General features: G+C 50.1%; 1 protein-coding gene and 1 long non-coding RNA gene across 4 annotated transcripts; one reads left to right on the forward strand and one right to left on the reverse strand.

The window, feature by feature from the left end:
- The first annotated feature begins 2,367 nt into the window (after positions 1-2,367).
- On the forward strand, positions 2,368-41,776 carry CCDC102A (coiled-coil domain containing 102A). 3 transcript variants are annotated; one of them, XM_007520097.3, is made up of 9 exons: positions 2,370-2,531; positions 10,238-10,947; positions 14,491-14,720; positions 25,295-25,403; positions 29,120-29,236; positions 29,457-29,666; positions 32,669-32,839; positions 34,900-35,003; positions 41,251-41,776. In XM_007520097.3, exons 2-9 carry the CDS (start codon positions 10,366-10,368, stop codon positions 41,378-41,380), a joined length of 1,653 nt encoding a protein of 550 aa, XP_007520159.1. In that variant the 5' UTR covers positions 2,370-2,531; positions 10,238-10,365; the 3' UTR covers positions 41,381-41,776. The 3 variants fall into 3 exon arrangements, with proteins under 3 accessions (XP_060041473.1, XP_007520159.1, XP_060041472.1); XM_060185489.1 differs by having other exon boundaries at positions 14,494-14,720; XM_060185490.1 differs by lacking the exon at positions 34,900-35,003 and having other exon boundaries at positions 2,368-2,531.
- On the reverse strand, positions 16,939-47,656 carry LOC132536768 (uncharacterized). The gene is made up of 3 exons (XR_009548290.1): positions 47,372-47,656; positions 22,747-22,858; positions 16,939-17,741 (listed from the first exon to the last, which is right to left on the reverse strand). It is a non-coding gene; the product is annotated as an uncharacterized LOC132536768 (long non-coding RNA).
- Between the last annotated feature and the right edge of the window lie 8,012 nt (positions 47,657-55,668).

Raw genomic sequence — 55,668 nt, forward strand, 5'->3', positions numbered from 1 at the left:
ACAGAAATGGAAAGGGAAGGTGATGGAGAGATGGGGAGAAAAAGAGAGAGACCTGTAGCCCTGCTCCATGTCTGTGAAGCGACCTCCCCCCCATAGATGGGGACTGGAGGGCTTGAACTTGGGTCCTTGCACATGATAACATGTGCACTCAATAGGCTGTGCCACTGCCCAACCCCTCCAGGCTTTGCTCTTTTTCTAATCTTTTATCGTTACTATTATTATTATTTATTCTCCTTTTGTTGCCCTTGTTGTTTTATTATTGTTGTAGTTATTATTGTTGTTGTTAATGTCATCATTGTTGGATAGGACTGAGAGAAAGGAAGAGAGGAGGGGAAGACTGGGGGAGAGAAAGATAAGACACCTGCAGACCTGCTTCACAGCCTGTGAAGTGACTCCCCTGCAGGTGGGGGGGAGGGCTCAAACCAGGATCCTTACTCAGGTCCTTGGGGGCTCAAACCGGGATCCTTACACAGGTCCTTGCGCTTGGTGCCACATGTACTTAACCCACTGCGCTACCACCCGACACACTTTCTAATCTTTTTTTGTCTTTATTTATAGGATAGAGACAGTCAGAAACCAAAAGAAAAGGGGGTTGTTTAGCTTTTCTTTATTAAAAAAAAAAAAAAGAGCACTGCTCAAACATAAAAGTATTTTTGCCGGGTTAAGCACATGTGGCACAAAGCACAATGACCACCGGCATAAGGATCCTGGTTCGAGCCCCCGACTCCCCACCTGCTGGGGAGTCGCTTCACAGGTGGTGAAGCAGGTCTGCAGGTGTCTATCTTTCTCTCCCCCTCTCTGTCTTCCCCTCCTTTCTCGATTTCTATCAAACGACGACGACGACAATGATAGTAACAACACCGGTGGACAACAAGGGCAACAGAAAGGAAAGAATGGCCTCCAGGAGCAGTAGATTCGTAGTGCATGCACAGAGCCCCAGCAATAACCCTGGAGGCAAAAAAAAAGTATTTTTGCATAACCTATATGCTCTCTCCCCAGTTCTTATTACCTACTGGGTAAATCTGAACCAAAGGATTCCATGAGCATTTCCCACAGCTTTAAGAACAAGGATGTGAACAGCCTGGGAGATGGCATCGCAGCTAAAGCGCTGAACTCGGAAGCATGAAGTCATGAGTTTGATCCCTGGCATTACATGTGCAGAGTGCTACTCTGGTTCACTCTCTCTCACTGCTAAGTAACTTTTGTTTTTTTTCAAATGGGAGTGTAGTCTTCTGAATAGCTGCTATTTGAACCACAGATCTCTGAAGCACAGTAAGCAGAGACCAGTCTTGTTGAGCCAAATTTTCATTTCTAACCTGTACCTGATTTGGAGTGCATGAGTTGGGGGTGTTGATGTGTGTGTGGGGGGGGGTGAATCCTCTTGCATCTGCAATTCCACAGTTGACTTATCTTTTTTTTTAATTCGGAAGAGGTGGAGAAAGAGAGACTTGGCATAACAGACACCACAACACTCCTCGACCATCTGTGGAGCTTCCCCGGGTGCAGACACACAGGTGGTGTTTGGTGTTTGAACTTGGTGTTTGAACCAAGTTCCTCCCATAAGTTCTACAGGGCGAGGTAACTCCTGGCCTAACATGTGCATGACTGCAATCAAAATCTCAATTGTGTTGCCCGTGGACTCTGATTAACTTATCTTCATTTTCGGTTCCTTTTCTGAGATCGAGTCCAATGCTGCTGGTTTCTGTGAATGCTTTCTCTTCTTTTGAGATGACTTCACCTCAGGCAGCCCTCCTAGCTTACAGGATGTGGTCAGCGGAGGCCATGCCAGCACCGGTTTTGCCCCCTCCCCAAACCGCAGACAGCCCCCAACTCCCAAGAGAGAAGGTCCGGAAGCAGCTGAGTGCAGGCTCTTACCATAATTGCCCCCCTCGAGGGGAGGGAAGCTGGTCTCCCATAATTGCCCGAGGGACTCCCGAGACCCCAGGACTCGGTCCCTGTCCTCTGGCAAGGGGCACCATCTCAGAGCAGGTCACTAACTGCCCCACCACTCCTGCTCCAAACGAGTGGGGTGCCTTTGGCCCCGCCTTTTGTGGTACAAAGGGGAAACTGAGTCCCGGGAACATATAGACCTGGTGCCTCTCCCCGCTCGGTGGCAGGCTTGGCATCGGGGAGCAAAAAGGGGGTTCCCAGAAGTGGTCATGTGCTGTGCCCGCGCCAAGCGCTGCCACTTGTACACGCAGGGCGCACGGGAGACTCGAGGCGGGAAAGCCGAGCCCCGAGGGGCCCCCCGGTCTCCGGTCTCCCCACCCGAAGCCCCCCACGCGGGGGTGGAGCCTCTATCCGACCCGGCCCGCTCTCCAGCAGCTCCCGCCGCCCGGCCCGGCCCGGCCACGCGGAGCGCCCGAGTCCCCCGGGCCGCCGCCCCCGCCCGTCTGCTCGCCCGCCCCTCGCCCCGGAGGGTGGAGACTCCGCCGCCCTCGGCCCAGCCGGCGGCCGCCGCAGCCAGCCCCGTGCCCGCTCCGTCCAGGCGCGGCGGGTAGGACATCTGGAGTCTGCGGGTCCCGGCCGAGGTGAGCGGGGACTGCAGCTCAGGGGGCGAGGTGGGGGGCGAAAAGGCACTGCGCCCCGGGGACCCTCCTCGGAGCCGCTAACTTTGCTCGAAAGGAAAGGGGGTTAACTTGGGGGCGTGCTCGCAAAAAGGGGACCCCCAAACTTCACAGAACTTTTGAGTTCCCTCTCTGACCTCCCCCAGCCTCCATCTCCCAGGACTGCAGTTTTCGGGTGTTGAAGGGCAGCCTGGGCTGTGGGGGAGGGCAGGGCCGCTTCCGGAATGCAGCCCGCCCGACAGGAGGGGGGCGACGGGCGGGGGAGGAATTTGGAACTCTCCCGGGAGACCCTAGGTGGTCACCATGGTGAGCGCGGGATGGACGGGCTGCGCCAGCCAATCTGACCGCGGCACCACCGCCTTAGACCCGCGGCGTCCGCCAATAGGGGTCCGCGTAGTGGGTGGGCAGGGCAGAGAGGAGAGATTCCCGCGCCCACCGCTAGGGAGAGCCTGGCGGCCTGCAGAACCTGAGTGTCTGGGGAGGGGGCAAAGACGTAAGGACTCCAGTGACTCGGTCCGGGAGGACCGACAGCTGAGTCCCGCAAGATGGGGCAGGTGGAGAATGGCTCAGTGCGAGGAAAGAAGAAAGCTCAGTTGTCCGTCCTGATACAGCTATCCAGTATCCCCATCCGCACCCCGGACTACAGTTTATCTGTCTTTACTGGGGGTTGTATGGGGCTTTGGGTTGGTTCAGATCCGCTCAAGTTCTGCCTGCTCGCTTAGCAGTTTTCGGAATAGGCCCTCCCCACTCATGACCAGAGAGAGCAGGAAAGCGCAGGTTTCACAGCAGTGGCAGATCTGGGACCAGTGGGATGTCTGCTTGCAGGAGCCAGTGAGATTCTAGGCTGAGATCAGACCCCTGAAGGGCTCCCTCCCTTTCCCGTCCTTGACCACTGGGCAGATGCCTGAGGACCCCGTCGTGTAGATAGGTACCCCTCGAGTAATCATAACCCAGAGTCATCAAATCAAACCCCAGCACTCCAGCCCTCGCCTTTGGCCCACCTGCACCCCCTACTTTGCCGTCCAATCTCTGTGCATGTAGATGTTGCCTTGGGCCTCTCTTGGCTCACTGATAAAGTTCTAGCATTCCTCCCTACTCACTCACATGTGGTTCAATGAGTAGAGTACTGAATTTGCATGTGTGAAGACCTGGGTTAGGTCTCCAGAGCTAGGAAAGGAGTTCTAATCGATAATTGGGGAGGTCTTTGTGGCTTCTTTACTCAGCTATGAGTGAACAGGCCAAGGGTGTCCCCCCAGGTTCAGGTCCAGCCTGGAGGCCCAGGTCTGAACCCCCTCCCAGTCCTGAAAGTCCAGTGGCTGCAGCTCAGGCAGCAGGTCAGAGGGACAAGTGCCCGAAGTTTGCGGACTGGCCAGCCTGAAGCCTGTACTTATTCAATCAGGCTGGCCTCTGCGGTTTCCTGCCGGCTCTACTCTCTGCCCACAGCCAGTCCTGTGGCTGAAGGCCACCCCTAGAGCCCCACCTGGAAGGTCCTGGTTGAATATAGGGGGTTGGGGAGCTGGGGGGAAGAATAGAGTCACCAGACACCCCCCAAGCTCCCTAGCTGTTCCCTATCCAAGCCTTGGCACTGCTTACTGCTCTCAGCGGGCATTGAAAAGCTTGTGTAAACATGCTAAGGGCAGAACCCAGCACCGTCCCCTGTGGCCTCCTAGCCCTCTCAGGAAAGGAGCCTGCTGCTAAACCTGGGTGAGAGATAACCTCTGACTGACACTGGCCACAGACAGGCTCTTGTGCCTTCTTGGCTCAGAGTGGGCCATGAGCTGATTCCTGACCCCTAGGATGGCTCAGCTCCCCCTGGTCACAGGAAGGCCTCAGACAGTGCCATCTGCCTGTCTTCCATCCACCAGTCATCTTGACATTTAAGCTGCATCAATGTCCTGGGCCATGTTCTGAGAGCCTGCGAACTCAAGATGTTCTTGTGGCCTCCATGGTAGGCCCACTGCTGAGGAACAGGGAGGTGCCAGTGCTTGGGGACTCACTGGCACACTTCATGCAAAGAGATCAGCTAAGGTTTCCCAGAGGAGGAGAAATTCAGAGTGGTCCTGAGAGATGTGTAGGAGGAATGATGAGTGCTTAGCCTGGGGCCAATAGAAGGTCACAGCATTCTTGTTTCAGGCATCAAGAGGGCCAGCTGCAGTCCCAGAGCAGGGAAATAGCTATGGAATCAGAACTTAATGCTCTGGAGTCTGGCTCAGCTCTGCTGCGAAGCTAAGGGGATGCTGGGTTCATCATGCTGCTCCTGTTCCACCAGCCCACTTGGAGCAAATCTTGTGTCCAAGTCTGCCCTTGAGGCTCAGGAGGTGTAGGATTGGGGTGGGGGACATGTCACCAAGGTAAGGGGACTTCCGGCTGCAGTGAGAAAGCAGCTGGCCAGATGGGGCTGTTGGAAGGATACAGGACTGAGTTCTCCAGGCAGGAGGGCTGGGAGGTGGGGTTGGGAAGATCAAAGCATTTCCTGGATGTCATGGAGCAGAGCTGGAAGGGTGGGTGGGGGTTTCAGAGTCAGAAGAGGGCCCTCCAAATGTGGAAACCTGAGGAAACCTAGCAGAAACCTGAGGAATAGAGAAGCAGGAATAGACCTGCCTGCCTGACTGGTGGGAAGCAGAAGGGGGGGGTGCCTTTGGAGGCTGTGATGACTAGTCCCACCAGGACCTGCTTCTTGGGGGTTGATGACACCCTGAGAGAAGTCAGTAGGCCAACGTACACATACACACACACATGCCTACGTGCACAGCACCCTGGGAAAAAAGCACTGAGCTGGGCAGCTGGAGCCTGTCTTTCTAGAACTGCAGACTTAGCCCCTTGATGCCTCTGACTCTGGTGAGTGTGTCTGTGACCAGGGCCAGGGCGCGCGCGCGTGTGTGTGTGTGTGTGTGTGTGTGTGTGTGTGTGTGTGTGGTGTAATGGTAATGTCAGGGGCCTGGAGGTAAGGGGATATTGCTAGGCAGGCTCTGGCAGCCCTCAAGAGACTTTGTGGATGTGCAGGATTCCTGGGACTGGACACAGAACTTCTCCAGAAAATCAGCCTGAGGACACCCTCCCCCCAGGGGCCTTGGGCCTGCAGGGGGAGGGCAGGACAGCTAATCAGAGCCCCCAGAAGGGTCTGGGCCAGTCTGAAGGCAAACAGGATCTGTCTCTGGAACCCCCCACCCCTGCCTTAGCGTGGGCGGCTGGAAGCCATTAGGAGCCTGGCTGGTGCCCATAGTCCCCAGCACCACACACTTGAGATTCCTGGAAGGAGCAGCCTCCTCTCTCAGCTGAGCCCTGCACCAGGCCTGGCAGATCCCAGAAGATGTGGCTGTGGCCCCCTCCTTAAGAACCTCTCAGCTCAAGGGCTACTGGAGGGCTTCAAGGGACAGGGCTTCAAGGGACAGGATTCTGGGACACACCCCAGAATCCCCTCACCACCAACATCCACCAAATAGCTTGGGCTGCTAGGCTCCGACTTCCTGCCTCCCTTCCCCCACAGCCTCCTCCTGCATTGTTTTTCTTTTCCAAGAGCTTCTTGGCGTGGAGCTGAGCCAGGAAAATGGGGAGAGAAGGAGTGCGTGCATGTGAGCAGACTGTGTGTGTGTGTGTGTGTGTGTGTGTGTGTGTGTGTGTATGAGTGTGTGTCTACCCATTTTAGGGGTGAGGATGGTTCTCTCTGTGCCTCCGTGTGTATCTGTCTGTGTTGGGTTGTGTCTGCAGATGTGTCTGTGACTCTGTCTGCAGGTAACCATGCAGGTGTGTGTACAGTCGGTCTCTGCCTGTGCTCGCATACACTATGTCTGTTTGTGAAGGGGGGGGTTGCCTGTGTGCCTGCGTGAACACAGATGTCTGAGCACACAGCTCCCTCCTTGCACAGAGGTGTCAGAAAGGGGGTGCTTGGCCCACCAGGGGAGCCCTCGGGGAGCAAGATGTAAAATGGCTGTGTTGAGGCATGCAACTTTGTGCAAATTTTGTCAGGGCTGGGACATATATGTCTGTATGCACGGAACTCTGGGTGGCAGATTCTGAGATGTCCCGAACAGGGACTGTTAAAGTGTATGTTCCCCACTTCACCTACCAAACACACACACCCCAGAGGACTGGGGCCCAGGAACGGTGTTGCAAGTGAGGGACCAGGTGACTCTGAAGGACCCTCTGATTAAGACTCACTGGCCTCTCTCTGAGCACCCCACTCTGGTAGTGGAGAAATACCCCAAGAAGGGACAGCAGCTATACGAGGCGGTGGCAAGACTGGGCCTAGGGCTGGTGCCTGGTTGGCTGGTAGACAGAAATCAGCTCATAGACAGGAGGAATGAGAAATGCAGAAAAGCAGTGGGGAGGCTGGGAGCACTGGGCAGCAGGCACCGGCGATGGTGAATTTGACCACACCCTGGCCCACACAGTAGTGCACAGTGCCCTGAGCAGGCCAGCAAAGCAGGGGCAGGCAGAGCTGCCAGGAGTCTCCCCCCCCTTACCATGTGTGAGACCCAGTTCCACCCCCAGCCCCACATGGAGCACCATGGATGGGAGGGGTGCACTGTGGTGTCTCTCCTCTCCCTTCTGTCTCTCATATGCCCATTGTCTAGTAAAGGGGAGAAGAAGAAATTAAAAATGAAAAAAGAATTATCTCTGGGTTCATTCCCCAGTAACACACACATGGGAGTCAGATAGTGCAGCGGGTTAAGTGCAGGTGGCTCAAAGTGCAAGGACCGGCAGAGGGATCCCGGTTCAAGTCCCCGGCTCCCCACCTGCAGGGGGGTCGCTTCACAAGCAGTGAAGCAGGTCTGCAGGTCTTTCTCTCCCCCTCTCTGTCTTCCCCTCCTCTCTCCATTTCTCTCTCATATCTAACAATGACAACAATAATAACTACAACAATAAAACAACAAGAGCAACAAAAGGGAATAAATAAATAAATAATTTTTAAAATAACACACACACACAAAGGTTTTCATTTTTATTTTTGTCTTTTATTTATTTACTTTGGATAGAGACAAAACTTGAGAGGGGTGGTCCAGGAGGTGGCGCAGTGGATAAAGCACTGGATTCTCAAGCATGAGGTCCTGAGTTCAATCCCTGGCAGCACATGTGCCAGAGTGATGTCTGGTTCTTTCTCTCTCTACCTATCTTTCTCATAAATAAATATATTCTTAAAAAAAAAAAACAAAAAACCTTGGGAGTATGGACCGACCAGTCAACGCCCATGTTCAGCGGGGAAGCAATTACAGAAGTGAAGCTCTCCCTTTGTAGGTGGAGACCGGGGGCTTGAACCTGGATCTTTGCACATAGTAATGTGTACACTCTACCAGGTGTCCCACTGCCCAGCCCCATGATTTCTATTTTAAGAGAGCCAGCTCACCTAGTAATGTGCATGCCTTACCACACAGAAGGTCCCAGGTGTGAGCCCCAGCAGCATATGAGAGTGCTAGGGGAAGCTCCATGGAGAGTAAAGTAATGCTGTGGTATCTCTACGTTTCCTTCACGTCTCTATCACTTTCTCTCAGAATGAATGACCCAGAAGGTGGTGTACTGGCTGGAGTGTTGGATTGAGAAAATGAGGTCCTGGGTTTGATCCCCAGCATTGCATGTGCCAGAGTGATGCTCTGGTTCTCTCCACACCTTCCCCCCCCCCCGCATGTTAATAAAGAACTAAATCTGCCACCTGCAGGGGGGAAGCTTTATGAGTGGTGAAGCAGTGCTGCCAGTGTCTCTCTATTTTCCCCTCCCCTCAATTTCTCTGTTCTGTTGAAATTAATTATGTAATTGAAATAAATCTCTGAAAATAAAATTAAGAATATGAGATTCATCCCTGGAGCCATGGACTCTTGCATACACCAGGCCCCAGCACCACAGAATAATAGGGTAGACAGAGAGGTGGAGGTGACTGGGGCTGGTACTGCCTGGAGAGAAAATAATTCCTCAAGCTGACTGAGAGAAATAAATGAGAGAGTGCTCATAAGGCCCTAGGTACCTGCCTTGAAGCTAATAAATGTCACAGTCTCTGTGTCAACATATGCTGGAACTAAAGCAGTTGCCAGAGCCAGCCTTGCCTTCCACCCACAAACTCAAGCTGGGGTGAGAATAGAGAGCACATAGAAATTCAGATACATAGGGAGCCGGGCAGTAGTGCATCGGGTTAAATGCAGATAGCGCAAAGCACAAGGACCCACGTAAGGATCCCGGTTCGAGCCCCCAGCTCCCCACCTGCAGGGGAGTCACTTCACAAGTGGTGAAGCAGGTCTGCAGGTGTCTTTTTTCCTCCTCTCTGTTTCCCCTTCTCTCTCCATTTCTCTCTGTCCTATCCAACAACAGTGACATCAATAACAACAATAATAACTACAACAATAAAACAACAAGGGCAACAAAAGGGAGTAAATATTTTAAAAACTTTTTATAAGAAAAAAAGAAACTCAGATACATAAAAGTCTTCTTTTTTTTTTTTTTTTTTTGGTTTGGTTTTCTTGATGCTGGGAATTGAACCTGTTTGCTCTACCCCTGAGCTACATCCCCATACAATCCAGACAAATGGTACAGCAAGGTCAGCTAGTGTAATGATGGGAAGGAACATGGGTAGAAGGCTGACCACCTGACCTAACGTAGTCTTGGAAGTCTTCTAAGGGGAGGTAATATCTCAGATCAATGTTAAGGATGAGAATAGGCCAGTGCAGTAAGAGGCGGGACCAACTCCAGGGATGCTTCTTTAGGCTTTAGAATGAATGGGAGAGAAGCAGAGACTCCCAATGTGTGAGATGGAACCGTTAGGTCAAGGGCAGTAGATCAAGGTTGCATCAGCCACCACTCCTGCAAGGTTCTGACCAGTGAGGAAGCACTAGCAAGCCCTTAGCTCACCCTTCCAGCCTCAGCCTCGCTGTACCTCAACTCCAGTATTACTCAGTCCCTTCCCATGACTCATCTTTTTTTCTCCTCTCTCTTTTTATTGGGGAATTAGTGGCTTACAGTCGACAGTAAAAACAGTAGTTTGTACATGTGTGACATCAAGGGTTCTTTTAAGTTTTTTTTTTTTTTTGCCTCCAGGGTTATTGCTGGGGCTCGGTACCTGCACTACGAATCCACTGCTCCTGGAGGCCATTTTTTCCCTTTTGTTGCCCTTGTTGTCTATTGTTGTTGTTAATATTATTGTCGTTGTTGTTGGATAGGTCCGAGAGAAACTGAAAGAGGAGGGGAAGACAGAGAGGTGGAGAGAAAAATACCTGCAGACCTGCTTCACTGCCTGTGAAGCGACTCCCCTGCAGGTGGGGAGCCGGGGGCTGGAACTGGGATCCTTACGCCAGTCCCTGCGCTTTGCAGCCACGTGAGCTTAACCCGCTGTGCTACCCGCCCGGACCCCCTTTAAGATTTTGTATTTGTTTATTAGAAACATAAGAGGAGAGAGAGAAAGAACCAGACATCACTCTGGTACATGTGCTACCAGGGCTTGAACCCAGGACCTCATGCTTGAGAGTCCAATGCTTTACCCACTGCACCACCTCCCGGACCACTAACATTTCTGTTTTCCACATAACAATCTAACCCCCACTAGGTCCTCCTCTGCCATCATGTTCCAGGACCTGAACCCTCCCCCTCACCCCAGACTCTTTTACCTTGGTGCAATACATCACCATGACCCATCTTATGGATACAAGTAGACAATGACCATAGCCTGATGACGCTTGGTTCTCCCACAGGTCTGAGGCACAACCTCCACCCGGTGCCCAGGAGAACCGTGCACAGCGGTGGCCATCATGCACCGCAGGATCCGGCGGACCACGAGTCCCTGAGTTCCACCCTCCGCGAGTTCGAGCCAGGCCGCACCATGAGCCACGGAGCGAGCCCCCGGCTGGCCGAGTCCCCACAGCTGTCCAAGGGCAGCCTCCTGACCATCCTGGGCAGCCCATCTCCCGAGCGCATGGGCCCCGCAGACTCGCTGCCGCCCACACCGCCTAGCGGCGCGCCTTCCCCGGGGCCGCCGCCCGCCTTGCCGCTGCCTCTGCCGCTGCCGCTGCCGCCCGCGCCCGCGCTGCTGGCCGACGGGGACTGGGAGAGCCGCGAGGAGCTGCGGCTGCGGGAGCTGGAGGAGGCGCGGGCGCGGGCGGCGCAGATGGAGAAGACCATGCGCTGGTGGTCGGACTGCACGGCCAACTGGCGGGAGAAATGGAGCAAGGTGCGCGCCGAGCGCAACCGCGCGCGCGAGGAGGTGCGGCAGCTGCGCCAGCGCCTGGACGCGCTCACCAAGGAGCTGGCGGGCGCGCGGCGGGAGCGCCAGGAGGCGCAGGGCGAGTGCGAGGCGCGGGGCCGCGAGCTGGCGCGCCTGCGGGGCTCCCAGGACGCCGCCGACACCCCGCCCGAGCCCGAGCAGGAGCCGGTGCGCGACGTGGGGTCCGGGTCCGAGAGCCAGGTGCGGAGGTGGGCGGGGCAGGGGGAGGCGGGACTGACTACCTTGCAGGGTCTGGAAGTGTGAGGGGCGACTGACCTGTGCAGAAGCGGCGCTTGGGCCTAGGGCTATAGGTTATAAGACATTTATGCACAGTGGGGGGGGCAGGTGGTTGAGCGCACATGTTGCATTGCGCAAGGACCTGGGTTCAAGCTCCCGGTCCCCACTTGCAGGGGGAAAGCTTTGCGAGTGGTAAAGCAGTGCTGCTGGTGTCTGCCTTTCTCTCTCACCCTCTCTATGGATTCCCCCTTTCCTCTCGATTTCTGTCTGTCTCTATCAAATAAATAAGATAAGTTTAAAAAATTATACACAATAGAATACTTTCTCTGACCCATCCATCTTAGATGGAGCTAGAAGGAATTGTGTTAAGTGAGATAAGTGAGAAAGAGAAAGTTGATTATGGGATGATCCCACTCATAAACAGAAGTTGAGAAAAAAGAACAGAAAGGGAAATGCAAAGCAGAATTTGACTGAGTTTGGAGTATTGCACCAAAGTAAAAAAAAAAAAAATGCTGGGGGACAGAAGGCCCACAGGTTATATAAACTATTGGTTATAGGCTTATAGGGTGCTTGGTTATTTAGGGGATGGTGAGAATCTGACCCACTGGGAATGTTTAGTCTGCCTGGGCCCTGTCTCCCAGATCCCTGGGTCACTGACTTTCTTGATTTCTCCAAGGAGAAGAGCCCCAACTGCTGGTGGTCCAACCATTCCTACATATGAGTATCCAACAGAACCAAGGAAGCACCCTTTTGAGCAGAAGTAGGACCTAGGAAATTATTCATAGCAATGTAGATCAGTCTCTCCTTCCAGTTAAATTGGATTAGAGGACTCCAGGGCCTTTTTTTTTTTTAAACAGAGCATTTTGGCTTAAGGGGTTGCCAGGGATTGAACCTGGGACCTTGGAACGTCAAGCATGAGAGTCTTATGCAAAACCATTGTGCTATCTCACCAGCACCACACACAGAGAGAGGGAGAGGGAGAGAGAAAGAGGAAGGTATTCTAGGGATAGAGGCTTTACATTGCCCAGAGGCCTGCACACCAAGGACACTGGGAGACCACAGTAATAACAGCTCCACCACTAGGTGGGAGTCTGCACAGTGTGCTGAACTCTGCAGGCATCTTATCTAGAACATTCTCGCTACCACCCCGGGAGGTGTGTGTTGTATAGATGAGGACACGGGGCTGCATCCAGGTAAAGGACCCAGGCCTCCCAGCTGATGACTGAAGTTATGGGTAGTTGAACCCTAGAGAACTTCAGAAGCCATGGTGGAGCTCAATGTGGCTGCAGCACTAATGGTGGATACAGAAGATAGCCCCCCAAACCAGCAGGCTGGCCCTGGAAGGTCAGCTATGGACAAAGTCCAGACTTGAGTTGCTCTCAGTTCCATCCCCAGTAGGGCTTACTCTACCAGATAAGATTCTATTTATTTGGTAGGACAAAGAGAAATTGAAAGGAGCAGACAGAAGGAGAAAGAGAGACCACCTACAACACTGCTTCTCCACTCATGAAGTTTCCCTCCCACAAGTGGGGACAGGAGGCATAAACCTGGGTCCTTCCTTGTACATGCTAATGTGTGCACTCAACTTGATACACCACTGCCCAGCCTTACCAGTTAATATTCTTTTTTTTTGGTTTTTTTTTCCTCCAGGGTTATTGATGGGGCTCGGTGCACCACGAATCCACTGCTCCTGGAGGCCATTTTTTCCCTTTTGTTACCCTGGTTGTTTTTATCGCTGTTGTGGTTATTATTATTATTATTATTTAAATATTTATTTATTTTCCTTTTGTTGCCATTATTGTTTTTTATTGTTGTTGTAGTTATTGTTGTCGTTATTCATGTCTTCCTTGTTGCTAGATAGCACAGACAAAAATGGAGAGAGGAGGGGAAGACAGAGAAGGGGAGAGAAAGACAGACACCTGCAAACCTGCTTCACCGCTTGTAAAGCAACTCCCCTACAGTTGGGGAGCCAGGGGCTCGAACCGGGATCCTTATGCCGGTCCCCGCGCTTCGCGCCACGTACACTTAACCCACTGCGCTACCGACCGCCTGACTCCCCCGTTGTGGTTATTATTATCGTTGCCATTGATGTTGCTGTTTTTTGGATAGGACAGAGAAAAATGGAGAGAGGAGGGGAAGACAGAGGGGGAGAGAAAGATAGACACCTGCAGAGAGCCGGGTGCTGGAATCTGTATCCTCACGCCAGTCTTTGCGTTTTGAGCCACGTGCTCTTAACCCGCTGTGCTACCGCCCGACCCACTCCAGTTAATATTCTTAAGTACCCCACAACCTCTAGAGAATGTTTGCGTGAGCTTGCACTTGCGCATGCACTCTCACACTCTACTTTGAGACATTGCTGCCCCTAGTGGCTGGAGCCCCTCTTGGTGTCTGGAGTTAGTATCCATGGCTCTGATGCAAAACCACAGCCGCTCAGTGCCTGCCTTGGACTTTCCATTTGTGATCCAAGATAACTCCCTTCTCTCCCTGTTCCCCTGTCAGCAAGAATAGGGCTCTGCACCAGGTGCCATTCAAGACCCCCAACAGTCAGACCGGAGCGGCAGCATCAGGCTACTAAGGGGATCCTCAGGGAAAGCAAGGGCCAGGCAGGTTGGAGACTGGCCCAGACTCATCCAGGGAGCCAGTGGGGAGCAGAAGCCATGGGTGCTTGCAGTCTAGCTGGGGGGGGGGGGGGGGGCGGCAAGTAGGGATGGGGTGGTGTGAAGGAGCAGAGGGGAAGGGGGGTAGCAGGGAAGGATTCAGCATAGAGTTAGCCCCCCAACTGCTTTCTGTCTGGGAGTTGATTCTCCTCCAACATGCTGCCTGACTGGGCATAAGTCACCATATCGGGGAGTCGGGCTGTAGTACAGCGGGCTAAGCGCAGGTGGCGCAAAGCACAAAGACCGGCATAAGGATCCCGGTTCAAACCCCGGCTCCCCACCTGCAGGGGAGTCGCTTCACAGGCGGTGAAGCAGGTCTGCAGGTGTCTGTCTCTCTCTCCTCCTCTCTGTCTTCCCCTCTCTCTCTGTCCTATCCAACAACAACAACAACAATAATAACTACAACAATAAAACAACAAGGGCAACAAAAGGGAAAAAATAAATTAAATAAGTAAAAAATAATAATAAGTCACCATATCACTCCGTTCCCCATGCCTTAGTGTTTGCACCTGCCAGTGGCATCTCGGAGCTGGGATTCCTTCTGAAAGGATCTAGCCCTTTTGTGTTAATAGAATGCCTGCTTTGGCATTCAATCACATCAATCCCACCATATGTTTGCATACTTCCCATGACGGGGAACTCACTTCCTATACCCAGCATCTTGAGTGGCAGAGCTGTGTATGGTTCCAGGAGGTGAAAGGGAAGGCCCAAAGCAGGCTGTGTCCCTCTCTCTCCAGGGATGCAGTGCAAAGCAGCAGCAGATGACTCAGGTCTAAGCTGACCCCAGGCCCTAGGTCTGGTGGAAAAGGGCTCAGTGGCCACTGGCCCAGCCTTTGCCTTGTTCCCACAGGAGCTTGAACCCTGCTTGGAGACCCTGCTGAAGAGCAGACCTGATGACCCCGAGGGCTGCTGGGAAGTTCGAGGTGTGGGGGCCGGGGCCTCACGAGGCAGCTCAGGCCGTCAGGATCGCAGCCGGCTATCCTGGGAGGACACATCCACATCCGAGGAAGAAGCCTCCAAGCTGACTGCCCTGCGGCTGCGGCTGGACGAGTCCCAGAAGGTGCTGCTGAAGGAACGAGAGTGAGTCCTGAGGCCAGACGGGGCACGGGGACCGGGGGTGGGCCTCAGTGTCACAGAGGGTGAGACCTGCCAAAGGTTTTGTTTGGGCTCAAGTCTCAGAACTTCACAATAGCTGTGTTCAACCCGAGAACCCAAGGAAAGCCTTTAAAAATAATTACTTAATTGCCCAAGGTCAAGCACTCAGTTCTTACCACAGGGAGAAAGTTTCATAAGCAGTGAGGCAGTGCTGCAGGTGTTTCTCTTCCTCCCTCTCTGTCTGACCCTCCCCTCTCAATTTCTACCCTTATCCAGTAACTAGATAAATAAAATGTTTTATTTAATTTACTCTGTAAGCTGGAGAGACAGCATAATGTTATACAAAAGAATGTTCATGCCTGAAGCTCTGAATTCACAGCTTCAATCTCCTGCACCACCAGAAGCCAGAGCTGAGCAGTGCTCGGGAAATCAATCAATCAATCAAATTACGTATTTGCTATTACTTACTAGGATACAATGAGAGCATAGTAAGCTCTTTTCTTCACTGATTTCTTTTTTTTTAGATTTTTTTTTAATATTTATTTATTTCCTTTCTGTTGCCCTTGTTGTTTTTTTATTGTTGTTGTAGTTATTGTTGTTGTTGTTGTTATTGGTGTCATCGTTGTTGGATAAAACAGAGAGAAATGGAGAGAGGAGGGAAAGACAAAGAGAGGGAGAGAAAGATAGACACCTGAAGACCTGCTTCACTGACTATGAAGCGACTCCCCTGCAAGTGGGGAGCCCGGGGCTCGAACGGGCGTTTTGCGCCACCTGCGCTTAACCCGCTGTGCTACCACCTACCACCCTACCACCCTACTTCCTGATTTCTTTATTTGATAGAGACAGAGAGAAACTGAGAAGGAAGGGGAAGATAGAGAAGATAGGAAGGGGGAAGATAGAGAGGGAAAGAGACAGAGACACACCTGCAGCCTACTTCACCCCTGCAGGTGGGGACCAGGGACTTGAACCCAGGCCATTGCATACTGTAATATGTGTACTTAACCAGGTAGACCCTTAAGCTCTTTTCTTTAGATTTCCTTTTATTTATTTATTTTTAAATATTAATGAAAACAAGGAGAGAAGCAGAGCATCACAGACACAGCAATGCCAGCGAACTCATGCTTGAGAATGTAATGTTTCATCCTTCTGAAACACCTCCCAGATGCTGCATTTCTTTATGGGAGGGAGAGAAGAAGGGAGTTGGGACCTTATGCTTGAGAGTTTGCCCCTTTATCCTCTGCTCTTTCGTCCGGGCAGCAGTCTTTCTTTTCTCTTTTTTTAAATTCAAACCATATTTATTGGGTTGGGAGATAGTTCACCCAGTAGGGGACACCTTGCAAAACTGCCAGGAGGACTCCACAGATGGTAGAGCAGTGCTACGGTGTCTCTCCTCTGATATCTCTCCCCACCTTTCTTTCTTTTTTTTTTTAATTTCTTTAAATTTTAATTTCTTTGGGGAATTAATGTTTTACATTCACAGTAAACACAATAGTTTGTACATGCATAACATTTCCCAGTTTTCCATATGATAATACAACCCCCACTAGGTCCTCTGTCATCCTTTTTGGACCTGTATTCTCCCCACCTACCCACCCCAAGAGTCTTTTACTTTGGTGCAATACGCCAATTCCAGTTCAGGTTCGACTTGTGTTTTCTCTTCTGATCTTGTTTTTCAACTTCTGCCATATTCATCCTTCTCTTTCTTTCTGGCTTATTTCACTTAACAATTTTTTTCAAGCTCCATCTAAGATGAGCTGAAAATGGTGAAGTCACCATTTTTAATAGCTGAGTAGTATTCCATTGTGTATATATACCACAACTTGCTCAACCACTTATCTGTTGTTGGACACCTAGGTTGCTTCCAGGTTTTGGCTATTACAAATTGTGCTGCTAAGACCTTTTTGGATGGGTTCCTTAGGATACATCCCCAGGAGAGAAATTGCAGGATCATAGGGTAGGTCCATTTCTAGCCTTCTGAGAGTTCTCCAGACTGTTCTCCAGAGAGGTTGGATCAATTGACATTCCCACCAGCAGTGCAGGAGGGTTCCTTTGACCCCACAACCTCTCCAGCATTTGTTGCTGTTACCTTTTCTTTTTTTTTAAATAATTTATTTCTTTATTGGGGAATTAATGTTTTACATTCAACAGTAAATACAATAGTTTGTACATGCATAACATTCCCCAGATTCCCATTTAATTACCTTTTCTAATGTATGACATTCTCATAGGAGTGAAGTGGTATCTCGTTGTTGTCTTTATTTGCATTTCTCTGACAATCAAAGACTTGGGGCATTTTTTCATGTGTTCCCGGCCTTTTGGATCTCTTCTGTGGTCAATATTCTGCCCATGTCCTCTCCCCATTTTTGGATGGGGTTATTTGTTGTCTTGTTGTTGAGTTTGGCAAGCTCTTTATATATTTTGGTTATTAGCCTCTTGTCTGATGTATGGCATGTAAAGATCTTCTCCCATTCTGTAAGAGATCTCTTGGTTTGGGTAGTGGTTTCTTTTGCTGTGCAAAAGCTTTTTAATTTGATATAGTCCCACTGGTTTATACTTACCTTAGTCTTGTTTGTAATTGAATTCATTTCATGGAGGATGTCTTTAAAATTTATGCGGAAAAGAGTTCTGACAATATTTTCCTCTAAGTATCTGATAGTTTCTGGTCTAACATCCAAGTCCTTGATCCACTTGGAATTTACTTTTGTATTTGGTGAAATACAGTGGTTCAGTTTCATTCTTCTGCATGTTTCAACCCATTTTTTTCCAACACCATTTGTTGAAGAGACTCTGCTTTCCCCATGTAATACTTTGGGCACCTTTGTGAAAGATTAGATGTCCATAGGTGTGGGGCCTTACTTCCAGGCTCTCAATTCTATTCCACTGGTCAGTGAGTCTAGTCATGTTCCAGTACCAAGCAGTTTTGATTACAATGGCCCTATAATACAATTTGAGATCTGGGAGTGTGATGCTCTCCCCACCTTTCTGTCTGTCTCTCTTCCATTGTGTCTGAAATAGAAAGGAGAAAAAAAGTCAGCTTTGGAGCAGTGGAATCAAGCACATGTGTAAGTCTCCGACACTGCATATGTATATGTATGTGTTTAAAGCATCTGTTTGGGGTCAGGCCCTGTATTTAGGCGTACAAGACCCCAACCCCTGCTTCTGGTGGGAGAGAGAGTGATGCAGACAAAGGGAAAGACAGGGAAGGAGGACTTGGGTGGTTGCTGGGCTGCAACTGAAAATGAAAGTTTTGGATGTGTTGAGACTAATAAATACATCAGGGAGGCAGTGGGGTATAAGGAGAGACTGAGGTTCCTATGTTACACCAGGGCAACAGACAAAACTATAAACATCATCAATGAGCAGGTGGTAAGAGAGCCAGGGGCAAGAAAGCATGGATAGGGAGGATTTATTGAGTTTTGCCACCAGGGTTGTCACTGGAGCTTGGTGTCTACATGACTCTACCACTCACAGTGGCCATTTTTTTTTCTTTTTTTTTTTTTCTTCGATAGAGGGTGAGAGAAAGAGAGAGAGAGAGAGAGAGAGGAAGAGAGAGAAGAGGAGATAACTGCAGCACTGCTCCACTGCTCAAGAAACTTCCCCCTGCAGATTCTTCTTCTTCTTCTAGCATTTGCCCTTCTTCCGTAGCCAGTCAACAGCGTCAGGTTGAGCCTGATGTAAAGTTTCGAGACCTCCTTTAAATCTGGAGAGGTGGCAGTCGTTGACTATGTGGGTCATAGTCTGTCTGGAGCCGCAGGGGCAGTTCGGGTCATCTCTGGCTCCCCAGCGATGGAACATAGCGGGGCACCGGCCATGGCCTGTTCGATAGCGATTGAGGAGGGCCCAATCATAACGTGCTAGGTCAAAGCCGGGTTGACGCTTGCAGGGGTCTGTGATGAGGTGTTTGTTCTTTACCTCAGCTGACTGCCAACTCTGTTTCCAAGAGATTGGAACAGAGAAGTTCAGTGTAGGCATAGGGGACCAGATTGGGTGACGAGACATCAAGCGTTGGACAGGGTGGGCGAAGATATCCGCGTATATTGGCAGGTCCGGTCGAGCATAGACGTGGGAAATGAACTTAGATGATGCCGCATCCCAACGAATATCTGGCGGGGCGATGTTGCTAAGAACTGGCAGCCATGGAACCGGGGTGGAATGGGTGGTTCCAGAAATTATCCTCATGGAGGAATATAATTTGGAATCGACCAAGTGGACATGGGGGCTACGGAACCATACTGGGGCACAGTATTCTGCAGTGGAATAGCATAATGCCAGAGATGATGATCGTAGTGTGGAAGCGCTCGCGCCCCATGAGGAGCTGGCCAGTCTTGCAATGATGTTATTCCTCGCGCCCACCTTTGCTGCAGTTTTTATGAGATGTTTGTGAAATGACAGAGTGCGATCGATAGTAACGCCAAGATAGACTGGCTGGGCTTCATGCCGGATTCTCGTATCGCCAAGCTGCACATTAAGCTCACTCGAGGTCGAGGCATGGTGTAGATGGAAAACAGATGATATCATTTTTGCAGTGCTAGGGATTAGTCGCCATTTTTTACAGTAATCAGATGTCAGAGACATGTCTTTCGTGAGTGTTTCCTCGAGGATGTCGAACTTGGATGCCTGAGTTGCACAGCAGATGTCATCGGCATAGATGAACTTCCTTGAAGAAGTTTCTGGGAGGTCATTGATGTAAATATTAAATAGCGTAGGAGCCAGAACAGAGCCCTGGGGGAGGCCACTTGAGACAAGTCTCCATCTGCTAGACTTGTCACCCAGATGCACCTGGAATCTTCTGTTTTGGAGAAGAAACGATAGAGTGTTGGCCACCCATGGAGGCAGGCATCTTGAGATCTTGACTAGGAGACCACAGTGCCAGACCGTGTCATAGGCTGCTGTGAGATCAACAAAGACAGCACCCGTCTTTAAATTCTTCTGGAATCCATTTTCAATGTAAGTTGAGAGGGCCAGGGCTTGTTCGCAGGTAGATCTTCCTGGGCGGAAACCAGCTTGGGCAGGTGATAGGAATTTCTCTGTGGAGAAATACGTGGCAGAAGCAGCCTCTCAAGGAGATGAGGGCGGAGACTTGAACTCTGGTCCTTGTGCATAGGAATGTGTGCACTCTACCAGGTGCACCACCACCCAGCCTCTCTTTTTGACCCACAGTAACCTCACACGTGTGCTCCCACAGCTCCCTGAAGATTTTTTTTTAATTTTTTTATTTCAGCTACTGAGATAGAGAAAAAATGAGATGCCACAGCACCACCACACCACTCAGGGGGCTTCCCCAAGTAGATTGATGTATTAGAAGTAAATACACAGATACTAGAACCTATCCACACTCAGAACCTCTTCTCTCTCTCTCTCTCTCCCTCCCCCCTCTCCCATTCACCGGAGTACTTTTCTTTTTTCATATTTTCTTTTTTTAATTATCTTTTTTTTGTCTCCAGGGTTATTGCTGGGGCTCGGTGCCTGCACTACGAATCCACTGCTCCTGGAGGCTATTTTTTTCCTTTTGTTGCCCTTGTTGTTTATCATTGTTGTTGTTGTTGTTGTTGTTGTTGATGATGTCGTCGTTGTTGGATAGGACAGAGAGACATGGAGAGAGGAGGGGAAGACAGAGAGGGGGAGAGAAAGACAGACACCTGCAGACCTGCTTCACCGCCTGTGAACCGACTCCCCTGCAGGTGGGGAACCGGGGGCTCGAACTGGGATCCTTACGCCGGTCCTTGCGCTTTGTGCCATGTGTGCTTAACCTGCTGCGCTACCGCCCGACTCCCCAAATAATTTTTATTTATAAAAGGGAAACACCAGCAAGACCACAGGATAAAAGGGGTACAATTCCACACAGTTCCCATGGTGATCATTTATTACTAGAGGGTGAGAGAAATGGAAAGAGAGACATGTAGTACTACTGCTCCATTGCTCACAAAGCTTCCCTCCTCTGCAGGTGCGAGCCAGGGGCTTGGACCCGGGTCCTTATGCATGGTAATGTGTATACTCTACTGGCTGTACCACTGCCTGGCCCATTGTGTTAGATTTTAAGAAAGGATTATGGATCTAGGGAGATAGCACATCAGTTGCACAACAGCCTTTCATGCCAGAGGCTTGGAGGTCCCAGATTCAATCTCTAACACCATTGTAAGCCACAGTTAAAAGTGCTCTGGTGGGAGCTGGGCGGTAGCGCAGTGGGTTAAGCGCAGGTGGCACAAAGTGCAAGGACCGGTGTAAGGATCTCGGTTCGAGCCCTCGGCTCCTCACCTGTAGGGGAGTCGCTTCACAGGTGGTGAAGCAGGTGTGCAGGTGTCTGTCTCTTTCCCTCTGTAACCCCCTCCCTTCTCAAATTCTCTGTCTCTATCCAGAATAAATAAGTAAAATAAAAATATTTTTTAAAGTGCTCTGGTGAGGGGCCAGGTGGTGGTGTACCTGGTTGAGTGCATGTATCCTAATGCATAAGGACTGGGTTTCAAGCCCCCAGACCCTACCTGTGAGGGGGAAGCTTTGTGAGTGGTGAAGCAGTGCTACAGGTGTCTCTCTCCCTTCTCTACTACCCTCTTTCTTCTCGATTTCTGGCTGTCTCTATCCATAAGTAAATGAAGATCATTTAGGGGGCCGGGCGGTAGTACAGTGGGTTAAGTGTACCACATGGCGCTAAGAACTGCTAAGAACAGGAGAACTGCTGTCTTCCCCTCCTCTCTCCATTTCTCTCTGTCCTATCCAACAATGACATCAATAACAACAACAATAACTACAACAACAAAACAACAAGGGCAGCAAAAGGGAAAAAAAAATTTTTTTTAAGTCTTTTAAAAAATTATGTACGGGCCAGGAGGTGGCGTACCTGGTTAAGTTCACACATTACAGTGCACATGGACCCAGGTTCAAGCCCCTGGTCCCCACCTGCAGGGAAAAAGCTTCATGAGTGGTGAAGCAAGGCTGTGGGTGTCTCTCTGTCCCTCTCTCCTCTCAATTTATCTCTGTTTCTGTCCAATAATAAAGAAAGAAATTTAAAAATTTTGGGGCCAGGTGGTGGCACACCTGGTTGAGCGTACGTGTTACAGTGCGAAAGGACCCAGGTTTGAGCCCCTGGTCCCCACTTGCAGGGGGAAAGCTTCATGAGTGGTGAAGCAGGGCTACAGGTGTCTCTCTGTTTCTTTTTCTATCTATCTTGCCCTCCCCTCTCAATTTCTGGCTGTCTCCATCCAATAAATAAATAAAACTAATATAAAAAATAATAATAAATTTTTTAATTTAAAAAATATATATTTTAAAAATAAAAAAGGAAGGACTTTTCGGTATAGTAATAGGTGTAGGTATGACTTGGAAAGGAAGAGAAGGTAGGACCCGAGGGGAGAAGGGGGGACAATTATATACAAATATAGACACATAGTTGTAGAAATAATCATTCAGTGGTCCGGGAGGTGGCGCAGTGATAAAGCTTTGGATTCTCAAGCATGAAGTCCCAAGTTTGATCCCTGGCAGCACATGTGCCAGTGTGATTTCTGGTTCTTTTTTTCTCTCTCCTCCTATCTTGCTCATAAATAAATAAAATTTAAAAAAAAAGAGAAATAATCATTCATTCATATCTGCAACCTTAGGAGAACTGCTATAGCTCCAATGGAGGGAACAGGCATCCAGAACTCTGGTGGTGGGAACAGTGCAGTATTGTACCCCTGTTATCTTGCAATTCTGTAAATCCATATTAAATCACGAATAAAGTTTTTTAAAAATTAAAAAAAAAAAAGACTGCCAGAAGCAGTGGAGTTATTCAGGCAAATTTTAAAAAAAAATTTTTTTAATTAAATTAAATTAAAAAAAAAAAAACGCCTTGGAGATTACACCAAAGCTTACCAGCAATCACTAGGAGCTGGGGAAGAGAATGGAACAGTCTCAGAAGGAACCAGCCCTACCTGTGCCTTGAGCATGGACTGTAGCCTCCAGAGCTGGGAGCTGATATATTTCGATCAAAACAAAACACACACACACACACACAGCATCATCAACCAGGGCTACTTACCTCAATAGTGTGCTGCTTTGCCATGTGTACAATCCCCAGGTTCAAGCCTGGCCCCCACAGGATTGAAGGAAGCTTCAGTGCTGTGGTGTCTTTCACCCTCTCTCTCTATTGTCTCTTTCTTCCTCTTTTTCTATCTGGAAAAAAAATCAGGGGCCAGGTGGTGGCACACCTGGTTGAGCAGATATGTTACAATGTGCAAAGATCTGGGTTGGAGCTCCTGGTCCCCACCTGCAGGGGGAAAGCTTTGCAAGTGGTAAAGCAGTGCTGCAGGTGTCTCTCTGTCTCTCTCCTCTGTCTCCACCTTCCCTCTCAATTTCTGGCTGTCTCTATTGAATAAATAAATAAAGATAATTTTTTAAAAATTTAATCAGTCTGGAGCAGGGAAGCACTGGTGATGAGAAGAATAATAGTTGTAGTAATCGTGATACTACTAATAATAAGGGAGTCGGGCGGTAGTGCAGCAGGTTAAGCGCACGTGGTGCAAAGCACAAGGACCAGCGTAAGGATACCGGTCGCTTCACAGGTGGTGAAGCAGGTCTGCAGGTGTCTTATCTTTCTCTCTCCCTCTCTGTCTTCCCCTCCTCTCTCCATTTCTCTCTGTCCTATCCAACAATGATGACATCAATAACAATAATAGCTGCAACAATAAAACAACAAGAGCAACAAAAGGGAATAAATATTTTTTTTTTAATTTTTTTATTTAAGAAAGGATTAATTAACAAAACCATAGGGTAGGAGGGGTACAACTCCACACAATTCCCACCGCCCAATCTCCATATCCCACCCCCTCCCCTGATAGCTTTCCCATTCTCTATCCCTCTGGGAGCATGGACCCAGGGTCGTTGAGGGTTGCAGAAGGTAGAAGGTCTGGCTTCTGTAATTGCTTCCCCGCTGAACATGGGCATTGACTGGTTGGTCCATACTCCCAGTCTGTCTCTCTCTTTCCCTAGTAGGGTGTGTCTCTGGGGAAGCTGAGCTCCAGGACACATTGGTGGTGTCTTCAATCCAGGGAAGTCTGGCCGGCATCCTGATGACACCTGGAACCTGGTGACTGAAAAGAGAGTTAACATACAAAGCCAAACAAATTGTTGAGCAATCATGGACCCAAAGCTTAGAAAAGTGGAGAGGAAGTATTAGGGAGGTACTCACTGCAAACTCTAGTATACTTCTGCTTTCTTACTTTGGTGCCATACTCCAAACTCAGTCAATTTCTGCTTTGCGTTTCTACTTCTTTTTTTTTTTTTTTACATGCATAACATTCCCCAGATTCCCATTTAGCAATACAACCCCCACTATTTCATTCATCATTTTTCATGGACCTGTATTCTCCCCACCTACCCACCCACCCCAGAGTCTTTTACTTTGGTGTAATACTCCAATTCCATTTCAGGTTCGACTTGTGTTTTCTTTTCTAATCTTGTTTTTCAACTTCGGCCTGAGAGTGAGATCATCCCATATTCATCCTTCTGTTTCTGACTTATTTCACTCAACATGATTTTTTCAAGGTCCATCCAAGATCGGCTGAAAACGGTATCAGATACTTAGGGGAATAAATATTTTAAAAGGTTTAAAATAATAATAATAATAGTAATAATAATAGTAATTGTAATAAAGAAATCAACTCTGCCAGCTGAGAGATAAAGGAATTGCTAGTGAGATGTGTGGATGGTGCTGCACGAGAAGAAATCATGACTTTGTCAGAGTCTGGCACCTTTGCTGGAAAGACAGTGGCAATAACTTAGCAGCAGATACTTGTGTGGACACACTCTGCTCACAACGCTTTGTGTGCCTTTACCCTTAGTGTCAGCTCCTGGGACACTGGGAACGCAGCAGGTGCTGATATGCAGGGCTGGTGATTCAGACACACAGGCAGCATCACCACAGCTATGAGCGTCCCGAAGAGGTGGAAAGCCTTGGTAACGTGCTGAGCAAAGCACGGTCTTCTCCCTGCCAAGTGGTTCTGTTCAGGGGACAGTGTTAGTGCTATTGGATAGAGACGGCCAGAAATTGAGAGGAAGAGGGAGATGGAAAGGGAGAGATAGAGAGACACCTGCAGCCCTGCTTCACCACTTGTGAAGCTTTCCTCCCTATAGGTGGGGACTGGGGGCTTGAACCTGGGTCCTTGCACATTGTAACGTGTACGCTCAACCAGGTGCACCACCACCCAGCCCTCACCAGATTGGTTTTTCCAACTTATCTAATTGGGCAAAAATAATAATAAGCCCACATTCAAACTGAGCCACAATCCCTCAAGCAAGAATAGGGGACATATTTTACAGATGAGCCCAGGACTCAGAAAGCTGAGGCACATATCTGGGTTGAGGCCACCATTCTGTACCAAAGTCAGGACATCTGCACTGGTGTGGAGGGTGCAGTTCCAGGAGAAATGCAAAATAGGGGAGCCTGCCACCTTGGGGGGAAGGAAACTTTGAACACCAACGCAAGGGTTTTGGACGTGAACTGGCCAGGTGCAGGCTATACAAGATGCCTCGGAGCAGAAGGCCCCGGGTGGCCTCACCCCCCATGTCTGTCCCCCTCTACTCTGCAGGGACAAGCTAGCACTGAGCAGGAACATTGAGAAGCTGGAAGGGGAGCTGAGCCAGTGGAAGATCAAATATGAGGAGCTGAGCAAGACCAAACAGGAGATGCTCAAGCAAGTGAGTCATGCAGAACAGGGGAGGGCTTCCAGGAGGCTGCAGCACTGGGATGTTGAATTTTAACAGTGGGAATGAAACAGAGAAGGAAATCCATTCACTGTCAAGAACCAGTCCTGAGAGGAGAGGGAGACCAGTAGTAACAAGACAGAGAAAATTCCTTTTACTATTAAACTTTTCTAATCCAGTTCTGGCTCATGGTGATGCTGGGGAAATTGAACCTGGGCCCTTGGACTCTCGAGCATGAAAGTCTCTTGCTGTACCATTGTGCTGTCTCCTCAGCCCAGATGGATAATGAAGCTCTAGAGAAGTCTAAACAGAATGAGAGCGATGGTGTAGTGGGTTTGGGGAGGCCTCTCTAGAAAGGTGATATTTCACACAAGACTTAAAGGGATTGGAGGAAGCCATTCTGGACTAAATATGGGGGCAGGGCTCCTGGCAGGGGCAGAGTGAATGTGAAAGTCCTGAGGCCAGAACAAGCCAGTGTGTGTGGAGACAGGCAGCGAGGCTGGAGAGTAGTGAGCAGTAGTGAGCATGGAGGAGGTGATAAGGGGAGTGAGATCCGAATGGGGCAGAGGTGGGAAGGGAGGGGAGAAGGAGCGGGCGCAGAGTCTCTAGGTAGCATGCACGACCACTTAGTGTGTGCCAGTCCCTGGTGAAGCCTCCTGGCACCTAAGGAGTCTGGATTTCAGTGTCCCCCTTTTTTATTATTTTTTTTTATTTAAAAAAGGAAACATTAACAAAACCATAGGATAAAAGGGGTACAACTCCACACAATTCCCACCACCAGATCTCTGAATCCCTTCCCCTCCCCTGACAGCTTTCCTATTCTTTATCCCTCTGGGAGTATGGACCCAGGGTCATTGTGGGATGCAGAAGGTTGAAGGTCTGGCTTCTGTAATTGCTTCCCCGCTGAACATGGGCATTGACAGGTCGATCCATACTCCCAGACTGCCTCTGTCTTTCCTTAGTAGGGTGGGGCTCTGGGGAAGCAGAGCTCCAGGACACATTGGTGAGGTTGTCTGTCCAGGGAAGTCTGGTCACATCCTGCTAGCATCTGGAACCTGGAGGCTGAAAAGAGAGTTAACATACAAAGCCAAACAAGTTGTTGACCAGTCATGGACCTAATGGCTGGAATAGTGCAGATGAAGTGTTGGGGGGTCCTCCATTTTGTAGATAGGTAGTAGGCATATTTTAATTATATTTCAAAGGGCCTGTAGCTATACTAGTTTTTGTTTGTTTGTTTGTTTTGTTTTTTTCTCTGAACCTGAAATTTTCTCTGAACCTGAAATCTGGTGGATCCAAGTTATTGTCTGGGGAGGTTATGTCATGGCTGGAAAAGGGACAGAAAGCTGGATCAGGGAAGAGAGTAGCTCCCTAATATAGGGAAGGGGTATAAATATTGTTGACTGTAAACCCCATCGGTTTGATTTTGTCTGGGGCCCATATTCAGCTTAGGAGCCTATGTGACCTCTGCATCCCTCTAGATCTGAGCTCACATTCTGTGGTCATGAGTAGGAACATTCAAGCTGCCCCAGTATCATTTTTTTTAAGATTTTATTTATTTATTAATCAGAAAAATAGGAGGAGAAAGAGCCAGACATCACTCTGGTACATGTGTTGTCAGGGATTGAACTCAGGACCTCATGCTTGAGAGTCCAATACTTTATCCATTGCACCACCTCCAGGACCACTCAGTGTCCCCTTCTTATGAATGAAGCTGAAACTCCAGCAGGCGGGAGGTGCTTCTGTCACTACAGTGAGGGAACTCTGGGCAGGCAGGGGGGTGCTCCCCTTAGATAGGCCTCCCCGGGCCACCAGAGGGCGCTGCAACCCAGAGAAAGCCACGCTGGGTCAGCTGCCTTTCCAGGCTGTGGAAAGGACCACACACACTTCCCCTGGAAGGACCCAGACTCTTGTCTTCAATGCCTCTAGGGCATCAATAATATGTAGAGCCCAGACACTGTCCTCTCTGGGGAGTCAGTAGCACCTTTGGGGGGTGGGTCAGAATCCCAAAATTGTTTTTGACTTTCAAAAAACTCAAGTGAAACATGCATGTGGACCTTAGCAGATATAGGCTTTTTTTTTTTTCCCTCAGGGTTATCATTGGGGCTCAGTGCCTGCACTGTTCCTGGAAACCAACTTTTTTTTTTTTTTGGATAGGACAGAGAAATTGAGAAGGTAGGGAGAGAGGCAGAGAGACATCTGCAGACCTGCTTCACGATCCCCCCCACCACCACTAACTACCGCATGTGGGGAACTGGGGGCTCAAACCAGGATCCCTGCACAGGTTTTGTACTATGTGCGTTAACCTAGTGTACCACCACCTGGCCCCTATAGGTTCTTTTCTTTTATTTGGATTTATTCTCCCTCCCACCCCACCCCCTCCATCCCAACACTGAGTTTTTCAGGCTCCTTCATGTTGTAGCATGGAGCGCAATTGGTTGGTTTTCCCTTTTGTACAACAAGGGACCTGCATTATTTTCAAAGCACCTCAGGACAAGGGAGACAGCCTAGTAGTCACACAGACGACACTCACATGAGCCTGAGGCTTTGAGGTCCCAGGTTCAGTCCTCAGAGGCACCGTAAGGCAGAGCTGAGCAGTGCTCTTATTTAAAAAAAAAAAAAAAAAGACAGAGGGAGAGAGGAAAGAGACCACAGCACCAGAGCTCTCTCCGGTGCAGTGGGACCTGAGCTTGAACCTGGTTTGTGCTCATGACAGAGCAGGCATGCAATCCAGGAGAGCTATATTGCCAGCCCCATTCTTTTGTTTTCTACAGAGATGGGGAGAATACCGCAGTACTGCTCCAGCACTCATGGGCCTGTCCAGCGCCATTCATGGCTAAGTGTGCACTCTACTGGGTGAATGAGCTTACAAACAATAAAGGCTTTTTTTTTTTCTAGTTTTATTTGACACACAGAGAAAAATTGAGAGGGTAGGGGCAGATATACAGAAGGAGGGAAGGAGGGCGGGAGGGAGAGAGAGATTGAGAGAGAGAGAGAGAGAGAGAGAGAGACCAACCTGCAGCTCTGCTTCACCACATGAGAAGCTTCCCCTGTTTCCCCACCCATACCCACCTCATCAAGCCTGGTCCTTGTGCATGGTAATTTGTGCACTCAACCAGGTACCCTCAGAGGCCTATTTTTCGTTTGTTTGTTTTTGCTTCCAGGGTTATAGCCAGGGCTCAGTGCCTACACTACAAATCCACTGCTCCTGGAGGCCATTTTTTCCCTTTTGTTGCCCATCGTTGTTGTTATTATTATTATTGTTATTGTTGTCATTGTTGTTGGATAGAACAGAGAGAAATCGAGAGAGGAGAGGAAGACAGAGGGGGAGAGAAAGATAGACACCTGCAGACCTGCTTCACCACTTGCAAAGTGAGCCCCCTGCAGGTGGGGAGCTGGAGGCTTGAACCGGGATCCTTACACCAGTCCTTGTGCTTTCCAAATGTGTGCTTAAACTGCCGCGCTACTGCCTGACACCCCCCCCCCAACATGTTTTAAGAGCATGCTGAGGTTTTTTTCGAAGCTACCGTGGGAGAAAGCCCATTCACAGACTCTGAGAGGCCGGATGGTAGTGCAAAGTTAGACGACAGGAGAAAGAGGTGTTCAGGGTTCCAGGAGTGGCCAGTGGAGGAAGAATCTCTCCTGGCCATCTAGGGGCACAGTGGTGTGGTGCCTCGGGGTCCTCATAGGGCAGGGCGGCCAATCTCCTGCAGCTCAGCATCCTGAAGGAAGCCCACCAGGATGAGCTGGGCCGCATGTCCGAAGACCTGGAGGACGAGCTGGGTGCACGGTCCAGCATGGACAGGAAGATGGCCGAGCTCAGAGGGGAGGTGAGCTGCCTGCAGGGCCAGGGATGTGGGAGGTGGGGTGTCCTCCCACACAGGGCCCAGAAGCACCCTCACATCCTGCGCACCCAAGTCCAGATTAATTATAGCTGCTGCAGCTGGACCTACTTCCTGGAGCTGGAAACAGCCACAGGATGCAGGAGATGTCCAGCTGTGCTTCCCCCACCCAGCCCGGGAGCCCTCACCCTGCCCTGCCCGGTTGCAGATGGAGCGGCTGCAGGCAGAGAACGCAGCCGAGTGGGGTCGCCGTGAGAGGCTGGAAACAGAGAAGCTGGGCCTGGAGCGGGAAAACAAGAAGCTGCGGGCGCAGGTTGGGGACCTGGAGGAGGCGCTGGCCAGGCGCCGACGACAGACAGCCAGCGTGCTGGACTGTGACCTACGGGCCAGCCAGGCTGCACTGTTTGAGAAGAACAAGGTGGGCAGTGAACAGTGGATGTTGAACGGTGGATGGTTACCAGGACTAGGGAAACACACACACACACACAGGACGGCACCTACTGTGTATCCTGCTGGGGGGTGGGGTGGGGATTGACACTTGAATGAGTGCAAAGGACAGAGGCACCCTCCATGGGCCAGGCCCAGTGACAGGTTAGTGCCTGCACTTATAAGCTAAGCTATGGGTCAGGCTCCCATGCCACTGCTCACTCTTTCTCTCTTCCTTCCTTGCTTTTTTATTTGATAGGACAGAGAGAAATTGAGATGGTGGGGGGGGGAGGGAGAGAGAGAGAGAGAGAGATCTGTGGCACTGCTTTACCACTCATGAAGTTTCCCCCTGCAGCTAGGGGCTGGGGGCTTGAACCCAGATCCTTCCACATGATGGTGTGCGCGCTCAACCAGGTGTGCCACTGCCCGGGCCCTCCACTGCTTTTGTCTAGGGCATCACTTAGTTCTCTCAGCAGCCTTTCCCTTTATTCAACAGTTTTTATTATTATTATTATCATCATCATCATTATTATTATCATTAACATTATTATTATTATTGGATAAAAACAGAGAGAAGTTGAGAGGGAAGAGGGAGATAGGGAAAGAGACAGAGAGACACCTGCAGTCCTGCTTCACCACTTTCAAAGCTTTCCCCCTGTAGGTGGAGACCAGGGGCTTGAACCTGGGTCCTTGTGCACTCTAGTGCATGCACTTAACCAGATGTACAACCTCATGGCCCCTATTCAACAGGTTATATATTTATTTATTTTTATTTATTATTATCTTTATGGGATAGAGACAGCCAGAAATTGAGAGGGAAGGGGGGCGTGATAGAGAGGGAGAGAGACAGAGAGACACCTGCAGCCCTGCTTCATCACTTGTAAAGCTTTCCCCCTGCAGGTGGGGACCGGGGGCTCGAACCTGGGTCCTTGTGCACTGTAATGCATGCGCTCAACCAGGTGCGCCACCACCTGGCCGCCTCAACAGTTTTTTTTTAAGGTTTATTTATTGATTTATGAGGGAAAGAGAGAAAGAACCAGGGCATCACTGTGGCACTTGTGATGTCAGGCACTAAACTTGAAGCCTCACACTTGAGTTCGATGCCTCAGGCACTGCGCCCATCTCCCAGACCACTAACCAACAAATGTTAACTGAGCACCGACACATGACAGTCTTGTTCCGAGTGCTAGGTGAACACATGGAGCAGACAGACTCTCCCTTTACGGAGTTAATGGCTCAGGGTCGTGACGTTGCCTCTCCACCACACACTCCCACTGGCCACGCTGCTCCCAGGCTACCAGCAGGAAAAGACAGCACCAGGTCCAGCTTCAGCTCAGGACCCGGGAAGGCTTATTAGGGCTGAGGTGTCAGCAAAAACAGTGAGGTGGAGAGCTCTGGAGGAGCTGTCGGGGAGTGGGCAGGGGGCAGGGGAGGAGGAGCAGGGTGTGAGCAGGCTCTGATCTCAGGTGGGGCTTAGGCTTGTGAAACATCTCTCACTGGGCCAGCAAGATAACTTAACCTGGATATGCGCCGACTTTGCCATGTGTGCAACCCGGGTTCGAGCCCAGCTCCCACCACACTAGGGGAAGCATCAGTGCTGTGGTCTCTCTCCATCTCACTGTCTGTCTGTTTTTCTCTTTCTACCTAAAAAATGTCAACCTAGGGCCCTGACAATGACCCAGAAAGTTTTTTTTTAATATATACTTTCTCTTTTTTTAACTTCCTTTTTTAAAAAAATATTTATTTATTTATTTATTTATTTCCTTTTTTTTTGCCCTTGTTGTTTCCATTGTTGTTGTAGTTACTATGGTTGTTGATGTCGTCGTTGTTGGATAGGACAAAGAGAAATGGAGAGATGGGGAAGACAGAGACGGGGAGAGAAAGACAGACACCTGCAGACCTGCTTCACCGCCTGTGAAGCGACTCCCCTGCAGGTGGGGAGCCGGGGGCTCGAACCAGGATCCTTACTCTGGTCCTTGTGCTTTGCACCACATGCTACTGCCAGACTCCCCCCAAAAGTTTTTTGAAGTTAAAAAAAACTGTCACTTTTCTCCTACCTCTTGTTTCCTAGAGTGGCAAGTGAATGGGGGAGAGGCGGCTGGAAAGATAGCTCAGCGGGTAGGGTGCATGCCTTGCCAAGTGGTACCACATGTAAATATTATAACCACAAGGAAAGGTCCAATGCTTCCCCCCCCCCCATCTCTTGACTATTTCTTTCACTCTGAAAAAGTTGACCTACAGTGGTAAAATGATTCCTGTGCAAAGGCCTTAGTGATGCCAAAAATACAGAAGAAGCTGGGCCCGAGCAGTGGTGCACCCAGTTAAGCCCACATAGTACTCAGTGTAAGAATCCGGGTTTGAGTCCCTGGCTCCCACCTACAGGGAGGATGCTTCACAAGCAGTGAAGCAGGTCTGCAGGTGTCTCTCTTTGTCTCTCCCTCTCTGTCTCCCCATCTCTCTCAATTGATGTCTGTCCTATCCAATAAAATGGAAGGGAAAAAAAATGGCCACTAGGAGCAATGGGTTTGTAATGCCTTCACTGAGTCCCAGCAATAACCCTAGATGCAAAAAAAAAAAAAAAAAAAAAAACAGGAAAAGCCTTGAGAGGCCGTGTCAGTACAAACACTTGCTCAGGGCAGGCACTCCCATGGCTGGTTGCTCATCCTTTTCCCAAACACTCTGGTTTCTTTCCCACCACACTGAATCCTCCCCCAGAAATTTTGGATCCAGCACCTGGTGTTCCAGTGGACATCTCAAGGTGACATCCTGAGTCTCCCCCCCGTCCCGTCTCCCCTGGTTGTAGCCCTTCACCTTAATGGATGGCACCCCAGCTCCCACTGCTCTGCCCAGCCTCCATCTTGGCTCTGCAGGACAGCAGCTGAACAGCCTCTAGGGAGAAGACACACACCCCCAGGCCACTTAGAAATCTGTGGCCCCTGGGATCCCCTGGCATGTGCCCTCTGGTCTGAACCACCCACCTCTGCCCCCCTGCAGGAGTTGGCAGACCTGAAGCATGTACATGGCAAGCTGAAGAAGCAATTCCAAGAAAAGGTGGCAGAGTTGGCCCATGCCAACCGGCGGGTGGAGCAGCACGAAGCCGAGGTGAAGAAGCTGCGGCTGCGTGTGGAGGAACTCAAGAAGGAGCTGGCCCAGGCGGAAGACGAGGTGAGTTCACCCAGGGCCCACGGGCCCAGAGGCTTTGGGCCTCACAGGGAGAGCAGGGCAGCTTTGGGGCCTTCCGGCATCACTCCGAGCCAGGTCTCCAGTGCCCATCAGAAGCCTGACTCTCGAGGAGCCCTGACAGAGTGGGTAGATGGGCCATGGGTAGTGGGGGAGCCTGTGAGCGTGGGAATGGGAGGAAACCTGGACAGACAGGTGGATGAGTGGATGGATTGACAGACGGACGGACAGACAGATGGATGACTCAGTGAACAAATGAGGAGATGGGAGAGAGGAGGATGGATGGACATGGTACAACAACAGCTGTGTGCTGAAAGACTTGCTGAATGGTACAGTGGAAAGATGGATGGTGGGGGCTGGGTGGTGGTGTGCTGGGTTAAGCACACATGGTACAAAGTGCAAGGACCTGTGCAAGGATCCTTTTTGGAGCCCCTCACATACACAACAGCTCCCCACCTGCAGCGGGGAGTTGCTTTACAAGTGGTGAAGCAGGTCAGCAGGTGTCTATCTTTCTCTCCCTCTCTGTCTTCCCCTCCTCACTCAATTTCTCTCTGTCCTATCCAAACAAACAGACAAACAAAATCACAAAAAGTGACCATGGGAGCAATGGATTCAGAGTGCAGGCACCAAGCCCCAGAGATAACCATGGTGCTACAAAAAGAAAAATGAATGAGTGGCAGTGGGAAGATGGACAGACAGGGGTCAGGAGGTGGCACACCTGGTTAAGCGCATACATTACATTGCATAAGAACCCAGGTTCAAGCTCCCGGGCCCCACCTGGCTGGGGAAAGTTTCACAAGCAGTAAAATGGGTCTCTCTCCCTCTCTATCTTTCCCTCCCCTCTCAATTTCTCTCTGTCTGTATCCAATAATAAAAACAAATAGGGGGCTGGGCAGTAGCACAGCGGGTTAAGCATACATAGTGCAAAGCACAAGGACCAGCAGAAGGATCCCAGTTCGAGCCCCCGGCTCCCCACCTACAAGGGGGTCACTTCGAAAGTAGTGAAACAGGTCTGCAAGTGTCTGTCTTTCTCTCCCCCTCACTGTCTTCTCCTTCTCTCTTGATTTCCCTCTGTCCTATCCAACAACAACAAACGGCTATAACAACAATAACAACCACAACAAGGGCAACAAAGTGGGAAAAATAGCCTCCAGGAGCAGTGGATTCATAGTGCTGGCAATGAACCCCAGTGATAACCCTGGAGGCAAAATAAATAAATAAATCTTAAAAATATATATATATATTAACAAAATAAAAAAGAAGGGAGTCGGGTGGTAGCGCAGCAGCTTAAGCACACGTGGCACAAAGCGCAAGGACCAGCAGAAGGATCCCAGTTCGAGCCCCAGGCTCCCCACCTGCAGGGGAGTCGCTTCACAAGTGGTGAAGTGGGTCTGCAAGTATCTATCTTTCTCTCCTCCTCTCTGTCTTCCCCTCCTCTCTCCAATTCTCTCTGTCCTATCCGACAACGACGACAACAATAATAATTGCAGCAATAAAGCAACAAGGGCAACAAAAGGGAATAAATAAATTGATTAATTAATTTAAAAATTTTTTTAAAAAGAAAAGAAAAGAAAGATGGACAGACAGCTGACTGGCTGAGCAGGCAGGAGCATAGTATAGGAGAAGGACAGACCGAGTGGGTAGGTGGGAAGACAGCTGTGTCTGGGGCAGGAGAGGGGCACATGGATACAGATGTGGCGAGTGGGGGCTTAAATGGTGTAATGGATACAGAATACTCTAAGTATCTCTATGGGCAAACACACGGTGGCCAGAGAGGCAGATTGATAGGGACAGACAGGAAGATGAGTTGATGAAAGGTCACCCAGGGCACTGGAGGGGGGTTCCATGTGGCAGGGAGGAGCAGCAGGTGGAGAGGAGAAGAGGAGGCTGCTTCCCTTGAGGGGGTGTCCTCCACGAAGACATTGGTTGCTCTTGGGGGGAGGACGTTCCCACAGAGGAAGCGTGGGAGTAGGTGGTCCTAAGTGGATGTGACACCCCCCCCCCACGCTCTTGGCTCTGCTCAACCCCCAACACACCCTCTGCAGCTGGATGAAGCCCACAACCAGGCACGGAAGTTGCAGCGGTCGCTGGACGAGCAGACGGAGCAGAGTGAGAATCTGCAGGTGCAGCTAGAGCATCTCCAGTCCAGGTGCGCTGCCCAGTAGGGAGGGAGCCTCTGGGTCCAAGATAGAGCCCGGGAGAAAGGATGATAGAGAAAAGACGCAGGTGCCTTGGGGCCAGAATCCTGTCCCCTCCAGGCAGGAAGGGCCAGGATTCCAGGGAAGGGGGGGCACAGGAAGGGAGAGCAGGTGGGAGCCCTGGAATGGTCTGTGGTGGCCTGAGAGGTCAGGCCTGAGTGAGGGTTGAGTGGGTTGAGTCGTGGAGCTGGGGTGACCCGAATCAGCTGGTATCTGAAGATTTGATGGCAAGGAACCATGGAAGACCCACACACACACACACACAAAATGACAGCCCCAGCCAGGCTCTGCAGGAAGCATTCTCTGTGCCCCTCCTCTGTGAGTCACACTTTCCCCTGTGGTGTTCCTCAAAGCTGGAACTGTCTACGCCCCTCCCCTCCCCACAGCTCCCTGCCAGGGGCTTCAAGACCACGGCTTTGACCTCCTCCTAGGCAGGCCCTCACTTGCTTCCTATTATTTCATGGAATTGGAGCCCAGAATTGCTGGCCAGACTGCCCGGATGGTAGAAGTCCTGGCTTGCATTTAGTAGCTGTGTGGTCTTGGGCCACTTATTTAACCTCTCTAAGTCAGCTCTTTTTCATCTGTGGAATGGACATGCTCGCCATCCTCACCTCTTAACTGTGAGGATTAAATGGGTTTATTACAATGCCTAGCACACAATGATTGCTGAGTCAGCTACTTACTCAGCCACAGTTACTATTACCCCTAGCCCCAGGGCAAGGGGGCTGGTATTTAGGTCAGGTTTTATTCTGTCAGGACCATATTCCTGTGAGACAAGGCAAGGGAGATTTTTTTTTCTTTTTTTAATTGCCACCAGGGTTATCTCTGAGGCTTGGTGCCAGCACTACAAATCCACTGCTCCTGGCAGCCATTTTTCCTTTTTTTTTTCTTTTCAAATATTTTATTAGATGGGCAGAGAGAAAATGAGAGAGGAGAGGGAGACAGAGAGAGGGAAAGAATGGGAGCCGAGTGGTAGCACAGCAGGTTAAGCATACATGGCACAAGGCACAAGAACCTGCTTAAGGATCCCAGTTCGAGCCCCCGGTTCCCCACCTATAGGGGGTCGCTTCACAAGTGATGAAGCAGGTCTGCAGGTGTCTCTCTTTCTCTCCCCCCTGTCTTCCCCTCCTCTCTTGATTTCTCTCTGTCCTATCCAACAACAATAACAACAATAATAATAACAACGCAACTAGGGCAACAAAAGGGAAAAAATAGCCTCCAGGAGCAGTGGATTCATAGTGTAGGCACCGAGCCCCAGTGATAACCCTAGGGGCAGAGAGAGAGAGAGAGAGAGAGAGAGAGAGAGAGGGAGAAAGAAAGATAAATACCTTCAGACCTGCTTCACTGCTTGTGAAGTGATGCGCCCTTCAGGTGGGGAGCCGGGGCTCATATCCATGCACTTAACCAGGTGCACCACACCTGGCCCCCAGGAGAGTTTTTGTTTTGTTTGTTTTTACTTTCCTAGGGGTTACCAGCCCTGCACAGCAGGTGGATGGCCAGGTGGAAGCATTCCCTGAACCCTCATTTCCTTATTAAGGAACTTATCAGAGGGCCTGCAAGATAGGTCACCTGGATAGTGTATCTCCTCCGTCATACACATTACCCAGGTTAGAATCCAGCCTCCTTACAGAAGCCAGACCTTCTACCTTCTGCAACCCTCAATGACCCTGGGTCCATGCTCCTAGAGGGATAGAGAATGGGAAAGCTATCGGGGGAGGGGGTGGGATATGGAGATTGGGCGGTGGGAATTGTGTGGAGTTGTACCCCTCCTACCCTATGGTTTTGTTAATTAATCCTTTCTTAAATAAATAAATTAAAAAAAAAAAGAATATCTTTATATAACCAAAAAAAAAAGAACCCAGCCTCCACTGGAGGAAAATTCAGTGCTGTGATGTCATATTTTCTCTCTCTCCTTTTTTTTCCTTTTGCTTTTGCCTCCAGGGTTATCACTGGGGCTCAGTGCGTGTACCACGAATCCACTGAATCCATCCAGGACAGAGAGAAATGGAGAGAGGAGGGGAAGACAGAGAGGGGGAGAGAAAGATAGACACCTGGCAGGCCTGCTTCACCGCCTGTGAAGCGACTCCCCTGCAGGTGGGGAGCCGGGGACTCAAACCGGGATCCTTATGGCTGGTCCTCATTATCCTGTCTCCTCAACCTCACATTCTTTCTTTTTAATATTTATTTCATTTTTTTAATGAAGAAGAGATGAAACAGAAAGGAAGGACAAAAAAAAAAGAGAAAGAAAATAAGAAAGAAAAAAGAAAAAAAAGATGGAGAGAGGGAGAGAAGGAAGGATAAAGACCAAAGCACTGCTCAACTCTGGCTTATGGTGCTAGGAATTGAACCTGGGACCTTTGATGCCTTAGGTATGAGAGTCACTTGTATAACCATTATGCTAAGTCCCCAGCCCCTATTTATTTTATTAAAGGTATATTTGTTTATTGAGGTGGGAGAACCAAAGCATCATTCTGGCACATTAGATGCTGGGGGTCAAACACAGAACCTCACATTTAGAAGTCTAGCCCTTTATCTACTGTGCCATCTCCCACTCTACTATTTATTTGTTTGTTTGTTTGTTTTACCAGAGTACTGTTCAGCTCTGGCTTATGGTGGTGCAGGAGATTGAACCTGGGACTTTGGAGCCTCAGGCATGAGAGTCTGTTTGTATAACCATTATGCCATCTACCCTCTGGCCCCAGTTTAGTTATTTTATTAATGAAAGAGATGGGAGAGAACCAGAGACACCTCCTGGCTAGGTCACTAGCACTCTCTTTCTCGTCTCTGTATCTGATGGTGGGGGGGGGTGGATCAGCTCATACTGCCATGAGTAGTTTCAGTGACTCAGAGTACAGTCAGTAGCTAAGAAGTCAGACCCAACAGCCACTGGCACAGGCAGTCAAGTTTCCTCATCTGCCCAGGGTCATGCCCACAAAGCGTCATGCACAGGACCCACTGAAACTCTACTCATGGCAGCATGCACAGGCTTTTCTGCTCTGAGCTAATGTCTTCCCCCCACACACACACACACACCCATACAAAGAGAGTGATAGCAACCTGGCCAAGTCCAAGTCAGGCTGGGCTCTACCCTCCGCTCCCCCCCCCCAGCCCCCCACCCCCCAGTACACACCCCTCAGGAGGCCACCTCACACATTCTTCCGAGCCATAAACTCCCTCCCCAAATGGGCAGGCAAACGCATTCTTCTCAGCCACTCAAATGCTTCTGTCAGGGAGGGCCAGACCGCCCAGGACCACTGCCTCCTTTGATTTTCCAACTTTTGGTGCTTTAATGTTCCGGAGGACAGCTCACTAAATCACAGCCCAGTAATGGAGTCCCCACCAGGCCTAGCCCCTCCCTGCTGTGTTAATAATTCATGCCTTCCGGTAAGATGCACCCGCTCTAGGCCACTCTGCAGGGGAGGGGTGCTGCCTCCACCACTCTTAGGTCCAAGTGCACCTCGTAAATTTCAGCTTTAGGAATGTTCCAGTGGGGGAGGACAGGGGCCGAGCACTTCCTCTCTGACCTCAGGAGGTACTAGGGGCTCTACCCAACACTCTCCCTGTGGTCTTTGGAACCACTAGCTGGCTGAGGTTTGGGTCCTAGCACTCAGAGCTCAGCTAACTGCCTGTCTTGGGCAAATTATCTTCCTGCTTACCTTCCTCGGTATCCTGATCTTTATTTACTTTCCTTTCTTCTTCTTCCTTTTTTTTTTTTTTTTAAGTGCTATAACTTGGTTCCTGCATTATGAATCCACTGTCCTGAACAGCCATTTCCTCTCCCCTCCCCTTCCCTCTTCTCTCTCTCTCTCTCTCTCAAATAGAGACAGAAAGAAATCGAGTGGGAAGGGGGAGATAAAGACAGAGAGAAACAGAAACACCTGCAGCACCACTTTACCGCTCTTGAAGTTTCCCCCCTGCAGATGGGGACCATGGTCTTGAACCCAAGTCCTTGCACATAGCCATGTGTGTGTTCAACTGGGTTTACCACCACCCAGTCCTACATGGCCCTCTTTTTTTAGGGACTTTCTGGGATGCTGATGTCAGATAATGTGATGTCCATGAAAGACCTACTCTAAGGCCCACAAGATAGCTCACCTGGGAAGGTGTCCCCTTTGCCAGGTGCACCACCCAGGTTTGTGCCCAGCCCCCACTGCAGGGAGGAGGTTCTGTGGCAACTGAACAACTATCAACAGGTCCTCTTTTTTAAAAAAATAATTTTTATTATAAATAGTTTGTTACATGGGAGTTGGGCGGTAGCGCAGCGGGTTAAGCGCAGGTGGCGCAAAGCACAACGACCGGCATAAGGATCCGGGGTTCCAGCCCCCGGCTCCCCACCTGCAGGGGAGTCGCTTCACAGGCGGTGAAGCAGGTCTGCAGGTGTCTGTCTTTCTCTCCCCCTCTCTGTCTTCCCCTCCTCTCTCTATTTCTGTCGTCCTATCCAACAACGACGACATCAATAGCAACAACAATAATAACTACAACAATAAAACAACAAGGGCAACAAAAGGGAATAAATAAGTAAAAATTTTTTTAAAATAGTTTGTTACAAGATTATAAGATTACAGTGTAGAGTTCCACCACCAAAGTTTTGGACTCCCACCCTCTCACCTCCCAAAGATACCTACCCACCATAGTTCTCACAAGTCTTACAGTTTGCTTCTTTCTGTTTTCTTTTGTGTTTGTTTGTTTTTTGGCGAGTTCATGTAACTCAGATCTCTAGATTCCACATGTGAGTGAAACCATCTGGCAGTTGTCTTTCATCTCTCTACTTACTTCACTTTAAGCATAATCACCTCCAGTTCCATCCATTTTGTTCCAAAGGACACAATACCAGCCTTTTTTATTTTATCACAGAATAATATCCTATGGAATAGATATCCCATAACTGCTTTAGCCAGTCCTGTGTTGATGAGCATTTAGACTCCTTCCACTCTTTGACTATTGTGAAGAATACTACTAAGAACATAGAGGTGCATATGTCTCTTCTTTTTTTATTTTTTATTTTTTTGCCTCCAGGGTTACAGCTGGGGCTCAGTACCTACACCATGAGTCCACTGCTCCTGAAGGCCATTTTTCCCCCTTTTGTTGCCCTTGTTGTGGTTATTATTGTTTTTGTTGATGTCGTTTGTTGTTGTATAGGACAGAGAGAAATGGAGAGAGGAGGGGAAGACAGAGAAGGGGAGAGAAAGACAAGACACCTGCATACCTGCTTCACCGCCTGTGAAGCGACTCCCCTGCAGGTGGGGAGCCAGGCGCTCAAGCCAGGAGCCCTCTGCCGGTCCTTGAGCTTCGAGCCACGTGCGCTTAACCAGTTGCGCTACCACCCAACCCCCCTTTTTTTTTTTATTTACTTCTTTTTTCCCATTTTGTTGTCCTTGTTTTTTATTGTTGTTGTAGTTATTGTTTTTGTTATTGATGTTGTTGTTGCTGGATAGGACAGAGAGACAAATGAAAAGAGGAGAGGAGGACAGACAAGAAAGAGAAAGACAGCTGCAGATCTGCTCCACCACTTGTGAAGCGACTCCCCTGCAAGTGGAGAGCTGGGGGCTCGAACTGGGATCTTTACACCGGTCCTTGCACTTTGCACCATGTGCGCTTAACCCGATGCACTACCACCCGACCCCTGCATAAAGTCTCCTTTTTTTTTTATTGTTGTAGTTATTGTTGTTATTGATGTCATTGTTGTTGGATAGGACAGAGAGAAATTGAGAGAGGAGGGGAGACAGAGAGGGGGAGAGAAAGATAGAAACCTATAGACCTGCTTCACTGCTTGTGACACGATTCCCCTGCAGGTGGGGAGCCGGTGGCTCGAACCGGGATCCTTATGCTGGTCCTTGCACTTTGTGCCACCTGCGCTTAACCTGCTGTGCTACCGCCCGACTCCCCATATGTCTCTTCTAATGAGTGTTTGAGTGTCTGCTGGATAAATGCCTAAGAGTGGTATTACTGTTACGTAAGTTTAAGGACTGTCTATACAGTCTTCCAAAGGGGCTGTACCAGTTTGCATTCCCACCAGCAGGGTAGCAGAGTTCCCTTCTCTCCACAACCTCTCCAACACCTGTCCTTTCCTGCTTGGTTTATGTAAGCCTTTCTCAGGTGTGAGATGGTATCTGGGTGTAGTTTTAATTTGCATTTCTCTAATGATAAAGTGAAGTGAAGCATTTCTTCACGTCAGCACATCCTCTTGCCTCCCCATAGGCTACGCCGGCAGCAACAGAATGCCCCCCTCTTTGGGAAGATCCGCAGTGCTCGATTCAGTGCTGAGGAAGCCGGGGAAGGAGCCAGTGACCTGGATGAGGATGAGGACCTTCAGATCCAGGTGGCTTAGAGCCTCCCAGCAGGGCAGGACCCTCCACAGCCACAGGTCCCAGTGCCCAGACCCATCGGCCATTGAACTGGTGCAGCCGCTGTCTGCCCTCTTCAGCTGTGGACCACTTCCTCCTCTCCCAGGCTGACCTCCAGGATCCCACCCCACCAGTGACACCTGGAAGAGAAGCCAAGGCCCATGTGTTATGCACATATGTGTGTTGGGGCCCTCTACCCTTTCCGTTTCATACACACAGGATCACTCTAAGGCCTGGTCTGGGCCTCCCACCCACCCAGTGCCTTTATGTCAAGTAAAGTTGGGTCCCCCCACTAGGCTGCCCTCTTTCAGTCTTACAGGGGGTGGTCACAGGGGACTGTGCATGGTATGCAATAAACTCAGTCTTTTGTAGTAAATGGAGTTTGGGTCCTCGGGTGATTCCTCAAAGCATGGCAGATGTTGGTGTGAGTGTGAGTGTGTGTGTGTGTGTGGGGGGGGGTGCTGGTAGCAGGGAGGGTAGAGAATAGCTTCCAGTATTCCTGACTCCAAACCAGAGCTCAGGGTTGTCCTTGAAGCAGCTCAGATGCATGAAGATGAGAATGAGTGAGCTAAGAAATTTCTGAGCTGCTGAGGGCTCTGGAATCCAGCTCCTGTGATGGTACAGAAAAGAAGAAACGGGATTTGGGTGGTAGGTAGCGCAGTGGGTTAAGCGCAGGTGGCACAAAGTACAAGGACCGGCATAAGGATCCTGGTTCAAGCCCCTAGCTCCCCACCTACAGGGGAGTCGCTTCACAAACGGTGAAGCAGGTCTGCAGGTGTCTATCTTTCTCTCCCCCTCTCTATCTTCCCCTCCTCTCTCTATTTCTCTCTGTCCTATCCAACAACGATGACATGAACAACAACAACGATAACTACAACGATAAAACAACAAGGGCAGCAAAAGGGAATAAATAAATAAATTTTTTTAAAAAAGAGGAGACTTTGATTGTGACATCAGATGGATGTGATTCTCTAGCTCCCTGACGCTACTCTGCAGCCTTGGGGGAGTCACTTGCACCTCAGCTTCTCCATCTATAAAGAAGATGTTTCAGAGAGCCGTCACGAGGATTAGGGGAGTTCACCAGAGGATCAGGAAAGCTAGTTATTATCGAAATACTGGAAGGTATAATACTCTGGAGAGGAGATAGACCGGCTGGGTTCTGCCACTGGGGACCAAATTTAGTCAGCTTCCACAGAGGTGGCTATGAGACACTAAATCATTTTATCCCATACCTAGTCCTGCTCTAAATAACAAAATTTCTTTCTTTTTTTTCCCCCTCCCTCATCAGGGCTCCACTATTCTGAGCTAGCTTTTTCAGATAGAAAGAGATGGGCCAGATGGTGTCACACCTGATTGAGTGCACACATCACCATTCCCGAGGACCCAGGTTCAAGCCCCTGGTCCCCACCCACAGGAGAGAAGCTTCACAAGCTGTGAAGCAGAGCTGCAAGTGCCTCTCTCCCCCTCTTAGTGTCCCCCTCCCCTCTTAATTTCTATCTGTCCTGTCAAATAAAAGGAAAAGGGGGAGAAAAGCGGGGTGGTGAATTCATCATGAATATAGCAAGCACCTGATGGCAAGAAATAAATAAATAAGGAAAAAAGGGAGAGGAGAGGAGAGGAGAGGAGAGGAGAGGAGAGGAGAGGAGAGGAGAGGAGAGGAGAGGAGAGGAGAGGAGAGGAAAGGAAAGGAAAGGAAAGGAAAGGAAAGGAAAGGAAAGGAAAGGAAAGGAAAGGAAAGGAAAGGAAGAGAGGAAGGAAAGACAGAGGAAAGTAAAGACAGTATAGCACCAGAGCTTCCTCCAGTGTGGTGGGTGCTGGGCTTGAACCTAGATGGCGCACATGATGAAACAGGTGAACCATCCAGATGAGCTAGCTTGCCAGTCTTACATTTTTTTTTTTTGCCTCCAGGGTTAGTGCTGGGGCTCAGTGCCTGCACCATGAATCCACTGCTCCTGAAGGCCATTCTTCTCCCCTTATGTTGTCCTTGTTGCTATAGCCTTGTTGTGGTTATTATTGCTGTTGATTTCCTTCGTTGTTGGATAGGACAGAGAGAAATGGAGAGAGGAGGGGAAGACAGAGAGGGGGAGAGAAAGATAGACACCTGCAGACCTGCTTCACCGCCTGTGAAGCGACTTTCCTGCAGGTGGGGAGCCAGGGGCTCCAACTGGGATCCTTCCGCCAGGTCCTTGCACTTGGGCCACGTCCACTTAACCCACTGAGCTACCACCCAACCCCCTACCAGTCCTGTTTTTTACTCAGTTCCTAAAACCTGCCCTCACCTGCAGGGGGAAGCTTCATATTCGGTGAAGCAGTGCTTGAGGTATCTCTCTCTCCTTCACTACCTCTCCCTTCCCCCTCAATTTCTGTCTCTATCAAAAACATTTCCTAAACCTTCTATAGACTCAGCAGATTTATATTGACACTGGCGGGAGTAGATATTAAAATCTTAGTAATAAGCATATTTTGATCTTGCAAGTTCAAGGTACCGCATTTGAGGCACCTGCCCTTGGTTTATCTGCTTTAGACAGATTCTTGGCACCAGAGTTTATGTTCTGCAGGAGATACTGGTAGAATTGTTTGAGCACAAGGAAGGTGGTGCTTTCCCAGTATTCAGAGATGAGCAAAGAGAATCTGGGACTCAGCAGGGAAGCCAGCACCAAAAGGAGTTAAATTGTTCAACTAGAGGGGCTGCCTGGTGCAGAGCAGGGAGCTGAGCCGATGGCTGGCATGTTGTAAAGTAGTCCCAGGGGACCTCTGAGATCAGTGTTCCAATACAGCCCCCAGGGGGTGCCATGAGCACCCAGAGCTGAGCTAAGGGGAGAGGAGGATCCAGAAGCCCAACTTGGGGGTTTATGAATACAGACATTAAAAATGCTCCCTGTCACCAAGTCCAAGCTAATGCTTCTGGACCAGGGAGACAGCATAATTGTTATGTAAGATACTTTCATGTCTGAGGCTCCAAGTTCCCAGGGAGGAAGGAAGGAAATAACACTCTAGTGAGGCATGGTTTGCTGTCACAAGAAAGAGATCCTGATTCCCTTCTGGACTCTGCAGGGGGGAAGAGGGAGTGGGGAGACTCAGTCATGAGGATCCCTTAACAGGCCTTTCCCCACAGGTCAGCACAGCAAAATAAAGGCTTGGGCAGAGGGCTGTTTCCTGCCAGGGTTCTATTTTCTCTCCCAAACAGGAAGTCAGCCCCAGAAGAGGCTAAAAGTGTTACCCTTTGACCCCTGGGAGCCAAGCCCTCCTGACAATAGCCTCCCAAGGCCCCCAGGGTGGACCTGCCATTCCCAGACACAGAGCAGACCCCTCCAGCATGGCGGGCTGCCCCAGACTCACTGGCACCTCTACAGAGATAGCATGAGCAGGGGCCCCACTACAACCCTGTGTCTGCAGCTTCTGAGAGGCCTCCTGCCTCCTTATTCAGGGGGAAAGCAAGTTCTCACTGCAGACACAGGCCTGGAAGATTCTCCTGGGCTGGAATGCACCAGGCCTCCCTCCCCCACCAGTGTCATGGTGGCCACGGCTGCCAACAGAAGCATCAGCTTCAACTGGCGTAGTGACTTGAGATCTATATTTAATGCACCGCTAATATTAGCTATGGGACATTTTCTCATAAAATCTTGAGTTTCCTGTTCTGGAGAAATCAGCACCTCAGACCACTCCAGCATGACCACAGCTACTGGACTGAGAAGCAGGTACAGGACACAAGCCCCCCAGTGGACCACAGACCCCGCAGCTCCATATAGTCTTGCCCCCTGGGCCCTAAAGGCATCAAATGCTTTTCCCCTGGCTTCTCCTATCTCTGAACAGTATGCAAGAAACCAGTGTGAGGGAGAGGGTGGCCAGATCACTTACAGGCTCAGGACTCCTGAGGGCTCTGTCACAACTCACACTCCTGATCATGACCTCTCTCCCCAGCTGCCATAGTGGGGGCCATCCCTCCAGTCATCCCCACCCCCTTCACCTCAAAGGTTCTGCCGCTCCTGCCATTGCTACCCAGGCCTGCCACTGCTCCCGCACTGGACCTCGTAGGCATTTCTTTTTCCTTTCTTCTCTTTTTTTTATTTAATTTTTTAAATCACCTTTATTTGTTTATTGGATAGAGACAGCCAGAAGTCAAGAGGAAGGGGGAGACTGAGAGAGAAGGAGGCAGAGAGACACCTGCAGCCCTGCTTCACCACTTGCAAAACTTTCCCCCTGCAGGTGGGGACCAGGGGCCCAAACCTGGGTCCTTGAGCATTGGAACATGTGTGCTCAACCAGGTGCACCACCACCCAGCCACTCTCTTTTTTATTTTTAAATTCTTTTATAATGTTTTTATTTATTTATTACTGGATAGAGACAGAGAGGAATTGAGATGGAAGAAGAAGACAGAGAGGAAGAGAGGCAGAGAGACACTCGCAGCTCTGCTTCACCAGTTGTAAAGCTTTCCCCCTATGGGGGGGGGGGACCAGGGGCTTTGATCCTGCAACCTTGCACACAGCAATGTATGTGCTTAACCAGGTCTGCCACTGCTTGGCCCCCTCTCTTTTGTTTTTAAAAGTATTCATGGATAGAGATAGCGAAAAATTGAAAGAGAAGGAAGAGGAAAAAGGAGCAAGAAAGACACCAGCAGTATTGCTTCACCACTCGTGAAGCTTCCCCCCTGCAGGTGGGGATCATGGATTTGAACCCAGGTCCTTGTGTTTGGTAATCTGAGCGTTTTAGAGGGTGCACCACTGCCCAATACATATATGTTTATATTAGTAAGAGAAAGAGAACCAGAGCATCATCCTGGTACATGTAATGTCAGGAACCAAACTCAGAACCTCATGCTTAATAGTCCAGTGCACCATCTCCTGGGCTGCATTTCTAAAGGAGGGAAAGTAGGGTGGCTGGGGAATGAAGGCAGGATGGGTGGAATGGCCAGAGGCAGAAACTGAAAACAGCCTCCCCCTCATACCCGTTCCCTGTGGCACCTGCAGGACCGGTCCTCCACAGGTCCTTCTGCTGGTCAGCTCACAGGCCACCCAAAAATAAATCATATGGCCAGGGACCAGAAGCTGCAGCCGCCCAGGGGCACATCCAGTCCCCCCCACACACACTTCCTGGGCCCTTGGCGCCCAGACAGGCTGGAGAACTGGCTGAGCCAGACATGGCCCCTCCTGGCCCCTCCTCCCCTGGTAGCTGGAGATTGGGGGCCTTGGAGCTTGTCCTCTAAAGATGAGGCTCTCCAGAACAGTTTGTTTTACCCACCCTGACTCTAGCAAGTGGCCCCCTGGGCCTTCCTGTCTTGAAGTAAATACCCAGGAGCATGCCCTGACCTCAAACCCCGGCCCTAGGGATAAGCCTTGCCTCTAGGACCAGTTGACTCTTGCTTTGCTGTGTATCTTCTAATAAACCCCTGCCCATCTCTGGGCTTTTATGTCTATCTGTAAGACAAACCTGCTTCCAATAACCTGACTCTGCTGATACTGTCACTCTGGCTTTCCCTCTGTTCTGCGTGCCTCCCACAACCCCAGTGCCCTGTCAGCCCGGGGACCTACTCACCAGGCAGGGTACCACTCTGGGTCAGTGGGTGGGAGGTGGAGGCAGAGGCAGCACCCAGGAACCAGCTGCAGTGCTCAGCCTGTCCCCTCCACCACCACTCAGCTCCTCTGCCTACTAATTGCAGGGTGTGAGCTGCCAGATGCCGCCCAGGCCCCAGGCGGGCACCTCCCGGTGGAGCAGACTCTCTGGAAGGCCTCCCAGCCCTCCCCCAGCTCCAGCTGTGCTAGAGGTGGTCTCCATGGTACTGTGGCCCTCCCAGCCCCCCCAATCCCCCACCCCCCAGAGAGGCCTGGAAGGTGTAAACCTGAAGCCTTCCTCTCTTTCAAATTTCCCAGGCTTCCCCCACGTCAGAGAGGAGCATCCTGGCTGCCCCCTCCCCCCTCAAGAACTGAGAGTGACCCCCTGCTGCTGGGCAAATCAAGTCTCACTCCACATCCTGGTACCTGGGCTGCCCCCATGCTCACCCTGAAGATGGCCTTGGTCTCAGCCCTCTGCAGCTCCAAGAAGATAAAATCCAGACAGACCCCCTGCCATGGGCTCTGCCCACCCCTGGCAGCTTCCCACTGGCAGCTCTGGACCTGATTGGGGTCCCCAATGGTCAGACGGGATGACAGCTCTGGGTGACAGTGGTGGAAGGAAAAGGTCTCATCTGTTCACACCTGGGCCCTGGGGCCAGATAGCAAGGGTCCTCCATGGGCGCCTCCTTGAGATCTCACAGCAAAGGAGGAAGAAAGTCAGAGTTTACGCCCTCCTCCCTGACATCATTTAATTATCATCTTTGCAGCAACCAGGAGGTGAACATACCAAGAGAAAAAAACAAGCTCCACAGAGCACAGGGATCAGAGTGTGAGTAAGCCAGGATGGGACTCCAACACCTCCAAAGGTTGGCTGAGTGCAGGGCAAGTGTGAGTGGGCAGGTGCCCCTCCAAATAGCCATTCCTGGACAGTGGGAGCTGGGGTCTGTCAGTGGCACACCCAGTCAATGCATGTGTGGCCATATAAAAGGACCTGGGTTCAAGCCCCCAGCCCCCATCTGCAAGGGGGGAAGTTTCACGAGCAAGGAAGCTGTGTTGCAGGAGTGTCTCTCAATCTCCCCCATCCCCTCTCTCCTCTTAATTTCTCTCTGTCCTATCAAATAATAAAAAAAAACAAGCACGGTGAAGCAATCACAGAAGCCGGAACGCCTAGCTTCTGCACCCAAAACAATGATCCATACTCCCAGTGGGGGAGATGTGTTAAGAGGAAGAGGATAAAAGGGCTCTGAACTCCAGCTCCATCAGGTCCCAGAGAGAGAAAACAAAAAGGGGAGAGATATATGGATAAAGTGATAGGGTTATGTGTGGCTTGGAGGGGAAGAGAGGACTGGACCTGGAAGAAAAAGGGGGCAATTATGTACGAATGTAGACGGATAGTTGTAGAGATGATGGTTAACCCATGTCTGCAACCTTGGGAGAACTATGGTGGCCTGCAACGGAGGGATCGAGGATTCAGAACTCTGGTGGTGGGAACAGTGTGGAACTGTGCCACTGCTGACATGTAATTCTGTAAATTAATATGGACCCACTAATAAAAAATTAAAATTAAATAAAAAATCGGGGACAGGAGGGAGGAAGGGGAATTGGCTGATGATGCATACAGCAACCTTCATGCAACCTTCTCCCCTTCAGGTGGCTCTCCCCTTTCACCCAGCGCCTCTCTTACTCCTTAACTTAGACAGGTGGGAACTGTGAGCCCCATCACCTACATCAGCAAACTGAGGTCCAGAGGGCAAAGTGACTTCTCCCAGGATTTCCAGCAACTGTGTCCTGGGACCACTCTGATCCTTGACTTCCTCCTCCTCCCCTGGATTCACTTAAAAAAAAAAAAGAGCAACCAGACCAGAAAGACAGCTCACCTGGTAGGGGGTATGCCTTGCCATACCAGGCTCACCTGGTAGGGGGTACACCTTGCCATACCAGGCTCAAGCCCCAGCACCACATGGGAGTTGCCATGGCACCCAGGGAAGCCACGGTGTCTCTGTGTCTATCTAAATGGAAAAGAGACTGGGAGTGGTAGACTCACATGTGTGAGGTCCCCAACTGGCTGGGGTGGGGGGTGGAGAGAGGGAGGGAGAGGGAGGGGAGGGGGAGTGGAGGGAGAGGGACAGGAAAGAAGAGGAAGGAGGAAGAGGATGAGGAGAGGAGGGAGAGGGAGAAGAGAAAGGAGCTAAACAGATAAACGTTTATGTTTGCCTTTAGTGAGGCAAAAAGCTTCCAGAGTCCTGAGCCTCAGTTTCCCAATGTGTAACACAGGGTTCTGTGGGGATTAGAAAGGACATTTGTGGAGATCTGGAAGGTGGTGCAGTGGACAAAGCATTGGATTCTCAGGCCTGAGGCTGAGTTTGATCCCTGGCATCCCATGTGCCAGAGCTATGCCCTGGTTCTCAATGTCTTTTTCTCTCTCAATAATATATAATAAATCTTTTTTAAAAATATTTATTTTCTCTTTTGTTGCCCTTGTTTTATTGTTGTTGTTGTTACTGATGTTGTCATTGTTGGATAGGACAGAGAGAAATGGAGAGAGGAGGGGAAGACAGAGAGGGGGAGAGAAAGACACCTGCAGACCAGCTTCACTGCCTGTGAAGCGACTCCCTTGCAGGTGGGGAGCTGGGGGCTCAAACTGGGATCCTTACACCGGTCCTTGCACTTTGCGCCACGTGTGCTTAACCCACTGCACTACCTCCCAACTCCCATAAATTTTTTTAAAAAATAAAAAGCACATTTGTCTGGGCACCAGCATGGAGCCAACACCCTGCAGTATTGTTTGTTCACCTATGTTCAAGGACACTGTTGTTGACTGTCTGGAGAACAGTTGTCCTGGCAGGAAGTCGCTCTGGTACTCCTGAGTGGGCTCTCTGTCCTGCTTCCTCACCCCCCCCCCCCCCAGTGAACCTGCCACACCCTACTCTCCTGTCTCAAAGCCTGTCCCCTTCTCAGGTTGCTTCATTCCAAGAAGCAGTGGGCTCAGGGAGCAAAGGCACCAGACAGAGTCTGTTCCTGAACACCTCTGCCCCATCAACTGCACCAGCTGACTGATAAACTAACTGGGTCTGGTGTGTAACAAAATCCCTAGGGAATTTAATTGGTGGGAATCTCTTATCAGATCAAGTTTATCTGATCAACCAATCCCCGAGGGGGAAACTGAGGAAGATGCCAAGCTATGGAGGGTAAGTTCAAAGAAAAAGTACCAGTCCTAGCAGCCTACCTCTGAAGTCCCAGGTTCAATCCCAGCCAGCACATAATCCAGAGCTGAGCAAAGCTCTGGTCAAAACAAAATAAAATAAAAACCCCAATGCTAAATCCCGTGTCACCTCCCAAGCTGTCTGCCACTCATCTTACCAGGTTGAGTGTCAGCCACTTCCTGAAGACTTGCAGCACTAAGATTTCGACCAGGCCTTGCACAGGGGTGCAGTGGGGGGTAGGGGTAGGGAAGATCCCTGCATGAGCAGTTTCTGATGAGCTGTGAATCTAACACACATCTCAGTCTGGGTCTCCAGGGCCCCCAGGAGCTCTGGATGGTGGCTTCTCTGGAGGGGAGGTGTTTTACCTCCTGCCATCTCTCCCTCATTCGTTGGCCTCCTTTCTTCCCCTCTAGTAGCTACCACAGTAAGTTCCTGCCTCTGTGCCAGCAGACATGCTATTCTTTCCACCTATCAAGGCTTCTTCTTCCTTCACATCCTTCCAGGTTCCTTTTCAAAGTCACTTCCCAGATGAGGTCTTCCCGGTTCCCCTGGCCACACAGATGCTCCTTCTCGTCCTGTGCCCATTAGCCTCCACCTCAGCCCTTAACATCGATTTTTCCAGAAGCCTTCTCCCTGTGTGTAGGCTGATTTATTCACCTGCTTTCTTTGACTCCCTTACTTTCCCCACCCTGCTGACCTGGGCATTCCCAAGGGGGTAGGGAAGGGGGGGGTCTTCATTAATCACCTGGGGACCCCAGCACCTCAACAGGGGCTCACTAAGGAATGTTCCATGCTCCCTGACCACCAGGCCCCTGTTCTAGGCACCCCAAAGTCTAGCCCGGGCCTCCAGTCAGTCAGAGGCAGCCACAGACAAAGTCATCAGCATCCAGGTCAGGCAAATAGACTGGGCAAAGGCTTTCTTTCTTTCTTCTTCTTTTTTTTTTTTTTTTAGAGGAAACTTAAAAGATGCAGTGCTATTAAAAATTGATATTTCAATGAGATAATTTCTCTCCCAGGCTTTTAATTGATTGTCTAAAAAGCCTTCCTCTGTTGTTCTACTGCTTTATTTGCAGGCACCATTAGTTTTTTTATGGACGATCAAACCCGGATAGAGTGGAAAGGGCCCCCACGCAGCTGATTCAAAAACAGTGACCAAGGGTCAAGCCAGACAGCTCTGGGGGTCAGCCAGGAGAGGTGGCATGGTCATGGGGTGGCCTGGTCTCCAGGTACCAGGAAGAAGGGGAACCCCTGTGTTCAGACTCCCTCATTCATTGGCCTCCTTTCTTCCTCTCCAGTAGCTACCACAGTAAGTTCCTGCCTCTGTGCCAGCAGACATGCTGTTCTTTCCACCTATCAAGGCTTCTCCTTCCTTCACATCCTTCCAAATTCCTTTTCTTTTTCTTTCTTTCTTTTTTTTTTTTGCCTCCAGGGTTATTGCTGGGGCTCGGTGCCTGCACCATGAATCCACTGCTCCTGGAGGCCATTTTTCCCCCTTTGTTGCCCTTGCTGTTTATCAGTGCTGTTGTTACCATTATTGTCGTCATTGTCGTTGGATAGGACAGAGAGAAACTGAGAGGGCAGGGGAAGACATGGGGGGGGAGAAAGAGAAACACCTGCAGACCTGCTTCACCACCTGTGAAGCGACTCCCCTGCAGGTGGGGAGCTGGGGACTCGAACTGGGATCCCTACATCCGTCCCTGCACTTTGCAGAAACGTGCACCTAACCCACCGCACTGCCACCCGGCCCCCTCCAGGTTCCTTTTCAAAGTCACTTCCCAGATGAGGTCTTCCTGGCGCTCGCCCGCGCACACACACACACACACACACACACACACACACACACACACACTCCACACTTGCCATCCACCCAGCCCAGTAGTCTTTGTGCAAGAGGTGGAACAGAAGGTGAGGGCTCTCCGAGGGTGTGGGGTTAAGCTGCAAGGAGCCTAACATTGCTCCTTTGCCACTGGGGGGTCACTCCCCCACAGCTGCAGTTCCCTTTTGTTTGTCCCCACCCCTACTCACCCCAGGTTTTTCTCTGAGACTCTGCCTCTGCGCCATTCTCCTGATACTGACAGAATCTTTTTTTTTCCTTTTAGACATAGAGAGGGAGAGAGAAAGAGAAGGAGAGACACCACAGCACTGATCCACCACTCGTCCACTCATGAAACTTCCCCCTGCAGGTGCTCCCATGTGGTTGGTGGGAGTGGGTGGGGGAGGCTGGAACCCAGATCTTTACACATGGCAAAGTGGGTGCTTTACCAAGTGAGCCACCTCCCAGGCCCTTCAGGTGCCCTGCTTCCCCACCTGTCCCTTGCAAGGTGGATTTTGAGATAGACAAGAAAGAGCAGACCAGTGAGAGTCAAGGGCTCTGGCTTCTGCTGCCTCAATGGGCCTCTTTGCTCATCCATCCAGTGGGGGTAACTCTGGTGTCAATCTTAATGGTGGCTTTGAGGGTAAACCCCAGGCCTGGCTGCCTGGAGAGTGGACAGAGCACTGCTTTGCTATACGAGTGACTCAGCTTTGAGCCTTGGTGCTTGTGATACCTCTATCTCTCTATCTCTCTCTCTCTCCCTCCCTCCCTCTCTATCTCAATCTACATATTTAAAAAGTGGGGGATGGGAGAAGCAATTGCTTCTTTTTTTTTAAAGTATCTTTATTTACTAGATAGAGATAGTCAGAAATCGAGAGGGAAGGGGGAGACAGAGAGGGAGAGAGAAAGAGAGACACCTGCAGCCCTGCTCTACCACTTGCAAAGCTTTCCCCCTGCAGGTGGGGACCAGGGGATTCGAACCAGGGTCCTTGTGCATTGTAACATGTGCGCTCAACCAGGTGCGCCACCACCTGGCCCCAGCCAGCAGCCTTCTACCTTCTGTACCCCATAAAAAAATTTGATCCAGGAGTTGCGCAGTGGGTTAAGTGCATGTGGCACGAAGAGCAAGGACCGGCGTAAGGATCCCAGTTCGAGCTCCCAACTCCCCACTTGCAGGGGAGTCGATTCACAGGTGGTAAAGCAGATCTGCAGGTGTCTATCTTTCTCTCCCCCTCTCTGTCTTCCCCTCCTCTTTCCATTTCTCTCTGTTCTATCTAACAACAATGATGACATCAACAACAATAATGACTACAACAACAATAAAAACAACAAGGGCAACAAAAGGGAAAAAAATTTTTTTTTGATCCATACTCTCAGAGGAATAAAGATTAAGGAAGCCTCCAATGGAGGGGATGGGACACGGAACTCTGGTGGTGGGAACTATGTAGAATTGTACCCCTGTTATCTTACAATCTTGTTAATCATTACTAAATCACTAATAAAAATAATTTTAAAAAGTGGAGGTGGTTGAAAAAGCATTGGGGTGCACCTCAGCTGCATTGTGGGTCCAGTGCCTGACCGCCACAATAAAAGCCAGTCACGAGGACATTTTGGTTGCTCAGAGCACATAAAAGCTATGCCTATGCTGTAGTGTGCAATTATGCCTAAGCCTCCATGCCCACACCTTAATTAACTGCGCTCGGAGATGGGGAGGGAACACATGCCTGGGGAAATGGCGTCCGTGGACTCACAGTGATGCAAGATTGCCACAAGTCTTCAGTTAGTCAAAGGCAGGATACCATACATGGGAAGTGCGATAAAACCAAGTTGCAACAGCATGAGGTGTGCCCGCTCAGCCAGCCACATGAGCCACAGATTTCTTTCTTCTTTTTGTAAATATGTATTTATTTATTTTGGATAGAGACAGAAATTAAGAGGGATGTGGGACATAGAGAGAGAAAGAGGAGAGAGAGAGAGAGAGACAAACACCTACACTACAACACGGCTTCACCTCTCATGAAGCTTCCTCCCTTCTGCAGGTGGGTCCTTGAGTATTGTTACGTGTACTCTACCAGGTGTGCCATTGTCCATGTTTTCTTCCTGTCCTCATGGAAGAAGTGACACACCAGCACTGGCCTTTGGTTCATTGCCTCCCTTTCTTCCTTCCTTCCTCCCTCCCTCCCTCCTTGCCTGCCTTCCTTCCTTCCTCCCTCCCTCCCCTTTTTCATCCTCCTTCCCTTCATTTCTCCTCCCATCTCTTTCTGTCTCTCTCTCTCTCCTGCCACCAGTGTTAATCACTGGGGCTCACTCCCTATAGAACAAATCCACAGCTCCTGGAAGTCATTATTACCCTTCACCTCCCCCCCCTTTTTAATTTTTTTTTTTTTTGTATTTCTTTATTTAAGAAAGGAGACATTAACAAAACCGTAGGAGAGGAGGGGTACAACTCCACACAATTCCCACCACCCGGTCTCCATATCCCACCCCTCCCCCGATAGCTTTCCCATTCTCTATCCCTCTGGGAGCATGGACCCAAGGTCATTGAGGGTTGCAGAAGGTGGAAGGTCTGGCTTCTGTAATTGCTTCCCCGCTGAACATGGGCGTTGACTGGTTGGTCCATACTCCCAGTCTGCCTCTCTCTTTCCCTAGTAGGGTGTGACTCTGGGGAAGCTGAGCTCCAGGACACATTGGTGGGGTCCCCCTTTTTATTTAGCTAGCGACAGAGAGAAATTGAGAGGGGAAGTGGGACATGGAGAGGAAGAAAGGCAGAGCGACACCTACACCATTGCTCCACCTTTCACGAAGCTTCCCCTTGCAGGTGGGGATCGGGGGCTTGAATTTGTCCTTGTGAATGGTAATATGTAATTTATTCTGGGTGTAACACTGCCCATCCTCACTTTTCGTCTTATTCCTGACACTTCTGATCCCCAGTGGACAACATGCAAAAAGTCAGGGTCACTTGACTTTCTTTGCTTTGCTTTTTAAAGTTTGGTTTTTTGTTTGTTGGTGAGAGAGGAAGGAAAGAGAGGATTAGAGTAGTTCAGTTTGGCACATGTAATGCCAGAGATTGAACTCAGGTCCCAATGCTTGAGAATCCAAGGTGCAGCACTTGACTTTCTGAGTGTCTCTCAGACCTGTCCCCTGCCAGACCTGTTCAGAAACCAGGCCACACCACCTCTTGCCTGAAAGATTTCCTTTGCTTCCTGTCTTGCTCCCCACAATTCTATCACAGGTTTCATCTCTTCTCTAAGGGCAGGCAGCCAGAGGATTTTCTCAAAATGCAAGGTGGGTTCTCTCTACTTCTCTGTCTAAAAGCCTCCACAAACTCCCCCATTATTCCAGATTGGGGCTAAGTCCTATCATTGGCATGGAAGACCCTGCGTGGCCAGCCTTGCTGAGTTCCAAGTTCCCCCTCTGCACTCCTTCCTTGACACTATGGCCTGCCCTCACACTCTTCAAGCAGGACAGCACTTCTTTGCCATAGGCCTTTGCACAGGCAATTCCCAGCTCAGAACACTCTTCTTTCATGGGACTATTGCAACCTTTTACTTTTACTTTAAGAATAAGTTCAGGGGCCAGGTGGTGGTGCACCTGGTTGAGCACACATGTCACAGTGCTCAAGGACCCAGGTTCAAGCCCCTGGTCTCCACCTGTAGGGGAAAAGCTTTGCAGCTGGTGAAGCAGGGCTGCAGGTGTCTCTCTGTCTC

Source organism: Erinaceus europaeus, chromosome 2, assembly GCF_950295315.1.
Source record: "Erinaceus europaeus chromosome 2, mEriEur2.1, whole genome shotgun sequence".
Taxonomy (NCBI): Eukaryota; Metazoa; Chordata; class Mammalia; order Eulipotyphla; family Erinaceidae; genus Erinaceus; species Erinaceus europaeus.

What these genes read in the sequence shown, in the direction of transcription:
- CCDC102A (XM_007520097.3), top strand. Translation starts at nt 10,366, where the DNA reads ATGAGCCACGGAGCGAGCCCCCGGCTGGCCGAGTCCCCACAGCTGTCC. An exon ending in CACTGTTTGAGAAGAACAAG is followed by an intron (nt 29,667 to 32,668) that starts GTGGGCAGTGAA and finishes GCCCCCCTGCAG; the next exon opens with GAGTTGGCAGACCTGAAGCA. An exon ending in TGGCCCAGGCGGAAGACGAG is followed by an intron (nt 32,840 to 34,899) that starts GTGAGTTCACCC and finishes CACCCTCTGCAG; the next exon opens with CTGGATGAAGCCCACAACCA.